Below are 72,089 nucleotides of genomic sequence, written 5' to 3' on the forward strand. Positions count from 1 at the left end.
TGTTTACCAGAATTCCAACTTAGGGGAGTGCCAATGGTGGCACCCTGAAGTATTCCTTGACCTTTCCAAACAAGTCTGTGCATGTGCAGACCCCTGGATGTTTAAAGAAATCCTTATGCTTCATCTTTGGATGACCTTGCTTGAAGGACACTGCAAACATGTGTGTCCTCCCAAGATTACTTACCCTACTGAATGTATCTAAAAGATAAACTTTATCTCAAACTGCTGTTGCAATTAGAGCCTAATGAAGCAGGCAACTGAGTCTGGGTCCTTTAGCTAGGCAGTCCCTTAGCCCTCTTTTTTACAGTGAACCTGTGTCAGAGTTATCATTCATCTGTCACTCAGGGTTTGCTGGTCTGCCCAGGCACACTTGGTCTTCCATGGGTAGAGATTTAATTTCTTTCAGATCCCAGCCCAGAAGCAGGCCAAGAGCTAATTCTTTAAAAATATATATTATTGCACACTAAATTTTCTTTTAAATAAGGTTACAGGCACATGCAACAGAATGGTAGACTAGCCTACCCATCTACATATTTTTTGCTAAAAGATGTATTGCCTATTTCCACCAGGAACCATCAGCCTAAACTTCTACATCTTCTATTGGCTAGGAATGACTTTGCATTTAACTTTACAGCATTGATAAAAATTTCCTTTGAAAAATAATTTATAGAAGTAAAAATGTAAGTTCATTTAAAAAATAGATTATGACAGTATGAATGATACTCATATGACAATACATCTTAACAATAGCATGCAAGCATCTAAATTCAGGCAAAACTGTTTAGAGATTTATATTTGAAATCAGGCAACAAACCTTGGACAAATGAAAACAAACATTTTATTTATTTCTAAGCAAATCATATTTTAATGCCAGTGAAGATCAGAGGCTCCCTTGACTCGGTTTCCTTCAAGCTCTCTTCTTTCTTCATGGGAGCACATTTCCTCTCGAATCCTACTCTAGCAATAATCAGTGAGGTCTTAGAGTTAACAATATAGGGTAATAAGGACAACCTTTAGTCCATGAGCAATATGGTACCTTCTGAAGGAACTATCTTGATCTATTGTTTAGGAGGAAAAATTTTTCCAAAGTCTCCACTGCTATCCTGTCTTCAAAAATCATTTTTCCAGATTAAGCTGTTGAAAGTAACTGACATCAGCCTGGAGTGTAATTAAATTGTTGTTTTTAAAAGGAATTCTACTGAGTGTGGAGGCTCTGCTGTAGATTGTAGGCATCTAGATTTTCTGGCAGAATATGAAGAGTAGAACAAAATAAGGATCCTACCTCCACCTTAGTGAAGTAGGCACTGCAATTTGATTCACAATATCCTAAACCTTCCATACCTGCCTTTCAGTAAGAATCAGTTGAGCTCAGACATGTATTTGGCCTAGTGGATTTTTAAATTCATACCTTTTCCTTCAGAGGTAGCATGAACTGACCTATTCTTCAGCTCCACATCACTTTTTTTCTTTATTCTTACTCTAAGTAAATCCACAACTAACTCTGACATCCAATTTCATAAAATTTTGATAATGGCCAATGGGTGCATAAAAGATAAATTTTAAGAAACTGTCAAAATAAGACCAGTCATCTAAAGAGTATTCATGTACTTTGACAGGATAAATATGAATGTTAAGACATACTATAAGTACCTTTTGGAGAATTGAATAAAATTTTACAGAAAGAATACCTACCGGAATTCCCAAATTCATTCATAAGACATTGTTTGTGTTTAACATGGATTCCACTACTAAGATATTTTTTGGCATGAGGAAAGAAGGTAAAAAATCTTGCACATTATCTTAAAATGATTTTTATACATAGCAAAGGTAATTTGGTCAGAATTTCTAAATGTAGTGTATTCCCCCATATTCCAAAACATATTTAAGAACTAAGGCATTCATTCCAGAGGCAGACTCAGTTAATTAATTCATGTAACTAAAATAAAGTGATGATTATCTACCTGATTGGATTAATTAGGGTATTAAATAAAAATTTCTATTTTGAGCATATTCTAGCAGGGGAGCACAGCTACTCATATAGCCTTGACCTAAGATTGTTCCTCTCCTCTGGAGAAAAGGTCATCCTCTTCCACTGAGCACACAGCTTTGGGAGGGATGCTTGTGGATCAGTGAGGGAAGAGGGGGACACCTACCTAGCCAGCCAGATCAGCGGAATCAACACTGGCAATCAATGGGGTGACATATATTGAAGCCAGATCTCCCTCATATCTAATATATTTCTATTTTGTAATATTCGAAGACAAAAACCAAGAAGAGGAAAGATAAAGATGTAGATCAAGAGTAAAAGGTGGGCCAGTTTGAATATCACAAATAAGGGGAAATTTCATACACTTGACGGAAGTCACAACTGTAGCTCAGAATCTAAGAATACCACAGGTGAAAAGTTTACTACCAAATGAATATTGCAATAAAATAAGGGAAATCTTACAGATTCCCCGCTTAATTGGGGGTATTTGTCATAAGACAATTAAGAGAGAATGAATTTCATGCATAATGTTTATGTGGAGTGTTTTACCTGATTAGTGAACTCTGTTGGCATGCTGGGGAATCTTACACATTTCCGTGGCAAATGCGCAGTGCTTTGCAATGATATAAAATACACAATATAGGTATAGTTTAGAATTTAAGCTAAGAAGATAAAGTCAGCATGCATCAGTTCCACATGACATATGCCCCAAGGAAAACTGACACATCACTCAGTGTGAATTAATCACTAAGGAGCTCTGGCTTACTAAATGCCCAGGCATGGTTCTAACAGGAAGTTAATGCTTTCCTGGGGGATTCTCTAAATGCTGTCCCCAGCCTTCATGTTATATATCAGGTTCCTTCGTCATGAAGAAATATAGGTTACCAACATACTTGTGTTTTTGAGGATTGCTCATTTTAGGGTAAAGATTGACTGTTAAAACCTATGTAACCACTTAGCAGAAGGATCTGAGACCTGGAACCACTGAGGTTATCCTAGGAAGACACTGATTCTGATGCATTTATCTAAACACTCTGGGAATAGGAAGGACAGTCAAAGACCATATAATCTAGTTCTAGATCCCATAAAGTATCTTAAACACCACCTACTCATTGACACATACAGGTGAACACCTTTCCTTACCACATATTGATACATTCAACTGTGTCTGCAGTAAACATTATGTGGGAATATTACTGTGTGCCAGACATTCTGTTACATTGTGGAGATATAATGGGGATGAGCAGTTGTCCACACACTTGGGGGGTCTCGAATTTCAGTGTACAGAAGGTTTCCTTTTAAGCTATCATATGAATAATTGTGAAACAAACATAAAAACAAAAATAAGCCCTAGCTGGGTTGGCTCAGTGGATAGAGCATGAGCCTGTGAACTGAAGGGTTTCAGGTTCGATTCTAGCCAGGGCCACATGTCTGGGTTGTGGACTTGATCCCCAGTAAGGGGTGTGCAGGAGGCAGCTGATCAATGATTCTCTCTCATCATTGATGTTTCTCTCTCTCTCCTTTCCTCTCTGAAATCAATAAAAATATTAAAATAACAACAAGAGCAAAACACTGTAGAAGTAATTAAGTTATTGAAATTTGCATGGCTTAGAATCCAGCATCTACTTTTTTATGCACACCTCCTGACAAGAAGTTCATATTGTGCCTGCACTGTCATTAGAGAGAAATAAACATTGTGTGTGTTTGTGTGTGTGTGTGTTTCTGATTTCATTCACGAGAGCAAGTGTTCTTAAACATATCTCCCTTCTCTATTCTATTTTTGCTTATTATTGGTAAAACAAGCAAATAAATACAGATTATTATGACCACCCCATCAGTACTTTGTTGGGCCACCTTTTGCTTTCAATACTGCAGCAATTCTTCTTGGCATTGATTCTACAAGATGTTGAAAGGTGATGCGAGGAATCTGACACCATGCCTGATGAACAGCACTGTGCAGTTCTGTGAGATTTGATGGCTGTGGAACCAGCTGCCTGATGGCTCTTTTAATTTCATCCGACAAATGCTCAGTTGGATTGAGATCTGGTGATTGTGAGGGCCATCTAAGCAAGGTAAAGTCTCACTCATGTTCTTGAAACCACTCCTGCACAATATGAGCACCGTGGCATGACACATTGTCTTATTGGAAGAAGCCATCTCCATTGGGATATGCCATCAACATGATAGGATGAATTTGTTCAACAAGATACTTAGGTATGTTGTGCTATTCAAACACTGTTTCACACAAATTAAAGGGCCCAAATCATGCCAGGGAAACATGCCCCAAACCATAACACTGCCCCCACCAGCTTGAAGGGTTGTACTCATGCATGTGGGGTGAATGCTTTCATGCTGTTTCCATGAAATTCTCACTCTGCCATCTGCATGATGGAACTGGAAACATGATTCATCAGACCACATGGCTTTTTTCCAATGCTCAACTGTCCAATCCTTGTGTTCCTGTGCAAATTGTAAACATTTTATCTTGGTAACTGCAGACAGCACAGGTGTTTAAACAGGCCTTTGGCTTCCATATCCTGTGCTTTGCATTGTACAACTACTTTGCCTAAAAATGTCAGGTGGTCATGATAATCTGGTTACTCAGTGTATATTCCATAAATATTACTTGTGTCTAGTGTAAAACCAGAACCAGCATGTGAGATGTTGATGGAATTTTATATTTATCTCTTCTTTTTTACTTCTCTTTCTTTTTAGTTCCTAGATTTTCTCACTGACGTTTGGCTATCTTGATCTGTTAAGAAACAACCACACAAAAGTTACCAATAGCACCTTCCTTTAAATCTTAATTATCCAAGTTGGATAAAGAATACTATAAAAATAATTCATATGGTATTCTGGAATCTTAGATAACACATGACTCCATTGATAGGTAAATTTAAGTTGTCAACTTTACATGGTACTCTTACTCATAATTAAGCAGAATAGTCAGGTGGGTATTGCAGGAATATGGAGTAGTTGTTTGTTTGTTACTAGTTATATTTAACTCTCTTTTGAGGATTTGGCGCCTTGTAGAGTTACAGTACATGGTGTGAAACTGCATGCTAAATATAAACCAAGTTTACAGACATGTGCACATATGCATATGAATTATCTCTAATCCCTAAAACATTCCGCTGGTAGGCAGAATTATTTTCATACTTATAAAGAAACAGATTCAAATATTTTAGGTGGCTTTTCCAATTCCATACAGAGTAGTACTTGTGCAACCTTTTCTGCTTTGTTGCATCTTTCTCAGTATTGGCCCCTAAAACGTTAACACCTGAAAAAATATCGCAGTCAGTGATGTCAACAAGGTAAAGCAAACGAGATTGATATAAAATTCCCTGTTGCATAATTGCAAATCCTCTTGAAATAGTTATTCTTCTTTAGTTTAATTTATGCTGCTACCCTATATAGAGTTCCTTTGATATTCATTTTAACTAATTCAAAATCCACTTACACATTTAACTCTAGAGTATTCCATGCTGTTTCAGAGGTCACTGCAAATACATATCATCTGGCATAACTATTGAATTAATCCATTCTGACATAGAATAACTCCAAGCTATAGATTATTTTACTCCATTAGAAGAGATTAGCATAAGCTTTTGTTATAATTACTTAAATTATTAACATGCAACTGATTAGCTGTATAAATTTTAAAAGATTGTGCTTTTAAATAACATTTCAAAAAAAATTAGCAAGAGTGAACATAAAATGATCGCAAAGAAAACTTTACTATTAGGAAAAAATTGTCAAGTTCAATAACAATTTTAATATCTAGCAACATTTTATAAAAGGCAACTAACTGAAAAGATAAATAATATAGGATTATGATAAAATGGAAGTGTAGTATGATTTCATTAATAAAAATACCCCAAATAATTAACTTTATTGCTTTTCCTATTGAGAATGGATTGTAATGTTGTTGTTTTTTTTTTTTAGTAAATGATCAGTTAACAAAGATATTTATATTTTCTTACAAGACATAAAATATATGGATTTCTTAAGGAAGAAAAATCAAATTTTTATTTTTTTTAAGATAAGCAAGTTATTTTTGGCAAAATAGTTACTTTGATCAGAAATACTAATATATAACATATATATATAACATATATAACATTTATTATTTACTACAGACTATAAATCTGTCTTTGAATAAAGTTTGCAATGAAGGGATCTAGGTTATTATAAATTTATAAAGTACATGCTTGTCTAAATATTATACTGTACACATACAACAAATACAAACTAATATCAAATATAAATTTTATCTTTAAATTAAAAAATAAAGATGCAATTTTTAAATAAAAAAATACATTTAGTTCAATATTTAGTACTGAGAGCTCTTTTGAAAATTGTTATTCCAGAACTGATATTTGAAGGTACCATGAGGCAAATATATATTTAGAATTTAATATTAATAATTAACATTGATTTTCTAGTAAATAGAAACAGATTACAAATAGATTAAATCTAAATAGATTACAAACATCACCTCATTTGATTCTCACAGAAATAAGTCCTATTCAATTTGAGGTGGGGATTGAGACCTACAAATATTAAATTATTTGTCCAGTGTGAGAGTTAATAAGTGGTAGAATTCATTTTGGAATCCAAAAGTCAGGCTCCAGAATCTAAGTTCTTACCTTTCACAGTTGTGCCTCACACTAATCGATTCTTTGATGGAAACTTCCACTAAAGATTAGGATATACTGATTTTGCCATATTTAAAATCTGAAATCATAGTCTGAAAAATGAATGTAATCAAATTAATAACCTTTACCAATCCAGAAACCATGCCTATAAGATTTATAATTGGTGGCTACCACCTTGCTCTTAAAACAGCTAATCTGGTTTGTGGCAATAGAAGTAAAGAATTCTTGTTACTGTTGGTGTAAAATCTCTCTCTCAGTAGCTTCCTCTGAATTCTAATGATAACTTCTGTATATATACAGGCATACTTTAACCTATATTCTATTAATCCTTAAACATTTTATTTGAATACTTATCCTCACAAATCCAAAACATTTCTCTCAGAAATATATACATTCTATTTTTCTTCTTTTGTTTTAGATATTTTTTCAACTAAATCTTACTTAACTATTTTCAGTGTCATCTCTGAGGCAATGATCTTGCCTAATGCTGTGAATACTGGCTGCCTTGTACAAACCAGTCATTTAATGATCTTGTTTCAACACATCTGTGGGCCTTAACTGCAGACTTAAGCTTCCCCTGCACCATTAGCGCTACACTTCATGAGAAAAAACCCTCTTAGAAGGGAATGAAAAGCACAAAATAGGCTAATGTTGACAGTGCCAGCGAAAGACCTATCTCCAGACTTTTAAGTTCTATTTCTAACTTCTACAATAGAGTACATGTGCACCTATGGTAAATTTTGATGTACAAAAGTAATGTGAGCTGGAAAGTTATTTTAAGTTGCACAATAAAACTGCAACTAAATAATGTTCACTTAGAGCAACTGTCATGCAGTTATTGACAGACAGATATGCAGTATGCTTTACCTTCTCTATATAATTAATCTAGATTGTGTCCAGTTTTTTAAAACACCTTGTAATGTTAAAAGCTGTGGCTTTGGAGACATTGGTTTTTTAAAAGACATTATTTTCCCAGTTGATTTTGGAGAAAAGTAAAAAAAATATTAAAAAAATAAAAATCTATAAATACAGAAAAAGATATTAATATGCTTACTAAATAGATATTACATTACATTTTTAATTATAAGATAGAAGGTGCTATCCCTAAAAAAATGATTGCGATTAATGTCAATTTTAACAGTGCATTAACTGGTATTAATTCTTTGCAGAAAAATATAAATTATTATTAATACATTAATGCCATAGACCAGTGGTCAGCAAACTCATTACTTGACAGAGCCAAATATCAATCATACGATTGAAATTTCTTTTGAGAGTCAAATTTTTTAAACAAACTTCTTCTAATATCACTTCTTCAAAATGGACTCACCCAGGCTGTGGTATTTGTGGAAGAGCCACACTCAAGGGGCCAAAAGCTGCATGTGTCTCTCAAACTGCAGTTTGCCGACCACTGTCCTAGACTATAAAAATGGAGGAACATAACAGTGAAATGTGTGGTACTAACATACTGCTCATTAACCCCCACTGTAAAAAAAGAAAAGTCAAGATACAATTTGTCAATTGCAAAATAAAAGATAAAACATTATCTCTGAGTTATGGCCAATCTGAATCTTTTACCACATCATTCATATGGTAATCTCATAGGCAGCAGTAAATATCAGTTATAGACAGAATTTTTATTATAGAAAATGACTTTTTGAGAGGAAAAGAACTAAATAATTTGAACAACACTACTTATTTTTTACCAGAAAGGCAGACCTGAATTGAAAATGCAGTATTGATTACCTAGTCAATGAATAAAACTCATTAGTCTGCACATAAGTAAGTAGATGGCATGACTTACGCCATCTCTGACTAATAAAAATAAGTTATATTTGCTTAAAATCCTAAGATATATTCATCTGGTAGGTTCATCTCTAAAGAATCTTGTTTTAGAATGACTTTGAAAGCTGCCCCAGTAAATTATTCATGAAAAATACCAAATGCTCTTTGGATGAATTAATCTACTTCTGGGTGAGGTTAATGTCTCATCCCTGTTGCAGCCATAAATCTAAGAATATCCTTCCTATTTGAATTTAGGAATTATTTTTTTGTCCTGTCTTTTTTTTAAAAATATCTATTTTATTGATTTTTTTACAGAGAGGAAGGGACAGGGACAGAGAGTCAGAAACATCAATGAGAGAGAAACATTGATCAGCTGCCTCCTGCACACCTCCATCTAGGGATGGGCCGGTAACCAAGGCACAAGTGGTAAAAAAGTTCTTACCATTTGCAACATCATGGATGGAGATGGAGAGCATTATGCTAAGTGAAATAAGCCAGGTAGAGAAAGAAAAATATCACATGATCTCACTCATTTGTGAAATATAATTAATATAAACTGATGAACAAAAACAGATCCATGCCCTAAACTGGAATCGGACCTGGGACTTTTCAGTCTGCAGGCCGACACCCTATCTACTTAGCTAAACCAGTAATGCCCTGTCTTTCTTTAATAGATGAGAGAATCAGATTTTACAAGCAGGGAGCATAATTTTTTGTTGTGAGCTTAGACTTAGAAATTTCATTTGCTACATATTATAGAAGTGATTTTAAATGTATATTTTTGAATTCTTCTTTCAGTTTGGTTTGCCTTTTGATTGAGTTTAAAACAATTTTAGGATCTAAAGAAGCAATATTAAGGAAAAAGGTTATTGGCTGATCTCTGATTCTCTGACATTGTGATAGTTTGTAGAGGAATGCCTACTTCATTTTGGTATCTGCACCAATAGAATAAAACTGGAATACTCAAGACAAAGAAACTCTGAAAACCTGTCCATGTATACTGAAAGCCAAAAGAGATTTAAAGAAGTTGCTATACATTTCATATTATTATCAAATGTTTATACATTATTTTATTAGTGCATTCCTAAAGTACCCATATTATGAAGATAAGTAGACTAATTATAAAGTTCAAATTTATTTTATAATCCAATTTGACAGAATTTAAGGGCTTCAAATACAATATTCAGTAAATCAAGAAATATTATTTGAGCATCTACTATTTGTAGTGTCTGGACACAGGAATGAAATGCTGAAGAAAAAAGTGGAAGTACCTGTCCTCATTAAAATTATATTCTTAAAATTATTTAACAGCCTTAGATGATTTGACTCAGTGGATAGAGTGTAAGGACTGAAGGGTCCTGGTTGCAGTCAAAGGCATATGCCTCAGTTGTAGGCTCAATTCCTGGCCTTGGTCAGGGAACATGCAGGAGGCAATCCATGTGTTTCTCTTACACCAGTATTTAAAGATAAAAACTATTGGCAAGATTATTGAAACACTTGTATACTGTCAGGAGAAATTGAAACACTTGTATGCTGTCAGTAGAAATGTAAAGTGGCATAGAAGCTATGGAAAACTATATGGATATTTCCCAAAAAATCTAGAACCACCATATGGCCTGGCAATCTCACTCCTAGCTATATATCCCACATAACTGAAAACATTATCTTAGAGAAATAGCTACACATTCATATTCATTACAGCTCTAGTCACAATAAGTAAGATATGGAAATAAACCAAATGTCCATTAACAGATAAATGAATAACGATAATCTGGTATATACCTACAATGAAATGTTATTTATCCTTAACAAAGAAGGATATCCTGCCATCTGCACCAATATGGGTGAACCTGAAGGATATTATGCTAAGTGAAATAAGCCAGATGTAGAAAGACAAATACTGTATGATCCCACTTAAATGAAAAATCTAAAATGGTCAAACATTTAGAGGTGGAAGATGCAATACTGGTTGTCAGGAGAAAGGAAATGGGAGATTATTCCTATGGGTATAAAGTGTCAATTATGCAAGATGAGTAAGTTCCAGGGATCTTCTCTACAACATTGTGCCTATAGTTAACATGATGTTGGACACTTCACATCTTGTTAAGAGGGTAGCTCTCACATTGAGTATTCTTATCCTAAAACAAGCAAACAAAAAAATCAAAGGACACCCTGTTAAGTGTTGGATATGTCTATTCTCTTGAATGTGGTGATAGTATCACGGGTGTTTGCAAACGTCCAAAATCATCAAATTATATAAACTAAGTATGTGCACTTTTTAAATATCAAATAAACCCCAATAAATCTGTTTTAAAGTAGAAGGAACCATTGAAAAGCGAAGTGTAGGTTTAGAAAAAGAAAAGAAAAATAAGAGTTCTTCCCTTTGAGAGTTGCTTTCCCAAGTTGACTTCCCTCTGAAATCTGCCAACTTCTGTTTATATGTATTTTAGAGCCTTGCTTCTTGTTTGTTAAACTAAGATTTAAGTGTAACGAGTTGAAAGAATTCGTTCTTTTAGCCATATACTACCATACTGGAACCAGAATTAGATGTTTCTTTGCCTAGGCATTCCTTTTCCATTAAGATGTTCCTTTTGTGGTTGCTCTTGTTACTAGTATGTCCTTGAAGATCCACCAGACCTTGATCTTTGAAAACTTCTTTCTGCCTTTTTCTCTTACTCTGCTCCCTTCTGGAAACTTTCCCTCTTGTTGTAGTCACATAACACACCAGGTGTTGAGAAAGGGGGAAGAAAAGGGACACTCTCACATATGCCTTTACTTGTAATACTGACTCCATGTCCCAGGTGCACGGAATTGAGGATGATACGGGGGATTTATAATCTTAATTATAACCTGAGTTAATCTGAAAAATTATTGTATTATTTTAAATCTTACAACACATATACTTATGTGAATAGGGGGGGGGGGGTAAGTTTTTCTTAAAGTTTCCTTTTCAAGGCCTGAGTGAAGTGATTGAGGAGGTGACTCTGCTGTGAATCCAGTAAGCAGAACCGATAAGCAGGGTCAGACTGACCCACCAAGATTCAAAACATATCATCAACTTCATTAGTCATCATCTGATGACTAATCACAATAGCTGAAGTTTGCGGACCCCCTGGCCTGAACATAGTTGATTCCTAGCCCCTTCCCCTTTGTAATCATGTCCCCTGCACCTTGTTGGGAGGCAGGATTTGATACTTGTACGTGCTCTGTTTTCTCGATTGTCTGGCAATTCTCAATAAACGTCTCATATAATTCAACCCTTCCCTCGTTATTGGACACAGCAACAGGCAGCTTGATCCCAATCAAGGGTTACCAGGTAACAAGTTTTTGGAGTCATTCAGATGTAATCTGCTATGTGGTTCTAGTAGCATTAATTGTGTGTCCTGGAGTGGCTAATGGACAATACTTTTGCTCAGGGAATGTGTCTGAGAGGGGAAAAAAAAGCTCACTAATTTCCACCTATTACCTTACATGTCCCTGAAATGGGGAGAATGACTCTCCTCAGCTCTGCCCTTTTCTCTCCTCCTCAGGTCAGAGTGCCTTCTCGTTCCTCAGATTGTTCACACTGATCTAACAAAACTTTCCCTGGTCTTACATTTTCCTCTGACCTCCACTACATCTTTATAATTGGACTAGGAGCTTGTGCTGGTTTCTCAACTTGTCAGCACTAAGCACCTAAATACTTACTTCTCATTATGTGATAAAGATTTTGCAATAAATGTGGTAAAGTTATAGCTGTAAAGCAAAATTAGTCTGTTGGAAAAATACTCAGGTGATCATTATATTTTAGCTCTAATGAGGTGCTTTATTCTTTGAGACCCAATTGTTTTTACAGTTTGAAAACACCGTGGTGCATTACTTTCAGTTAATTACCAAGAATTTAATTTTAGAAACGAATATACCAAAAGCAGAGTTCATAATTATCATAGTAAAATCTCCAGGGAACTCAAAGAGAATATATTTTCTAGACAAATTATTTTTCTTTAAATTAAAGCTTAAAAATCAATCTTTGATTCTGTGAGAAATGTCTGACTTGGCTTTTATGTAAACACTTTAAAAACATTCTTGATAGAACAAAGTTAACTATGGGCTATTAGATCTCTATGCCATTAGCAACAAAATGGGTAGTTAAATTCTGGTGCCTGCTGAAATAGCTAGTCAGAATTATAAAGCCTAAAAAGCGTTTTTTAAAAAAACAAAGGAAATAATATCATAAATACTTTTATATGCATAAATATACAAAGGAAAAGCTAAAAATTGCATTCAGACTATATCTTGTAAAATAAACTCTGACCTTCAAAACCTCCTATATCAAAATTCATATTTTGCATTTTTATTTAAACGAAAGCAGTATTTGTTAAAATTATATAAAATGGGACTCCGTGAGAATCAGTCACACATTACAGCATGGACATGTATATAAGATTCTGTGTGATTAATTCGCTCTTCACTTTAGGAAATAACTGAATTGTTGATAAATGCTTCACATCAATGCTATGTGTAAATCAAAATTGAAACTTTCTTTAAAAATAATGTATTTCAAAAGGATACCTCACACTTAAAATATTAGTTCTTTATGATCTAAGTTTTTCCTCCTTTTTTAAATTGATATTATCTTGTATTATTTGAGTTTTCAGTTTGCACTAATAAAAGCTGTGTGGAGGTATATTAGCCAAATTATGTATCTTCAATTTTACATTTTATTGAACAATAAGCAAATGTAAAACTCCCACACATAGTTACATATGTATCTGTGTTGCCTCAATATATATGTATATGTACTAGTAATATACAATACAGTTATTTTAAAAAAACAAAAAACTTTCCTTAGTTACACTTTAAGCTTCTATATTGTTCATTTCTTCCCTTCATCTCTACTGATATAGACTAGCAGAATGCCAATTTTGCTCACTATATTCTTCCTACTGATTATAGAAATCAGGACATGTTGTTTTGGAGGGTTTTGTTCAGCCCTATGTAAGTGCAACCACAATGAACATATTTGTACCAATATATGTCTAGATCACACAAGTGTAATGTGTAATTGCTTTGTAGGATCTCAATCCCTATCAGAGATATCTTTAAGTGTAGCAGATTAGATAAATCGCCTTTGGTCTTATTAAGTATGGCCTTTAAATATCAAACTTCAGGAAGTGAATAAAGTGACATTATCATTACAATGTCACAAAAAGAGCAAATACAATAACTACTAGATCATATCAGTGTTACTTTATCATTCTTAAGGAAAGTGATGTAAAAGCTGACGGAAGAATAAGGCTAAACAGCATGTCCTTTTAATATCACACTGGAGCACTATTTAACAAGTACTCTGAAGACCTATTTAATTCTGTAAAAGGATCTATTTTTATTTGGTTTGCTATTAACTCTTCAATTAGAGCCACAGTACCACAAAGTTATACATCAAGGTGCATTTTATCTACTACAGTTACAAAGAATCTTCTCTCCTACAAAAGATGACATCAAAGGATTTTTTTTAGTTTTTGTTGTATGTTCGCTTTTTTGTGTTGTTATTGTTGTTTAATTGCCTTGTATAATTTACTTGCAAGGGCTTGTGAGATTACAGAACATACACAAGCAAGGCTTGTTATCAAGGCAGAAAATGCAGGACAGCAAAGGAGAGAGAATACAGCCACTTTAGACAGCAAGGCTTACTTTCCGCAAGGTCCTCATTTGCACAAAGATGTTCATTGTCTTTGAATTGAACTATCAGGATTTGTGCAATGAATTTTGGTTGGAGGGAGCCTCCAGATGGGTGTCTCCAGCCGTGTAGTTTATGTCCCTCTGGTTACTTAGCCACGCCAAGTTGTCTAAACTGCAAAACTCGGTAAAAGTCAGCCATAAACAAATGCTCCTTGCAAGCAAGGCGGGAGACTTTCAGGTTTTCAACAGTCCATCACAAATCATTAGTTAGTAAGGGAAGCTTTATTTTAAATAAAAAGCAAGCCAAATGTTCCAGCATCTCTGAAGATAAGCATAAAGCTGCCCGCATCTAATTATAAAATAACTATTTTCTGAATAAGTTACAACCAACCAGCAATTTTTAAAGTATTTATTGTTGAAAATATTACATATGCCTCATTTTTTTTTTTTTTTTTTTTTTACCATTGACCCCTTTTGGCCTACCCCCATTCCAAGCCTTCACCACCTTATGGTCTATGTCCATGGGTTATGCATATTTGCATACCAGTTCTTTGATTGATCTTTCCCAACCCACCCACCTCTGTCCATCTTATCTCTGAGATTCAGCAGTCTGTTCAGTGCTTCTATTTCTCTGCATCTATTTTGTTCATTGGATTCTACATATGAGTGAGGTCATGTGATACTTGTCTTTCTCTGACTGGCTTATTTCCCTTAGCATAATACTCTCCAGGCCCCTCCATGCCTTCGCAAAGAGCAAGAGGCCCTTCTTTTTTTAATGCTACAACCCAGCAATTTTATTTTAACAACTAGAGACCAGGTGCATGAAATTTGTGAATGGGGGAGGGGGGTGTCCCTCAGACCAGCCTGCACCCTCTCCAATCTGGGACCCCTCAATGGATGTCTGACTTGCCTGCTTAGGCCAGATCCAATAGGATTTATTATCTTAATGCCTATAAACACCTAGAAACTAAAAATTTTATTTGTAACAATTTTTACATAGTATTGTTTCCTCATTAATGGTATGTTAATAATATTTAACATGCATTTATTTAACTTTAGGGTTGGAGGTGATTATCAAGAGGATGTGAGCCCACTTTGACCTGTGACCTGGACCCAGGCCATTGGAGCTCCTCAACCCCACCCCTGTCCTTGTAATGTATTTTCCAATAACATTTCTACACTAGGAGCTGCTGTAAGGACATAGCTTTGATAGAATGTGGGGAAGCACAGGACATGGTTGGGAAGTCTGTAAGGGGGATTCTCTGAAAGGTTAAGGGCCTCTAGGGGGATCTCGCTGAAAGCAGCAGACCCTGCCTTAACTTTTCCAAACACGTCTGAGCCCCTGGATGTTTTACTGGAATCTTTATATTTAGATTTCAAAACATCCTTGTTTAAAGGACATTACAGACATGTGTCTTCTCAAGGATGCTAACCCAGCTGATAGTATCTAATAGTTAATTTTAATAAAAGCCTAAGGAGGCAGGAGAATGGGGCTGTTTGGTATTAACCCACCGCCCCGTATTCACCAGACCTTGCTCCTTCAGATTACCACTTGTTCCAATCGATGGCACATGTACTTTCTGAGCATCACTTCAAAACGTACGAAGAAGTGGAAATGTGGGTCTCTGAATGGTTTGCTCAAAACAAGAAAAGTTCTATTGGGATGGTATCCACAAATTACCTAAAGATGGGGGAATTTGTAGGTAGCGATGGGCATTAGTTTGAATACAGCACATTTGATGTTTCTCTTGAAATTATCATATTTTCTTTGATTACAAAATCTGCATTATTAACTGGTATACCTAGTAAGTTCCCTTTCTTATTAAACCTGCTACCTACCATCTGAAGTGACTCCCTCCTTCTTCAGTTTTTCCTTTCCCTCTATGCATGCAATGTATATAATATATTTAATATTTTAAAAAATATATAAAATTATATTTTACTTTATTTCAATTTTTTTTCATTTGTCTGCCACTTCTATTTCTCCTATGACTGTATTTGTTTTGCTCTTTCATAGTTGCCTGGTGTCTTTTCATTAAAAGAATGAGGTTCCCAAGCCATGCCTTTGATCTGGTCTCTCAGATTTTTAAAAAATGGATTTCCAAATTTTTATTTTTTATATATTAACAAGAGAAAACTTTGGTTGTTAGGGTTATTCCCTGGTATTTGTGTTATTGTGCTTTCATAATATTGAGAATATTGTCCTTTACCATCTATCTAGAAGGAAAATTTCATATGGAGTACATAGTACACAGCGACAATCTCCCTGCTGGTAATTTTATTAATAAATGTTGCATTCATTTTCTTTCATCTGCTGTGTTAATCCATATGCTATGCTCAATGAATTACTTAAGAGTTGAGGGAACCATAATCCTTTTTTCCACCTTAGTTCACTGGAAAACACTGAGAAATCTCTAAAAACAAACAAACAAACAAACAAAAAAAACTAAAAAAAAAACAACAAAAAAACAAAAAACAATATTTTAATTTCTTTATTGTCATTTTTCCACTATTAAGTAGGTGGGATATGGAAGCAAGGTCCAATAATTTAAAAATTATGAAGTACATTTCACTTATTTTTGTATAATTTTGGCTTTGTTTTAGACAATGAAAAATAGACTGTGTTTGAATGTGTTTAAGTTGTGCTTAAAAATACAATGTATATAAGTAGACTATGACCTAGAGATAATAAATTTAAAAATTAAACTTTTTTGTAAAAGCCTGTGGATATAATATTAAACAAAACACAGAAAACATTTGCCCCCATAAAACTTACAGTCACATGATAGGAAACAGAAAATACATGGAGATATCTATATTTATTCTTTCAAATAAAGTGTATGAGAATATTTCAGAGGGAAGATAAAAATGTGTGGCTAGAAAAGGAAGGTGATTTTTTTATGGGTTAGTAAATGCAGATGTATCTCAACAATGTGACATCTGAGCAGAGACCTGAAGAAAGGCACAGTCGTAGTCTTGGAGTTACCTCTGAGAGGAAGATTCCAAGCAGAGGGAAGAGCAAACCCCTGATGCCAGAGCATGCTTGGCATTAGCAAAGAGCAGCAAATAGCAAGTGTGGCTTTATGGTAGGGCAAGGAACAGAAAGGGGGCAGATTGGAGGGGCAGCAAGACACCAAATATATAGTGCCTCTTAGGCCAACTTGGAAGATGGAAAACCATTCCAGAGTATGGAATAGAGATCACCTGGTCTGATTTCCATTTTAAATTAATTACTTTGGTTAACATGGATAGTAAACTAAAGAGGTCATGGAGAAAAGAAAGACTAGTCTGGGTGTTACTAAAAGCAATGAGATATTGAGGGGGGAGGAGACATCTGTAATACTTTCAACAATGAAGATTAAAAAAAGAAATAAAAGCAATGAGACAAATGATAGTTTGAACAAGAATTGTGTTGGAGTATTTGTTGAGAAGTGGTGAAATCAGATTGCACTTTGAATATAGAGCCTAGGAGATTTGCTGATAATTTGAGTGTAAGGATATGAGACAAGGAAACCAGTCTAACGAGATGACTTTGAAATGGTGATTTTGAGTAATCTGAAGAATTAAGCAGCCATTTACTGAGATTGATGAGAAAACTTGGGCTGAGAAGACAAGGAGTATGATTTTGTAGATAACTTTTTAATTTTTAATTTTATTTATTTTTTAATCAGAGAGGAAGGGAGAAGGAGAGGAGAGATAGAAACATCAATGATGAGAGAATCATTGGTCAGTTGCCTCATGCACATCCCCCACTGAGGATCAAGCCCATAACCTGGGTATGTGTCTTTGACCAGAATCAAACCTGAAATCTTTCAGTATATAAGCTGATGCTCTAGCCACTGAGCAAAACCAGCCAGGGCAGGAGTACGATTTTGGATAAATATTAATCAAATTAATATCTTAGCTATATATATATATAAAATTCTAATCCATTTTTCTTCTATAGAGAGTAACATTAAAAAGGAAGAGAGGGAACAAATGGACATGGGAAAGAAGAAAGAAGTGTGAGAGAGGCATTGCTAAAAACAGTAATGCACAAAATAACTAAAATTAGAAGGATGATTCATTTCAATTGAAATTGGTTTCCCGAGTCAATATTTCTGGACAACCACAGAGAATTAGTTGATTTATTTTATGCATAAATATACTTCTTTTTTTGGTATAGATATATTTTGACACTATTTAGAGAGGCAATAGGTTTAGGATCCTTTTGACTATTCTAATTTAACAATATATTTCACAGATTAAAAAAATAAAAATTCACTTGATATGGATTACAATAGTAGCCTGGTTTTATCTCAGATTTCATTTTGCAACCTCATCTTTGTGTTTGCTTAAAATTTTCAGGAGACAAATGGCTAGAAGGAGAAAATAATACACAAATATAATTTTTATGGATGCCTTCCTTGTTATTGATGAAAACAGAGCTCTGATATTTGAGGTTTCTGACTTTGTACAGTTCCTGTGAACTGCATTTTTTTTTACTAACATCCTTGCAAAAAACACACACTTGCATAAAGGATTCCAGCTGTTTTCTTGAGTTTTCACACATCCGCTAAGTCAGGCACCCCACAAGTCACAGGTGACAAATAATGCTCGAACATCTGCTTGCTAACAATATAATCCAGCTCATTTGCTATCACCAGTTTCCTGGAATTGTGCCCACAGGAGATGTTAAATAAATACTGAATGAAATGTTTCTACCTGTTGAGAAGGATAAATGAACCTGTGGGGTGGGGGAGTGATGATGCCTCGACCTTTCTTTTCCTTTTAAAATAAATAGTTGCTGGCCATATGAGACGTGGGAAATACACTGGACACCATTGTGTGTTGATAGCATGGTCTGAGTTTCGGATGAAGGCTGGTACAGTATCCCCAGGAAATCTCAAATAGGTCAATTCCACTGAGAATGGTTCTTGGGTTTGGGAAGATGATCATTTCAATTCCTGCTCAGTTTGCTTCCAGATCAAGCAATGATCCAAATGATTAAACTTCAACCACTGGGGATAGTTAGAATTCAGAGTTTCAGGTAGCTATGAATGAGTCAACAAATTGCAAGCTGTTTGGCATGTTGCCCATAAGAACAGTTAGTTGAAATGTTCTTAGATAAGGCACTTGGAATTCAATACTGTAAGGTGTGTTACCTTTCAAAGATATAACAAAAATGGTAGCAGTTCTATTTTAAGACTATTTTATATTACCTAATATAAATTTTGTTTTAAAATTCACCAAATATAAAATATTTGAATTATTTGTATTTTTTTAAAGTACAGATTTTGTGATAGTTACATACTATGAATGTTCTTTTCTAACAATTTTTCAGTGAACCTTTTATATACTTTAACTTCTGTCAGGCAGTCATTTTATAACTTTCCTTCTCTAACATGTCACACACATACAGAACACTTTTCTCTCTGATTGTTATTGTGCTTTCACAAAAAGTAGAAACTAACAGAAATGAAATATCATCATTATTTCATCTAACAACCTACCTACATCTGTACCCATAATCTTAGCTTTCCATCCTTTCAAGTTCTGTAGTGCGATGGCCAGTATTCCCCTCATGGACTTTGATTCAGCAACAATCCACTCTTGCATGCATCACCAAAAGTTCTCATTAAGAATGAGAACAGGTTTTTATATCTTTTGTCTTAAAAATCCTTACAAGATTCCTCCAACAAACCCATTAACTAGGACCCCATTATCTGTACTTTAGAGTAAAACACTACCAAATATCTGTCCATACAAGCTCCTTTTCAAATTAATTTTGTTGGTGTGATATTGGTTAATGAAATCTTAATTTCATGTATATGATTCTGTACTATACCATCGGTATATTGCATTGTATGTTTACCACCCTAACTCAAATATCCTTCTATCACCATATATTCAATCTCCTTTACTACCTCTGTTTATCCCCCTTCCCCCCCCCATCCTGTTGTGTCCATCATTTTTGCTTATATTGATTGTTCATTTGTTGCTTTCAATTTTATATGCCAAATATGAGTCATGCGGTTCTTTCTCTAACATGTCATACACGTACAGAACACTCTTTATGTCTGACTTATTTCACTTGGTGCAATATTCTCTGGATACATCCATGTTGTCCAAAATATCAGTATTTCATCTTTTCTTATGGCTGAGAAGTCTTTCACTGTAAATATGTACTGCATCTTTACCCAATCATCTATCAAAGAACACTTGAGGATTTTTTTTCATGTCTTGGCCATTGTGAATAATTCTCCAATGAACATATATCTTTGAGAATAAATGTTTTCAAATTTTTGGGATAGATACACAGAGGAGGGTTTGCTGGTAACTCATGTGGTAACTATTCTTAATTTTTTTAGAACACTCCATACTGTTTTACATAGTGGCTGTACCAGTTTAAATTCCCACCAGCAGTGTAGAGAGGCTGATTTGTATAAATTCTCTCAGAAAACATCAGAGGATGGATGAATTTAAAGCAGACCCACTGCCTGCATTTCCTTGAGGAGTTGGTATTAATTTAAAAATTGCCATTTGGGTCACATACTATTAACAAGAATTAAGTTAACAAAGAATGTTCTTAACCTTTTCAGTATTGGATGTTGATGTTTTAGTTTATGATATAGTAATATTCCTTTTTAAAGGGGATATTAATGACAAATTAAATTAGTAATACTATTGTAAATGTGTAATATGGTAAAAAATCAACAACAATACATCTCTTAAGGATCTTTATTTTGTTTTCAAAGTCAGATGAACAAAAACATCTTAAGAGGTTATTACAAGAGTTGGTTTTATTACAAGAGTTGGTTTCCCTCATTACATCCTTCTTTGGTCTCCCAGATAAGTTTTTATGTCAAAACAGATGGTATTTGGCAAGCAAATGCCTAAAACTTAGCTGTGTTCATCAGAGTTTCTGTTAGAAATGTTTCTATGAGTGCAGAGGGAAACTCAGTCCTTTGCAACAGCTTTTCCTCCATAAGATCCTGTTAGTCAGCAAGTCCTACATGAAAGGGTACTAATGAGGTTAATAAGAATGTCGGCAAGCACCCCACTGAGGACTATATTTAGAAGAATAAGAAAAGCACAGTGTACCTGGACTTTAAAAACACTAAAAAGAGAGTTAGCTACTAGTTTTGAATTGTAAGCAAGTATTTTAAAGGAATCTTATTTGTTTCTGCTTCTGCATTTTCTTTAAAACCATATGAAATTTGCTTTTGCCTCTAGAATTGTTATTTAACCTCTAGAATTTTGCAAAATCTGCATTGGCCCAAAGTGACATTTAATGAAAACCAAATTTTCTGTTGGCCCATGTCTGGGTCAGTCATTAAATGTCTATTTTCAAAATACAAAATGTGCATATGAGAAAAACAGTTCTAAATGCTATCCTCTTTAAAGAGTATATTAATTTTGTCATGGTAGAAGCACAAAAAAATGTTATAAGATAAAACTAGATAATTGTAATAAATTTAATATGATGACAGTATTCCATGTACATAGAATACTTCTAAGCATGATTTAAATAATCTCATATAATTCTCTAGGTCCCTTCCAAATTCAGAGATACAGACAATGGATATTGAAGTACAGTGAATGAAAAAAATCATATTTCTTAGGTGCTCATTAATACTAATGATATTGAAAAATACAAATGAGCCTGGCCAGTGTGGCTCAGAGGTTGAGTGTTGACCATGAATGGAGAGGTTTCTGGTTGGGTTCCTGGTCAGGGCACATGCCCAGGTTGTGGGCTTGCAAGAGGCATGTGATGTTCCTATCACTCTATCCCTCTCACCTCCTCTCTCTCTAAAGTAAATAAAGAAATATTTTAGAAAAGGAAAGAAAAATACAAATGAAATAGAAAATAATCTTGCTTTGGCAAGTTTGGCTCAGTAGATAGAGTGTTGACCTGTAGACAAAAGGGTCCCAGGTTTAATTCTGGTCAAGGGCACATATGTCCATTGCAGGCTGGATTCAGATCTCAGTCAGGGCACATGCGGGAGGCAATCAATCAATGTGTCTCTCTCATATTGATGATTTTCTCTCTTTATCTCTCCCCCACTTGTCCACTCTCTCTAAAAAAAAATCAATGATAAAATATCCTCGGTGAAGTTAACAAAAACAAACACAACAAGATGAAAAGAATCATAATACTTTAATTTTAATCATTTATTAAACTGATATCAATTTATAATTGTGTGAGTCATAATCATGTATTTTCCTTTTCTTCAAGAAAGAATGTCCAAGGAACATTAAAAAAGTAAAAGATAATGTTTCAAGAATACTGTATAAATATCTCTCTTTGTCTATGTCTATATGTGCAATTAAATATATGTCAGTTTTATACAGTATATATAAAATCTTTTATACTAAATTAGATGGCATAAATATTATTTTAAAAAATTCTAGCACAAGATATCTATAAGTAAAATTCATAGAATTTACTATTATTAAGAGAATATTTTTTGTTAAAATTCTCAACTAACTATATCCATCTAATATGATGAGATTATTAAACAAATCCAGTCTTTATCATGCTCTGAACACATAACATCTGACTTAGACTGCTGCGAATTGAATATTTACTGAATGTAAATTGCTCCCAAATGTAGGAAAGTACTATTTTTTTCTAGGTGAAAATCTTTCCAGACTTTGGGTAACTGGACTTTTGTTATCAAATACTTTTGAAGTTGGAGTACAAAGTCATAATTTAAATCTCTACCAGAACCTGGATATTGTTAGATCCAAAATTAAGGACATAAATATGGACTTATCCAATGCCCATTTTATTGAAAATATAGGTAAGCATATAAAAATACAGTTATTATAAGAAGAAAGTTCTTAGAATGTACCTCTATCATTAATAACAGATATCATTTATATAGTGTTTATTCTTTGCCAGTCTTCAATCCAAGGAGTTAACACAAATTAACTCATATATTCTTACAAGTCTTTGAAATAAATACTATAATAATCTCATTTTATGCCCTCAATGGATAGAGTGTTAGCCTGTGGACTAAAGGATCCTGGATTTGATTCTGGTTAAGGGAACATGCCCAGGTTGCAGGCTCACTCCCCAATAGGGGTATGCAGGAGGCAGCCGATCACTGATTTTCTCTCATCATTGATGTTTTTATCTCTCTCTCCCTCTCCCTTCCTCTTTGAAATCAATAAAAAAATATTTTTTAAAAATAAGCCCATTTTATAAAAGAAGGGAATAATATACAGAGATGGAATAATTCAGATAAAGTCAGTCAAGTTTACTCTCAAATTCTATTGGCTCTCTGCTTAAATTAGTTTGTGTAGTCAGTTCTTAGATACCATCATAGGAATTCCTGTTCCTGTTGTTTTTGTCAATGTTGTTATTATTATCATTATTCTTTTTGCTTAAAAGGACAAAGGGGGATATAAAGCCTTAAATAGGAAGGATTTTTTTTTTAATCCAGGTGGTTTCCAGACAAACAGAATGAAGATCAAAGAAAGGTATGCAGATCTGTAACTTTACATGTTGCTATTGACCAGAGGAGGAACCAGCTTAGGCTATGTAATTTATTGTGTTATATACATTAAAGAGTCCACCAGAGCAATAAAAATAAATATTTTAGGGGGATTGCACAGCTCTTTGTATAATAGCTGCTTGAGGAAAACATAGGCCTTTAAATCCCTTAGAATGAGTACCAGATGCTTCATAAACTGGGTCTAGCCATATCTCACAGCACACCCCCTTACATGCGCTGTTCTCCAGGTCCATTAACTACTTGGTATCTTCCACATGTGAAAACATACTCTTTTGTTCCTCCTTCAGTTACATGAGGTGGTATCTGTTCTTGAGAAAGCTCATCCACCATTTCTGTGTCGTAGAGCATTTCTGTAACAGGTAAGATCATAGAGATGTCCATTTCTTCTAACTTGTTGGTTACATCTATCATATTTCATTACAGTGAGTTCAATGATATTTACAATGCCCTTAATCTAGTCTGGGTACTGGAAGTAGAGATAAAAGAAATAATTCCATTCCTTAAAGGAACTAAAAATCTAATAGGGTGAATGAAGGAGTCAGCAGACCACTTCAGGTTAGATGAGTACTGTAGTTAACTTGATATTTTGGAGATTCATGTGGAAATGGATTCATTAGGCTGCCTAAGATTGACTAGTAATACAATAAAATTACTCAACCGACTTCCCTTACTCAGACTACTACATTGGTTTGCTGGTACCATTATCTATGATGTGCATCAATCAATCCCCTAATTAAAACTGGCCTTTTATTCTGTCTTTAATATAAGAAGCTAATGTGCCGACTTACCCTGTAAACCTGGGCCGAGTACTGATGTAAAGTCAAGTCCTTTACGCTGGTAATGTGTCAGAAGTTGTTATGCCTAGAATTCGTGATCCCCAAGGACCACCAGGGAGCCGAGTCCCATGCAATAAACAAAAGAGCCTTTTCCATGCTAGCATGGGCTCTGTCCCACTCACGCTGGCAGCATGGCAGAAGAGAGCGAATTTTGCCCAGTCCAGGGGTTTTACTCCGGTCGGTGGTGATGTCACTGCCTCGGCTGACCCTGATTGGTTGGGCGAGGGCCAGGGTTCAACCACAGAATGGAGGATAACTCCGCCCTGCCACACAGTGGAGTCAGGAGCCCATCCTCGCCCTGCCCTGCCCTCTCAAAGTAAGATGAAATTTTGTTCCCTGGATGTTCTTTCTTTATGCTATTCCTCAGTTTATTCAGAACCTAGACATGGAAGGGAGATGATATTTATTAGGGCTCCTAAAAGATCCCAGCACTAAAGCAAGTGAAGTAAAATTAGGCTATTGTTTTTGTAGGTGGCCATGCCGATGAATTTGTGAAGAAAAATAAGTGTGTGGATAGGCGTTTGGTGATGGTGGGCTGAAAACCCAGATTTTTGTTAGAGGTGGGGGCATTGGCACCTTGAACTGTGTTTTTAAATTTGAATTGAGGTAGAGGAAAAAGAATTAAACCTCCGGTTACCTAGTACGTTGATCTTGCTTTAAAGGTCAGGGGTCAGAAAACTCATTAGTCAACAGAGCCAAATATCAACAGTACAAAAATTGAAATTTCTTGTGAGAGCCAAATTTTTTAAACTTAAACTATATAGATAAGTACATTGTTATTAACTTAATTAGAGTACTCCTAAGCTGGCCTTTGCTAAAAAATCAAAGGAGCCAAAGATCTGCATGATGCTCTGGAGCTGCAGTTTGCTGACCACTGACCTAGGTGAAGCTGTTTTGATAGGGGAGTGGTTCCCCAGACTAGTGGTATCAGTATCACATTCTCAGTTTGGGCTGCACACTGCGATCACCTGAGGGCATCCGGAATCATTTACATCAGCATTGTTATGGATGGGACCCAGGTGTCCTCCAGCTCACCAGGTGATCCCCCTGTGCATTCAAGGCTGGGAGGCAATGCTGTAGGAGTTGGACCTCAGGCAACTTGCAGGTGTTAGCAGCCTCAGCAAAAGTAAAGGTGTCTCTATGGTGGGGAGAAGGGTATGGAGCATAAATGAAGGCCAGCAGAGAGCTTCAGTTATGTTTTGGGGGTGTAAGTGCAGTGCACTGAATGTTTGTTTCCTCCTTATGCTCATAGTTAAAATCCTAATCCCAATGCAATGGTATTTGGAGGCGGGCCCTTGGGAGATAATTAGGTCAAGAGGGCGGAGCCTCGTGATTGATTGGTGCCCTTAAGAAAGGGATCCAGAGAAGGCTCTTGCCCTCTTTTCTCCCTGTGAGGATATGTTAAGAAGTCAACTATCTGCACCATGGAAGAGAAATCGCACCAGAATCCAAGCCTTAGATTCACAGTCTCCAGAACTGTAAGAAACATATTTTTATTGTTTACATACATTTCTATTGCCACTCAGTTTATGGAATTTTGCTGACTAGCCTGAATGGACTAAGGCACTTAGTCAACAGGGACTGTGTCAGTGCTGGGCATGTAGTCAATACAGGCCAGAAGCACTTCGGCTGGCACAGACTTCAGAAGGCAGGCTACTGCAATGTAGTCCTGAGGTCCAGTGTTTCATAAATAATAGATGTGGCTTAGGCAGTGACTCATGTGTAAAGAGGTCCTCTCCCTCTAGATTCTGCTGCCTGATTTTAAACTGCAAGGCAGCTCCAGTCAGCATGCATTACTTCCTACCTAGATAGAGTTGCAAGGTTTAGTACATAAACTTTTGGTATGCTATTTAAATGAGAATTTTAAATAAACGTAAGTATTATTTTAGTATAGGTAAATAGGTATGTGTCCCAAATACTCCATGGGATATACTTATATGAAAACAAACAAACAAGCAAAATCATAGCTATTTATTTATCTGAATTTCAAATTTAACTGGGCCTCCTGTATTTTATCTGAAAACCCTGTGTTATAGGCACCTCTCACTGACACCAGATAGGTGTTATGGGACAGGACAGCCCCCTGAGTCAACGGGAGAGGGCTGTCCCCAACCTCGATCCTTGTCTTCTCATCTAAGTGAATTTATATGAGAGATCTTGATGGTGTTGTGAAAAGTCAATGTATTAAAACAGTGAATGCATGCGCCTTTATTTTAAAAAGCAAAACAAACAAGCAAACCTATGCATCTAGCTAATGAAAAGCATGTTGGGTGGGGGGTCTGAGGTGTTGTAGTCCCTCCTGTTTATAGGCTTCAAAATTTCTCTCCTGACTGTTTTGGTGCAGATTCATTCTCAAGGCCCCCTTTTTTAGTTTGTTGTGGCCTTCCTGGAATTCATGAGAAACACCTGGCGACTTTATCTATCTTGCCAAACTTTGAGACCGCTGGCTTCTCTGTTAGGTAGTAAAACAGTCCTTTTTCCTTTTCCATCTCCCCCTCCCTTTCTGCATTCTCTCATCAGGGAGTTTTATTTTTGTTGTTTTTAACCATTTGCTCTATGTCCTTGGCTGGGGAAAATAATGCTTAGTTACAAAATGGCTGCAAATTGCCCACAGCTTTTGGCCTTGTTTAACCTCCTGCCTCAGTTTCCCCATTTCTCCTGCCCTAGAGTCCTGTAACAGTTTTAGCTGGCTCCAACTGTCATCCACAGTTCCTCCTTTCTTTCACCTATTCCTGTCTGCCTATTCCTCTTTATAACTCCTTTCACCTATATTAGTGATTTAACTTTTAAATTGATATTATTAGGCCTATGTTGGTAGAATTGGATCAGGTATTCCAAATTCTCTTATGTGGTAAAAGCCACAGGAAGAAATTAAAGGAATACATTTTATACATGTAGCTTGTCTGTGAAATCAGGTGTTGCAGATACTCAAAGAATTGCTTAGTGAACTTAAGGCAGGCTTGTAGATAGAGAAAGTGCCTTAAGAAAATATATTTAAGAAATATGTAGAATTCAAAATCAGAAGAAAAAAAATGTGGCTTGCCTAGCACTTGATGGAGATTTTCACTCAAGAATCCACTGAGCATGATTTTCCAGCTCAAGTGAATGTGAATGGAATGGTAAACTATAATTTTGAAAGCGCAAAATCATGACATTCATACAAATATAAAATGAATGTGTGTCAATTTCTTATGCCAACTCATTAATGAGAAAACCATTAAGATATTCAAACTGATTCAAAGGGGATATGAAGAACATACATGTACACATAGAAAGGCTAAGAAAGAATTTGCTAACAGATGTAAAACTGGTTAATATGCACATAAGGTGATAAAATGTAGTATTGGGGCCATCTTTTCTACATGGCAAAATCTAGTTTCCTTGAAAAATTTTCATTCACCTTTATTTTTACATTACTAATAATTTTCAAAACTTCAAAAAATGTTCCTGACAATGATAAATGAAATGAAAATTTTCACTTTTGAAAAAAAAAAAAAAAAAGTATTTAGAAGATGTAGGACTTGGCCAAACAAGCCCAGAAATCTGAAATCAATTTATCAACAGAGCCAAACCCTTTCTGAAAACTCCAGGAGAGTCTCTTTCCTCACATCCTTCTGAGGTCTGGTGGCTGCTTACAGTGCTTGGCATGCCTGGGCTTGTGGCTGTATGATGCCTGTTTCTCTTTCGGTTGTCACATGACTGTCTTCTGTGTCTCCAAATTTCCCTCTTCATTCCTGTACAAGGATACCAGTCATCGGATTTAGGGCCCAATCCAACCCAGTAAGGCCTAATCTTAACTTGATTACATCTGCAAACACTGTTTCTAGTAAAGGTCACATTCACAGGGTCTGGTTGGATGAGAACTTTGGGGCCAGAATTATTCAAAACTATGTGTAATTGAGTGGAGTAATATAGTCTGATAGTTGTTGAGTTTCAGAAAGCTTGCTCTGGTTGCAAATAGACCACCTTTCTTGTTTCTCTAATATCTAATATCATATTTTTCATACTTAATGTAGGCTTGGAAATCAGATAACCAAGTACATGTAATTAACTTGTAATTAATATTAAATAAGTCCTATGAGCAAGGCAGAAGATTTAGTCAATATGCGTGAAGCATTTACATTACAGAATAAATCTATACCTTTTGTATTTTAGGTTACTTTGTGACTACTGCATCCTTTTACCTACTATCTGTTTAGGTGATATTGTCCATGTCTTTATCAGATAGATTAACTGTTACTGATAATATGCAATTCATGTGTTTATTATGCTAGTATTTAGTCATTCAAAACACTTATTTATTAGGTACTACTGGGAATAACAACAAAAGTAAGTTAACAATGTTCTTGCTAATGTGAAGCTTAATTCTAACAAGAAAGAAATAAGCAAATAATACAAAATACACATAAAAAAAAGTATTAGTAGGCAAAGCCAATGCTATGAACAAAAATAAAGAAGGACAAGGAGATAATTAAAGGACCTTTCACTTTAGATTAGCTAGTCAGGGAAGATGTTTCTGAGGAAGAGATAGTGGCAGAGACATGAATGATGGGAGAGTTGAAAACCATTAATGACCTCACATTTCCCTGGGATGAAATCAAAACTTCACGTTGTTGGCAAGGCCCTTTGAGATCTGTTCATTGATTAAGTCCCTAGCTTCATTTCTCACCAGTTAACAAAGTTTAGACACTTTTAAAAAGCATTTCTTACTAGGATCAACAGATTTTTTATTAGGAAATCTCAGAATATGACTTATTTCTATAGAGTTTAACTTTAAAACATAGACATATACACATAATATTTAATGTTTTTATATTGTGAAATTCTCACAAATTTCAAATAGTTTATAATTATGAGCAACTTCAAACCTAGAATTTAAAACCTGTCTTTTATGTAAACATATAAATTTGTTTTCTTTACATATGTAACTTATAAACTTATTTGTTTATGTATTCTCAATAAAATGCATTTAAGCTGTTAGAATGTTTTAAAATGTATGCCTCTCTTCTTTCTAACACCTCATAATTCAATTATAAACCATGATTAGTATTTTAACTTTTACAAATCTCAGAGTTCTAAACCTTTAACATTCAATGATAATGATAGAGATAACAGTAACTTAAAAAAAAATCACAAATAGAGAAACTATGAAACTCCATCAATATAGCTCAGAAGGAAACCGAATCTCTATAATAGTAATTAGGCAAAGTAAGTTAATATGTCCTCCTAGACTATGGTTTTGAAATCACTTAAATTAAAATGTTTCTGGAGAATAATGTTCATTCTTGTTCACCTCTTAGACATACACATTCTCAATTATTTGAAACAATATTTATCATGGATAAAATTATTATACTTAGATCAAATATGTACTTTGCTGACAAAGCAAGTGGAAGGCAGCAAATAACAGGCTGTAGTAGCACCAGCTTAAATTGTAAAGGTATGTGACAGGAATGAGGTAACCAACAGCTGAGGGACAGCTTGTAACAGCCACTTTAATATTAATCCAAGAACTTAAAAAAAATAGGGAGGCCTAAACATTGTCCCCCCCAAAAAATATGTAATTAAAATGAGATCTACAAGAGAGTCAGTTTGCATTGTCACAGTTGCAGTGAGTATTAAAATAATTGATAATGCTGAAACTGGTTTGGCTCTGTGTATAGAGCATCGGCCTGCGGAAAAAGGTTCCAAGTTCGATTCCAGTTAAGGGTATGTACCTTGGTTGCGGGCACATCCCCGGTGGGGGATGTGCAAGAGGCAGCTGATTGATGTTTCTCTCTCATTGATGTTTCTAGCTCTCTATCCCTCTCTCTCCTTCTCTGTAAAAACTCAATAAAATATATATTAAAAAATGATTGATAAGGTATGGGTGTTGTGGTTGGTAAATAGTAATTATACTATTTACAACCTACGATACATTTTAAAAAGTAATATTCATGCATCTACACTGTATGTGATTTATGTAGCACATGGAACCTGCTGGAAATTGGAGCCCAGATTTTGCATTCTAAGTGTGTTGGAGAGAGGGTTCATGCAGATACTTTATTTATGTCAGGTGTGAAGAGTTCCCTGTAGGTTGAAAAGCTCTTGGGTAGGGAGGCTGTTCCACAAAGCTAAGGACAGTAAATTAGTAGACCCCCCTCCCCCAACACAGAGTAAAGTTTTACTCTTGTCTGGGCCCAGGCCCTGAGTGAGGAAGACCCATGCATATTGAAAACTTGCTGTGTGTGATGAAGACTCATTCCTCAGATAACTTTGCACTTCTTTACTTTTTGGAAAACTATCCACTTGTGGTGGTTGGCATGAGCAAATAGGGTCATTCTGGCTCTTTGTAAAGAGGTCTGTAGGGTGGGAAACTGTCATTTAATTTATTCTCAAGGTGCTGATCTCAGATGGTATGACACTATGACCCTCCTCTCTTTCCCTCCTCCCCCCACAAGGCTGAGAAGCCTCCCACCAGCCACCTTCCCCCATTCACCTGCTTGCTCCCTGATGGGCCCTGGAACAGCTGGCTTCAATGAGAGCCCTTGAGTCTTGACTCAATCTGTTGCTAATTACTATTTACATTTTCTTTGTTATCTTCCTGTTTTTGTTTTTTGTTTTTTTTTTCACTTCTATTTTACTGTGGTTGACTAAGTGGGCCTCTTCATCCAACTGCCTCCATGTGCATAACTAACTGTTTGCTGATTGGTCTGTGCAAGGAGCAGGGACATTTCACACTCAGACTAAAAAGAATTAAACTTCTGGGACCAGCAACTAGCTCAGTATATTCCTACACACCTCACTTAAGTCCTCTCCTGACTCCTCCCCACATGATCTGAGGGGTCTTCACACTCATTATCAGCCTGTCCAGTGTCCAGATTATAAGATCCTGACTGATGGTGGAGGAAAAGATAGGGAGAGAGGAGCGAAAGCATGGAGAGTAGTAGGGAATACTAAGATGGGAAGCAGTGGCTTCAATATCCTTTGACATCTAACAAATAGTCACTAATGATGCCCTTTTATAGTAACGTCCTTCTATCTATTAATTTGGTTTCTTATAACATGCATAGTGGCAGTTGTATTATACTAAAGGGTCACATCACAGCTTCAATAAATCAATGATTGGAAATTATAAGAATAAATTTATTAATTAGTTTTACAAATTAATATGTTCAATGCTTTTAAGATATAATTTTAAAGATTTCAACAACAAAAGAAGGCAAATTATTTACATGTTGGTTCACATATTTATATTACAGTGTTTACTATTTAATATCCTGAATATTATCAGTTTACTTAAATTTGAATATTTAAAAAAGAAGTTTCTGATTTTGACTTAAAATTTTATAAAGACATAGATAAAATATGTCTTAATTACTGTATGTAAATATGGCAACTCTTGAAATAGTCAAATTTTGAGTGAATTGGTATCGTTTGACTATATGTTTCTCTATAACTAGTTTCTAGTTTATTCAGTAAATGTTTATAATAACCATTTTCTTTATCTTTATAAAATGACAAGTATGAACTTTGGTATGTTTAATGACAGCACACAATCAACAGATATTTCTTTGGATGCAAACACAAAATGAAAGTGATTTGTCACTAGGCTTGGCTTTATTTTTATTATTTTGATTTAATGTTATATCCTTTTGTTATCTTATTTCTGATTTATATAATAGACTTCAAAACTGAAAGAGACAGGAAAGTAAATTGATATAGCTATAACCAGGTATGGAAGATCTTTTATCGACAGAGTTTAGGAAGGGATGTTACTTAAATTGGTTTATCTCAATTTTTTGCTTTAACCTCAAAGTTTCCTGTTGGTGTGGGTTCAAAGGAAAGGTCAAGCCTTGATGGAATATCTTTATGAAGTGGTTTGGTCTAAGGGCATCCATTTTTTTCTAGGATTTCTTGAGAATTTAATCTTGTCTGACACAAAGTCTTATTCTCTTTTTTATGGTCATATCAAGACACGACATTTTATTTCACAGCAGACATAGGTTGGCTTTCCTTGTCTCATTGCTCATCCCAGGGTTGTTGCTTCTAACCATCTTTATCTCGGTATAGGTTATTTGGTCAATATTCACAGAAGACTTTTGTCCTTTTTTCTAAATCACCTAACTTGTTTGGTATTTTTATCTTTGTTGTATTTTTGTCTGACTCTTCTGTTAACGATATAGCATGCAGGAGGCAGAGGATCAATTCTCTCTCATTATTGATGTTCCTATCTTTCCCTCTCCCATCCTATCTGAAATCAATAAAAAAAGTATATTTTAAAATCTTAAAAACTACTGTATTGCAGCCAATACTGCACTCAGCCAAGAAAGAGCCCTCTCATTCCTACTTTACTGACCCCTTGGAAACTAATGAAGGATTTATAAATCAATTTAGTATACATACACACACTTATGCACAGATTCACACATAAAAGAGATATTATTTTATTGTTTATTCAGCCAAAATTACTGTGTATTTATTGTCTTATAATGAGAATGACCTTCATTTTGTCAGACTAATTATTTGAGATAGTACGTCAACATCAGTTTTATATTTTAGTTTGAAATAGTCAAATGAATTTTTCTTTTGTAAACTCTCAGAACATCTGAACATAAGTAATTGTGAGAAGGGATTTGTTTAAGCTACTAGATCGCAAGTGCTCAAAAGTAGCTGCAAGGATAGAACACAGACTGCTGGACAGATATTCCTCTGGAATAGCCCTCGGCTATGTGTACTAATTAGTCTGACTGATTACACTCTTCTAAATTGTTTTGGACTTTTCTTATGGATTGCAACTTCCCCTTAAAAAGTCTCAAATAAAACTTGTTTTCTTTAAGTTCCAAGAAGTGTTTCATTATACTAATGACAACCTTAGAGTATAAAAAAAGTGCAGGTTTTATCTAGGGAGTCATGAAAGGAATACTACATTGAATTAACTATTAAGCAGATGCCCCATTTATCCAAACAGCTATCACTCCGGATACCCAGAGACATAGACAATTAGTTTAGAAACATCGAATTTTGAAATTTCCTCCGTCTACAGTAATGGCAGAAATGAGATAATTCCGATCCCAGAGGAAGCCCACAGCTCAGGTGAAGTATAATCAGGAACATTTATGTATTTATCATTAACTGTAACAGAGAGAACAACCCAGACAGTGGTAAATGATTCAGAAATCGTTCCCTTTGGAATACAAACGTGCTCCTGTTGTCCCCAGTATTAAACAGATGAATACAAACCAAAAAAACTTTATTAAACCCCTTGGCTCTTTGCTAACATCACTTTTTTATTTTTATTTTTTATTTTCCTTGACTGCCAAGCTTTGTAATGGTATACTGTATTCAAATTCTATTTATTTTCTTTCTCAATTTTCCCCATTAACACATTAAAATGTCATTATTACTGAAATCATTCTAAGATTTCCAGGGACCAACTTATTGCCAAATTCAACAGGTAATTTGGTTCTCTGTGTTATTAATCTCTTCTGTGTGTGAATTCACTTCTTAAATCTCACTTTCTTTGTGGTATGGCTTCCTTCTGGTCCTTCTAGCTCTAGCTTCTCTTTGCCATACTATTCCTTAGGGCCTAAGGCTTAGGCTCTATTTTAATTTTATTTTTTGTACGTTTAAATCTATAAAAGTCATTTCTTGGTCAATTGTTCTCATTCTATAGTCTCCCAAAGCAGATGCCTCATCTGCCACCCAAAGAGATCCCTAGGTCAGCTTTCCCTGCTGGGATGTACACTGTTAGACCCAGTGCAACAGTATCCACAGCCTTTAGGCAACTTCAGCCATTTCCCAAATTATATCACCACCATTATACTTAACTCCAGTGCATCTTCTATCAAGCTGTAAGAATTACTTTGTAAAAGGCACTGCTTTCTAAAAATTATTTAGGATTTTCATACTTTTCAGGAGAGATTTCAATGCACATGCAAATGTCAGCCCCCTTTCACCAATTCTGCATAATGTTCCTTATCCATGATAACTATTTAATTCAACCATATGAAAGAGTTTGCTGGTTATAGAACACTACTATATTTAGTCTTAAATTGAGCACCAACTATTTGATAAGCACTTCTCCTAGGCACTAGGTCTGCAAGGAGGAAAAATAAGTTCTTTGGGAAGCTCTTAATCTACTAGAGGGGAGATACAAAATAAAAAGATAATTGCAACAAAGAGTAATGTCATAGTGACAGAGTGATGTGCAAATACTATATTTAAGAGGAGAACTTAACTCAGCATGCTCTGGGCTGTGGAAAGATCCCAAGGCAGCAACAATACATGTCTCCAGTCTTAAAGAATTCAAAAGATTTGGGTTTAAACGTGGTAAAAATTAGATATTTAAGAACAAAAATTATGGGTCTTTAAAAATGTTATTGATTTTTAGAGAGAAGAAGGGGGGGAGATATAGAAACATAAATGATGAGAGAGAACTTGCTTTTATTTATATGTGAGATATAAAGAACAAAATAAATAAAATGGAAAAATATAAATTTCTAGAAACCCAGAACAGACTGGTGATTACCAGAGGTGGGGAAGGGTTGGGAGATTGTGTGAAAAAGTTGAAGGGGTTAACACATCGGTAGTGACAAAGTTGTCATAGTGAGGTAAATGCAGGCAATGATATTGCAATAACATGGTACCAGGTGGAAACTGGACACATCCGGGGGGACACTTTGTAAAGTACATAAATGTCCAACTAGTATTTGGTGTATACTTGAAATTAATGCAAAGTAACATTGAAAACAGTAAATAAAATATAGTTGTAATAAATAAAATAAACTATATTTTCCCCATAAATTTAAAATATGTGGATTCTTTCAAAGAGCCAATTCTGTAGAGTCTTCTGAATAATCAAATTTGAAAGAAAAAAAAAAGATTTGTTTTTTAATCGAAAAAAATGAATTCCAGTTTAATAAAATTTTCTATATTCTATATATGTATTTGTGCATATTAAATAAACAATATTTGTTTATAAAATCACAGTCCCTTAGCCTTCTTTGATAATATTTAATAAGGATTTCCTCTTTATTAAAAACATACTTTGTTTTCTAATACAGATATATTGGTGTCTTTTATTCGGTTTTCCTGGGTAATTTATACCAATTCTTTGCTAGCACATCTGTTATGAATTAAAATGCCTCTAGTCATGTTTGACCTCTAGCTTTTAGTTAAAGAAAGAAAGCTTAATGATTTTATTTCAAAATTATAATATTCAACATCTCTTTTTCCCTTTGTCTTTGCAAGTCACCTTCAAAAAACTCTTTGATAATGTTTCATGGTAAAGGTCTATACTAGGTCTGTTTATTTATAACTTTGCTTCAAAGACCTGAGCAGGTAGACAGCTCTGATTTGATTAAATACAAGTATAATTTCTAAATTTTCATCGCACCGGTTTAGAAATGTACTCCTCTGAGGCCGTTAGGCTTCTTTCTCCCTTTGTATTTGTTTTAACAGCTTGTGTCAAAAATTGATTCTGATTCCAAACAGATGGAATTTTCTCCTTTATGTGGTGTTCTTAGCTACCTGAAGACCTACCATAGACAAGATGCAGCTCACGCTCTTTTCTGACGAATCTTGTCTCAGACATTTCAAACAACAAAGTTCCCTCTGGAGAAAATTATGTTCACTCCCCATAACCCTTAAGTGAAAGGATTTGGCTTCAAATGTGCTGGGATTTTTTTTCTTCTTCTTCTTTGGGAACAGCAGATTACTCTCCTTTGTACTAAATTAATGTCTGAGGGAATTGAATGTCAGAAATTTGGCCCACACAATATTCTATTTCCTTGTCAGTGTCTACCAGAACTTTTTGGCAGAAACAAAAAGAAAAAGCAAGACACTTTGAATAAAATGTGCTGTATATTAATCAAAGGGAAATACAAACACATTAATTTTGCCTCTAAACTGTTAAATTACAGCCGTGACAAAATATATGACTTAAAACACTGTTTTATAACAATGTCTTCAATAGGGCTGGTCCGTTAGCAAAATGTTACACACTTCTTTTTTTGCAATTAGGCTGCCCTATTTGCAAAGTTACTCCAATTTATTTTTCATTTGTAAGAAAATGGCAAGAAAGAAATGAAACTTTTGTACTTTTTGGTTTCTTCTAATTAACCAAACAAACTTGTTGGTTTCTAATAATAATAATAATAATAATAATAAACCTAAACTAAAATATGTGCAAGAAGATGTTTTAAAGCCATATTTTAAAAGCCAGACTAAGACAGTTTTGAATCCCAAATTTTCAGGTATTTTCAGCAGTCTGTATTTGTATACAACACATATGACATTGGGAGGGCAGGCCCATCACCTCCTGTGGGCTTGCTCTCTTTTTTGGATGCAGATACCAGTACTGAGTGTGAGGCATGGGGATTCTCTTTTCATTTCATTAGCTCTCACATTTAGCTCAATTTAAGGTATTTTATTCCAACCCATCAGAAAAGGTGGCTCAGCCATAGCCTGTTTGGCTGGGTGGATAAAGCCTTGGCCTTTGGACCAAAGGGTCGCAGATTTGATTCTGGTCAAGGGCACGTACCTGGATTGCAGGCTCCTTCCCCGAGGGAACCAATCAATGTGTTTCTGTCTCACTGACTTTTCTCTCTGTCTTTCCCTCTCTCTCCCACTCTCTAAAAAATCAATGGAAAAATATCCTCAAGTGAGGATTAAAAAACAAAAACAAAAAGTGTTTCAGAAGGTTTGAACATAGTAACCTTGAGGCAACCAGTTACAGGCAGCTATCAACAGAATGGTATCAATTCATAGGTTTAATAAAAATGCTAAGCATAGTTACCAAATGGTTGCTCACTTGAGTGGAAGATTAACAAATTAAATGAATTAGCACCTTTTTTAGTAACTATTAGATAGCTTTAAAAAAAAACAAAATTAAAAATATATAATTGATTTCTGAGAGGGAAGGAGAGGGAGAGAAATATCAATGAGAGGAGAGAATCATTGATTGGCTGCCTCTTGGCACACCCCCTACTGGGGAATTAAACCTGCAAACCATTCATGTGCCCTGACCAGGAATTGAACTCTGAAATACTAGTTCACAGGTTGACACTCAACTACTGAGCCACACCAGCTAGGCTGTTAGCTTCTGAGACAAGATAAATAAATTTAAAAAAAAATTCCAAACTTGGAAGCTTAAAATAGTTATTTGGACTCTAATTTCAAGAGTCAACAGTTTGGGCTAGGCTCACCTAGGGGGTTCTTCTAGTTTCAGTTTTGTTTACTTGTTTGCTGTAGTCAGTCACCATCTCAGTCCCCGGTCAACTCATCTGGGATGGCCTAATCTGGAATGATCTTCACCCTCCCTTTGGAGTATCACCTACCGTATTTTCCGGCGTATAAGACGACCCCTAATTTTACAGATAAAACCCAATCTGAGCAGGCTTTTTATTAGAATACAGTGTAGCTTCGGGTACAGAACATGTATAATTTGCATGCATAAAAAGCCTGCTTGGATTGGCTGAGTTAGAGAGGCGGTCTATTAAAAAAAGAACTGGTGTTGCCTCGGAAGGGGGGGTAGTCTTATACAGCGAATATAGGCCTAAACCTATGTTTTAACTGTAAAATTAGGGGTCGTCTTATACGCTGGAAAATACGGTAGCTGGCTAGTTTGTTTACTCTAACAGAAAAAGTAACCGCCAAAGCATAAACACTTTTCATGTCTGGGATTATATCGTGTTTGCTAATGTCCCATTAGCCCAAACAAGTCATATGGGTAAATCATAAGAGGAAAAGAGCCACCTGAACATTTGTACAATATATCAGTGGTTCTCTGACTTTGTCAGCATCCCATAATATTAGGCTATTGGACAATGAATTCTCACCTGCAGCTTTTCACAAGGAACTTATATTAGTTCCTTCAAAAATAATCCTATGTCTAAATTTAGTCCTCCAAATCTTATAAGTATCCTTTTCTAACACTTTTTTATCCTGAGGGGCATTCTCTCTTGCCATTGTAAGCTAGCATATTTGAATTAGTTTTACTAATAGTGTGTTTCTGGTGGTGCTTGAACAATATTTTGAACATCTATGAATTAAGATTATGGGTTAAATGATAGGATGCAAGTTTACATAAGGAATGCTCTCTATCCTTGAGAATTGACTGTCTACTTGGCATAACTATCCTCGAATTTAAATCCTGGATGTTATACCATGATGAAATGCTTACATAGTATAAAAACACCTGTTTTTATACGAGTTATTTTTCCCAGAGCCAGAGGATTTTCAGCAGGAGATCTGATCCTTATAAAGAAAAAGCCCAACAAATAAAATGGAATCAAGATTTTACTCAAAAAAATATTTTAAAAAGTATTGTTGTCTACCTCTTTCTCATGGTTGCATAATTTTACACAAGAATGCATGAAGGGTGTTTTCCAATTTTAGTGGATCCTCTCCCAAAAGTATACTAGATTCACATAATACAGTTTAATATCCTAAAAGTAATAAATAGCCAGAAGAAGAAATTTTATTTTTCAAGACTGAACGTTCCCATCATTTTACCCCAAGAATAGCATCTTAAGACACAGTAGAAAACCTAATGTTTTTAACTCCACACTTATTTGCATAATATCTATTTTCTTGACATAGTCCCTCTAAACTTAGTACTTGGGGATATTGGATAATACTAAAGGAAACCTGGCAAAATGATGTTAGAATATAAACATACACACACTCTAAACTTTATTCTCCATCACAAAATACCTTTTCATTTACATATTTATTTTTAAAATATATATGTTTATTTATCTTTTCATTTGTTTTCCAGGTCTAAGCTGAGATAACACTCTTTTATTCTAAAATAAAGTCTTCCTTCTCTATTCTTCTCCTTGTCCTCTGGACTATCCTGGGTTATGGTCCATCAGTTAGCACTTTTTATTTTTATGTATATTTAGCCTCACCCTTTCTGTGGTCCTTTTCTCTTTTTCAAATAAATAAAAACAAAAACATTTGATATCCTTTCAAGTTCTCATTCTATATTTTTTCAGCATTTAGTAAAGGCAGTTATAGTAAGAACAAGCATCACAAAATCCTTATTTATACTACTGTCTGTATTTTATATCTTTACATTTACTACTTAAACTCTTAATGCCCATATTTCATTAAAAATGACTCTCCCTAAGACACAAAGGCTTGTAGACACTCTCTTATTTGTTGCCAATCCTCAAAAATTACATGCTATTCTGTATTTTTCCTGTTCTCTTTGCTGAGAGATGAAGAAAGCAGGGGTTGTGGGTCATGGTAAGAGTGAGAATTAATTCATCTTGGTCTCCAGCAGGAAGAGATCTTATGTCATCTTAGGTATTTCTGTTTGTATTCTTCTCTCCATGAGTGTATTTGACTTGAAGGACGCACCACTCACTTGATTCTTATTCTATAATACTTATTTTTTGTGTTCATTTCTTCCTACTTATTATCTTTATACTTGATACCATTTTTTAAAAATATATTTCATTGATTTTTTTAACAGAGACAAGGGAGAGGGATAGAGAGTTAGAAACATTGATGGGAGAGAAACATTGATCAGCTGCCTCCTGCACATCCCCTAATGGGGATGTGCCTGCAACCAAGGTACATGCCCTTGACAGGAATTAAACCAGGGACCCTTGAAGTCCATAGGCTGATGCTCTATCCACTGAGCCAAACCAGTCAGGGCGGTATCATTTTGTTTTTGCAGTGGGTAGCAAACGATCCTAAACTTTCTGAGGTGCTCAATGTCTTTCTATCTATTCATAATTATAATAGCCAGTATCTCAACAGTTGTGTGCAGCACAGTATGAGGTGGGAAGATAGACTTTGTTGTAGGAAGATGGGTTTTGGTAAAAATTTTAATACTTGCTTAAGCATTTCCTTAGGATATTGTTTTAGCTTTATTCTTGAGGCAGGCAAATAAGCAAGTCTATTTTAGCTTATTCCTTTCATTTCTCTATTTTCCTCTAAATAATTCAACTATTTTTGAACCAACCATATGATAGCTCTATCAGTCTTGCAGAAGCAAATCAGACACAAAGGAGGGAAGTATGAAGACTCCGAGAAAGTATTCTTTTTCTTTTTCTTTTTTTGAATTCTCAAGCTGCCAAATGTTGATTCTTCCAATGAGTTTTCAGCTCTGGATGGTCAAAGCTAATATGGTTTGAATAGGGATGAGTCTCTTTAATTGAAAAATAGAATTATGACAAAAGATACACCAAGGTTGTTTTTTAAATGAAATATTTTAACACCTTTGGTTTCATGTACTATGTTCCGAAGCCCTTGGGAAGATGCAGCTGACAATCTGGGTTAGGTTTCAAAGCACACAAAGTGAAATCTGAGGGGGAAAAAGTCTTTCCCTTCACTTGATTTGTCTCAAATTCAGAATAAGTGTACAAGAGAACATATGCTCATGTGAATAAGAATATAAATTAACAATTACAATAATATAGCAATTCAATTAAGAAGTGATATATAATGTTTCTTATCTAACACAGACTTGTTTCACATCATTAAGATACTTTACATTCTTATACTATTTGAAATCAATTATATTTCCTAATATGGAAAAAAATGAAAAGTAAATTACATTAACTTAATTTGTTAAATGTTGAAAATAACTACTGAAAGAAGTCTTAAAATAGGAGGTACATTTTAAAAAAAAATACAGCCTATTCAGCATAAAATGTGAATCTATGCATGGGTAGCAGAATCGCTAGTGGGTAAATCTGACCTGTTACTAGAAATAGCTGGTTTGAAAGCTAATACCAGAGCCTGGTAAAGCTCTTTCCTCAAAGCATAATGCAGATTTATCATGCTTTTCCTTTGGGATAGATGAAATGCTGACATAACAATTCGTTGCAAAAATCAGTATGTTCAAATCCAAAAGGACAAACTACTTCAGAAACACTTTGCTTCTTTCAAGGCAATTTTCAGAGCCCTTGTTGCCCAGGAACTTTGTTCAAACTCTTTCCTCCTCTAAGAGAGCACTATAAATAATTCTAGCCTGTGACCTTCAATTCTCATCCCCTCCGGCATGTATAGCTTGTTATTAAGAGAGAAAAATATCTTCTTGCTTACTGAAAATTATCTACAAGTATGCTGTACCTACTTTATTACAATTTCTAATTATGCCTCTAAAGTTGTTTTGCATGTGACCTCTTTTGTTTTTCTTTTAAACACACAAAGAAAAATCCAATTGCCTCTGTGTCCCTGGAAGAAAGTGAGATTATTTCAAAAGTCTTTTCTCCTTCTCTTTCCTCTCTCTCTTTCCTCTCTCTCTCTCTCTCTCTCTCTCTCTCTCTCTCTCTCTCTCTCTCTCTTTCTCTCTCTCTCATAAATAGACAAAATGCTATTTATGTCTATAGTCATACTCTTACATACTATATAAATTCAGATTATAGCGGTGTTTGAATGAATTTATCATTCTCTCTCTCTCTCTCTCTCTCTCTCTCTCTCTCTCTCTTTCTCTCTCTCTCTCTCTCTCTCTCACACACACATACACACAATATTTAAAAAAAATTCCCTCTGATATTGCCATAGGCTAGGCCACTATTCCATTACCCTACAATAAAGCTACTGACTTACTTTTTATCTTCACTAGCAGTTTAATTATTATCTTGAATTTTCTAAATCCAGTGTTAGACAAAATTTTGATGAAATATATGAGTTATTTTTATACAAATAAATAACAGTTTATTCTTCCTTAGAAACACTTGTTAATGTAACTATAGTTTTTTTTTTAACCTGTCATTCAAAAGTATCCATTTTTCTTGCATATATCTCCTGATATATATTGCATACATTGCCTGTTATGAAGAGCTTAAGATGTGTAACCTGGTTGTTTGCACATTTACCTATCTGTGATAATTTGGACAAATTATTCTAAAATTCTAGGCCTCAGTTTCTTCATCTTTAAAATAAAGATGATAATTTCATTTTCCCTGTAGATTTGTTACAATATTTAATTAACTTAGTGTAAATATAAAATTGTATAGTGCCTAGAACAAAGAAAATGCTATTTATGTCTATAGTCATACTCTTACATACTATATAAATTCAGATTATAGCGGTGTTTGAATGAATTTATCATACTCTATTTCCTTTCATATTTAGATATTTGTATACATATCCACTCATAAAAGATACCTATGAAATTGATTGAAATGCTACTATACTCAGCATCAAAATGGCATGGTAAAATATGGATTGATGTGCGGGTATGAAAGAGTGACATTATCCTTTACTACTTAAAAATCTATGCATGAACATTATTTAATCAATGTTGTTCTTTTAATTACTGAAAGAAATATTCCTGATATTACATATTTAAATTGAAGCATCCATCTTATAGAAAAACTGCTGTTTGGAATTTTAACCCTGCTATTTTGGCTTCTGTAAATGGTTGGTTGCTTAAAGGAAATGCTTTCCTTGCTTAAGGAAAATAAGACTACTCCCACTTCAGAGAGGCCGTTAAACCTTCCCCGGATGAAGTTATCAGTGCTGGCACCAGGCCAGACCTTTGGTTGAGTTCTCAAGGCCCCAGCACATAGGGGCTCTTTAAGAACTTGCAAAGGGGACCGGAAGCATCCCATATTTCAGAAACAATGAAGGTAAAAACATATAAATAGGGAAAGTTCCTCCATGTTGGGACCAGAATTGGTAATTACAAAGTGTAACTCCATCTCTCTAAGCATTGCTTGGTTCTTCTCTGGTCTTCTGTAACAAAATCATAACTGCTGTCTTATTTCATTTGTCTAAGAAAGGCGAATTTTCCGTGAAAACAGATCTTTTTTTACATTTGGTCTCATTTTCCCATTTTAGGGGGCAGATTTCTATTGTCAAACCCCAGTGGATATATGACAAAACTGTTATTTTTTATGAATGTTCCAATGGGGCACAAGACTTGTCATTGTGTTAAATAATCCACACACATTTTCTTTTCCATAACTTCTTCTTTACAATTCTAAAAAAATATTTCAGATATTATGATGTTTCCAAACTATCCTCAGGGATTGCTGTTGTTATGGTTTAAATAGCTCCTGAAAAGGGAAAAGGAAATTCTATGTGGAAAGCTTTGCTAGCCAACTGCTTTGATATTCTTTCCTATGTATTATAGCAGAACTATTAAATCTATACCTTCTAATACTATTCTGTGAATCTTATAATTACAGCACTTAGACTTAAGAGACAAAATTTATCATCATTCTATTGTAATTGCTGTATTATTGTAGTTGAACTTAAAAGCATTTTTTTAATTTCACTTCTGAAGGTCATGCTGACCTTTCCTTAATATTGAAAAAATAACCTAAGATGTTCTTTCAGTTTGTAAATCTAGTCTATATACAACAAAAACATTTTCTTCTTTCCTTTTTATGTATTAATCTTAACATGTTGTTGATAAGATATATTTATTAATTCCTTTTAGCATTATTTACCACCATGAAAAAAGCAATAACTTCCTATGACCTTTTTTCCCCCTGCAGTATATCTGGGTAATTCTTCTCTTAAAACATTTGAGAGTATTACAGAGCTAGATTTTATTAGAATTATGTTATTTGTAACTGTTCAAGTTGATGTTTAGTTACATTTATGGGATGGGTCTCAATGGCTTTTCACAAGCTCATAATGTCTGATGCAGCAATTCATAAGTGAAGATTATATTATGGACTCAAATATCCTTGCAATTAATGATGATCAGTTCCCGATTACATATTTCTTATATACATTTATGCGTATACCTGTATTTAATAATATGCCTTATTAGCAAATTTGAATAAGATTTATCCCAATGAATTTAAAAAAATCTACTCTCACTAATCACTATCAAAAGTTGGCCTTGTTGATCAAAAATTTCCTTTCATTTTCACACCAACTTTCAGCATCATTGTGCACACCCTTCTAAGTTTTACTTCCAACTAGAAGAGTATTTCCCTTCTCTGCCTCTCCATGGCCCCTATATATATTTCTATTTAAGAACCCTAAAATTAATTTTGATCATGTGATTCGCCATTCAAAGCATATGAATAACCTCTAGGGAATTACAAATTCTGGCACCATCCAACTTACAAAATTACAATTTTTTTCTCAATGTTCTCTATACCAAACCTAGTATAGATGGTATGTTCTCTATACCAAACCTAGTATAGATAGTATCAAAGTGTTTATTACCTGTATTACCTGAAGATATAAAAAGCTTTCACCAAATTGTAAATCAAAATCCTTGATACAGGACATTTTAGTTAAGCTTCCTTTATAGTTTCATACCAAGACTTTCTTGGTAAAAGATGCAGTGCATTCATTTACATGCTGGACCAAAATATTTATATCTTCACAGTAGTTACAAGCAGTTCTTGGGCCAGTGATACTCATTGGATGACCTTTAGTTATTCTAGAGAGTACATGACTACCTGTGGCTTTTCTACTCTCCCTGGGAAAATTTTTACCTATGTAATTTAGCTTATGCACTTTTTTTGTTCTAGAAGAATCTATTCTATTTTGTTAAAATTTATGGATAATCTAAAATGCTGTTAATAATTATCTTATTTGCTCATTGAGTAATTTTCTCATTCTACAGATTTACTGTTTTCTAGGAGTACTGCAAAAGTTGGGAGATGTAGAAATAATTACTATATTTCTCTGGCAAAAAAATACCATTTGTTTATATCTCTGAGAATGGAATAAATCTTAACTTTATGGAACCTTAAAATTACTCCTAGCCAGAAGAGAAATAGTTTTCATTACCTGGCAATGCAAATGTGTAGTTGTTTTTCTTTAGGGTATGACCGGACAATTGTAACATTTTGATTTAATCAATGTTTCACTTGAGTGAGGAATATGCATGTTTATTATTTTTCTAAATTCTGTTGAAAACTTATGATAATATCGCGAAAGGGCCAGGATGAGTGTTAGGGGCTTAGAGAAGTCCCAGGCCAAACATGGAGCACTGTTTTAAGAAATACTGTAGGAACCACAATCATTATTTAGCAGAAGATTAGATTTTGTGATAAGCATAGACATGTCATTGATTTGAAAAGTGATTAAACATAAATCTCTACAGGTAAAGACATTTTAGAAAATCCATAACTTTATTTCATGAATATTTTTTTACATGTAAACACAGTTGGTAAACACCAACTGTATGCCAGAAAACTGTTTGAAAGTAATTTACATAACCTAACTTAATCAGTACCTTTACCTTCACCCTGCAAATTTTACAGATAAGGATCATGTGAAAATGTATGAATTAATGAGTATGAAACTCCCAGGGCAATGGCTGGACCACATCAAGTATAATATCACTATATTTATTTCCAATTTAGAGGTGAGGAATCTAGAAATAAAAAGTGAGGTTCATTAACTTTTTAAACAACTGCTAGTATGGAAAACCTGGGATTAGAGCTCAAAGATTCTAATTTTTAATTGCTGCCCTTCACCCTTTAGACTATTGAGTCAACAAATATTCAATGCCTTCCTGTGCAGGAGACTGTAACTCAACAAACATTGGTAATGCCACGTGCAAAGCACTGTGTGCTTTAACAGTTTTGTAGAGGCATACAGAGCATGCTGCTACTAACTGGAGAAACCTCCCCTCCACAAGACTGGTAGATACCAGGGAAAGCTTCCATTTGGAAGGATTGCCTAAGGCGAAATTTGACAAAAGCATCAAAGATAAATCTTGGGTGGTGAAAAAAATGAAAGAGGTTATCTCAACAGTAGACATCATTGAGCCATCTCCTATGGCTGACCTCCTTTTAACTGCTCTACCCTCACAAATACCAGGCAAGCTCTCTCTGCAAGACCTTTGCACTTGATGTTCTCTCTGACTAGAAGGATGTTCCTCCAGATAGCCATGTGGGTTAATCCTTGACCTCTTTCAGTTTTGTGTTTGTTTTTTTGTTCTGTGTTTTGTTTTTAATATATTTTTATTTATTTCAGAGAGGAAGCTAGAGAAAGAGAGAGAAACATCAGTGATGACTGGGGATCATTGATTAGCTGCCTCCTGCATGCAACCCAGGCATGTGCCCTTGTCGGGAATCAAACCAGGGACCCTTCAGTCCATAGGCAGACGCTCTATCCATTGAGCAAACTGACTAGGCTTCCTTTCAGGTTTTTATTTAAGTCTCATCTGTGAGGCTTTCTCTGCCTATCTAATCAAAATTGCAACTCACAATAGTAATACTTCCTTCTTTATTTTCCTTCTTTGTGTCATATTACTACATAGCTTCCTTATTTAGGTTTTTGTTAGTTTCCTCCACTAAAATATAAAAGAATAAATGTAAAGATTGTTTCATTGCAGTATTCCCAGTGCATAATGGTTCTATACTGCCTATCTGATTAACGTAATGCTTATCAAGGGTGTGTGTGTGTGTGTGTGTGTGTGTGTGTGTGTAGTGGACAGGGATAATTTTAAGCAGCTAGGCAGACACAATGGAAAGATATTCTATACTAAAATGTTTGGACTTGATTGTTTTGGTGACTGTGAAGCCATTTGGAGAATACAGTGCACAAGTAAAGTGAGAAAAGGGAAAAGGCTTAGACACCAGTTAGGTAATCACTGCTCTACTTCAGGACAGTAACTTCTAACAGTTAATAAGAACTATTGAATTGAGGTATTATTTTCCCTTTACGAGCTCAGTTAAAGCTGGCTTCTGCTATTGCACAATAAAGGATGATATTAGAGAAGCAGATATAATCCCTGTGCCTTTATCTAATATGCTGGTCTAACAAGCTTCCCCATCTTCTGTTGAACTGACTCAGATGAAGAACTCTGAGTAATCAAATTGCTTATGAGTAATCAAATTTTAAGAGTGTGCAATAGGTATCATAATTAACTTTTGACTAGGGAGAATAACCATCCTGTTAAAATTGTCACATGCTTGATTTTCGAAGTGATATTCTCTCTCTCATCCAAGCTTGTTCATAAAATTTATTTTTCTATGGCTTATCCCATTTCTAGAACCATACGTTTTATCAAATAGAACAAAGGTACCTTTTTTCTCCTCATGTAGCACATACTCTCCTTTAGCTCATTTGTATTCATAGCTCTGAACTTTTCAGTCTTTGTTTACTCAATGTGATTAATACACAAATGCAATTATCCCAAAGCATCTTCTATGTTTTCTTACACATTATATTAATTATTCATACATTTTTTGTAGGCAATGAGTTACAACCTAAAATTTAGTGAGGGAAAGGAATAGACATTACTGTTTTAGAGAGTAATGTGTTGTATATTTGAGAAAGGACATTAAATGCTTTGCACTGATTGCAATATCATCATGTTTTCCTTAGTAAATTTGAACTTTTATGATAATGTCTCTCCTGTATGCACAACACATCCTTTAAGAAGTTCTTGAACATAAGTTTTTACTATTCTTCTGTGCAGTATGGATAATTAATATGGCCTATGATAGTGACACAGGGTTAGGCTAGTGAGTCAATTGAATATTATAGAAAACAAACAACAACAACAAACACAATACCTCTGTACATATAAAGGAACTTGGTATTTGACAAAAGGTACAGAGCAAAATGAATAGACTCTTTGATGGATCCTATGCAAGAATTGACAACTGAGATAAAACAATTTGTTTTCTTCCTCATTTGATTTTTAAATAATTTCACTCCATATGCAGATAATATAAATAGAATTCAGCATTTGATAATCCATATAGACAGTATCTCCTCACTAGTAAGGAAACATTTCTCCAGGATTGATTCCTTGTTAGCTGGGTGACTGGGAATGGAGCCTGGATGTTCAGAAACAAGCTAAAGCAACCAACTCTGGTTGACAAGACAGAAGCTCTCTAACCATGGCAGAGATGTACTCTATATTGCCCCATCAATCAGCTACAACTGAAGATAACCCCTGGATTATGCCACACAGCTGGGACTGATGTTGGGTTGGCACAACAGGGCTAAAGGCAAGGTTTTGCATGTTTCATTATTAATCCTGTTGACACTGGAGATAGGGTCACTGTTCCTTGATCATGCAACCCCACATTCAAAAGTTAAGGTCCCTTTTTAGGCTCTTCTGAGTGTGGTTTCCGGTCCTGACCAATAGCTGTGAAATATCTCAAAGGATGATATGCAATGGATGGCCTGTACACCTGCTGTTGAGACTGCCTCGGTGAGGTTATTCAGTCCAGGCTGTTCAGCAGGTCTGGACCCAGGATTGCCATTTCCCCCAATTAAATACAGTCCATATTTAATTGAAGGACTCATAATTCACCTTATAGTTGTCACAATGGAAATACATAATTGAAAGGAAATTTTTGTAAAAGTCATAATGGAGAAGAATGAGGTTTGATGTGAGAAGATGAGAGCAAACATGAGGTATCTAGATATTTTTAAGTAAAAAATAAATGTACAGCAAATAGTTATTCAATTAAAATAAAAATATATTTTACTCTGACATGATATAAGGAAAAATGTTACATATATAGATTGTTATACTTGCTTTGAGATAAACCATAAAGGTTGGAATCACCCTAACCAGTTTGGTTCAGTGGATAGAGCGTGGACCTGTGGACTCAAGGCTCCCAGGTTTGATTCCAATCAAGGGCATATAACTTGGTGGCAGGCACATCTCCAGTAGGGGACATGCAAGAGGCAGCTGATCGATGTTTCTCTCTCATCAGTGTTTCTGACTCTCTGTACCTCTCCCTTCCTCTCTGTAGAAAATCAATAAAATAAAATTTTAAAAAGTTGGAATCACAGAGATGAGTCTGCCAGGTCCTCTTTATGCTGGTGTTCCATAGCAAGCTGGGAAAGACATCATTGTGACCCAATACATTTAGTTTAGCACTGGACACTATTATAGTAGTTCTCCTTTATACAAGGAGACTATGTTCCAAGAGCCCCAGTGGATGCCTGAAACTCAGGATAGTATTGAACTCGATATAAATTATATCTTTTCCTGTGCATACATAAACTTTATGACTTATCTTTGGCATATGTGGATTGCCAGCATTGCTGATCTTGCATTTGCGGGATATTAATAAGTAAAATGTGAGCTACTTGAACACAAGCCCTGTGGTACCATGACAGTTCATCTGATAACCAAGATAGCTACTAAATGTCTAACAGGTTGGGTAGTGTATGCAGCCTGGGTACTCTGGACAGAGGGATGATTCATGTCATGGGCTGAGCAGGATGGCACGAGATTTTATCACACTACACAGATTGGCACACAATTTAAAATGTATGAGCCACAGAAAGTGAAACAGGGGGTAATGGTGAGATTCTGTACTTAGGAACTTTCCCACCTTTTCATGTATCTATTCAGAAGGAGAACTCTGTGGAAATAGAATGTCATTATTTTAAACATGTTCCTCTTAGATTCCACCGTATTTGTTATTTTTCTTCCAAATCTCCTTGTATCTGCTTGCCAGGGAGGTACTATCAAAACCCAGTTGTGTACCTGTAGTCATTGTCATTTGACACATGGCACAATGTGGGTGTGAGATGGAAAATGCCATCTTTACAAATGTATTCTACTTGGAAAATGCACATGTTTTATGTGTCCTGTCCCAACAACGCTCAGATTAATCCCACAATGCAAAAATGGCTAATTAGAACCAATATGATAAGCAGCCAGTTATCTGCCTTAAACATGTGTGTTACTATTCATTGTGCAAGTAAACCTATTATTTCCCAGAGAAATCAGAGTCATTAGATTAGAGAGACTTACTGAAATAGAACTCTGCTAAGCAAAATTAAGGACTTCTATTTTAGCAGAAAACTTATCATTTCAAAGTAATGACACATTAATAGACGTAATTAGCACTATAAAGAGTTCAAGAGTCTTGAGAAAATTAATATGAGTATTAAGTTTCAATGTGGTAGCTTGTTTTGGAGGCCATCTACATATTCTATTATGAATAGGTTTTAAGGATATTAATGCTTTAAAAAGGCTTACGAAGTACCAGATATTCTTTGAAGCAAGGATCTGGAAAATGAATGTAAGGAGAGAATTGAGTTCCCCAAATTATCAGAGATTCCTTACTAATTGTTTTTCTTTTTTATTTTAAGGACAAATTGCAGAAGAAGAAGAAGAAAAAAGAACACCAGAAAAAAAATTCTCATCCAAAGTTGAGGTTAGTGATAAGCCGCTTCTCAATCTCCAGGGTGCCCCATGCTTTCGGCATTGAGCAGGGATTTCCATCCTTGATTTGTAAGATTTCAATGGAGTGACCAAGTTTCCATAATAAATGGAATTCATGTACCATTATTCATATTTCCACTGATAGTTAATGGGTACTGTTTTAGCATCTTAATTGCTTCATAAAATAACTATTTTAAGCAATTGATCTTCTTACAAGCTTAAAATGGTATTTCATTTTCAAACAATGCAATTCCTGCCCATGGGGCTTTCCAGGCAAAGTCCAAACTCATTAGACAATTTAGCTCTTAAGATATTCCAGGATATCTTCATTTCTGTTGTAATTTTTTTTTTATATCTTTCAAGTGCATAAGCCTCATTCATTTCAGTTTTGTGGAATTTCTTACAGATTGAGTTATGGGATTTATTATCTCTCAGCCTCTTCCTTTCTTCTTCACTTGATATCTTTTCACTCATCCTAAAAGATCCATCTTAGCTAAATTTTTCATTTTCCTTTGGGGGTGGAGGTGTGGGCAGTCAAAGAACTGAACAGTTCATTGGATGCTATTTCCTTGTTTCTGTTTTACTATCTGATTACACTGTTATCACATTGATCACATCACAGTGATTCTTGATTTACCTACTTGTTCTCACCCCAGATTTCAAAAGCTTTCAAGATCAGATAGAGGCTTATTCAACTTTATATTCTCAGTATGTAACATGGTTTGGAGTTTGATGTAGTGTGCTGCATTTTAAAAACATAAAACTAAGACAGCATTATTAGATCAATTATACAAAAAAATGGCAAATGATGCCACAAAGGAGATCAAGCCAGTAGAGAACTGATCTTAATCCTCACCTTTTAATGTGAAATAACAAAGCGATGCAGTTCACATTATTGCCTGGCTTATTGATGAACTTATTTGTTTTTCATTCAATAAGCATCTACTGAGGGCATGCTGTGTGCATGGCATTTTGTGGGAAGCACTATGGTAACAGACCAACCTGAGAGAACAATCAGATCTGTATTTTCAACAAACTGTCCTTCATGTAAATAATAATGAAAAACTAAGTCATCTAAATAGAAAGTTATATGACGTTTCCTATGGCTGAATTGTGTACTGCCAACATAGATTGTAGTGTGCCAATAGTATAGTGTAAGCTTCACCAGAGAAGAGGGATGGAGCTGGCCTCCCTTATCTCCACCAGGAGTCTCCAATGAGTCCATTGCTTTGGGTATTGTTTTACCATTTCCCTGTTAGACTTGCTTTTCTCTGTTAGAATATAAAGCATTCCTTATAGCAAGATATCCTTAAGCTTTTCACCAGGTAGTTTTGTTCCTTTGTTTTATTCTTCTTCTGGACCCAGTTCCTCATCCAGCCTTGCAGAAATTCTATATTCCTTTCTTAAAGGACCTGATTGATCCCCCGTGTAAGCACTTGAATATATGTTCTAAGTAACATATGTTAAAAGAATAAGCAGCTCACTCATGGAGTAAGCACAAGGTGGTAGGTAGTAAATGGAAACATAACATTGTGTGATTTGGGGCAAGTGGATTACTGTTCTCAATACTCAATTTATTCTTCTTTAAAATAAAAGGAAGTATGTGTACTTCATAAGATATTGAGTAGGTTACTTGAGTTAATACATATAAAGATCTCACAATAGCCGGGACCGGTTTGGCTCAGCGGATAGAGCGTTGGCCTGTGGACTGAAGGGTCCCGGGTTCGATTCAGGTCAAGGGCATGTACTTTGGTTGTGGGTGCATCCCCAGTAGGGGGTGTGCAAGAGGCAGCTGATCGATGATTCTCTCTCATCGATGTTTCTAACTCTCTGTCCCTCTCAATTCCTCTCTGTGTAAAATCAATTATATATATATTTAAAGATCTCACAATAAATCATAGCATATAGTAAATACTTCATAAGGGCAGTTAACGTCATACACATTGACACCACTCATATTTATATGTAGGAATGTGTAAGGAACAAATTGGGAGGTTATAGAAGAGGTAGAGAACTAAAAACAGTATTTTCTAGAATTATGGTAAAATATCCTGAGGTTATCTATATATTGACTCTTCTATTCACTTCAAAAGTATTATAAAGACAGAGTACTTACTAAATATAATCTTCTAAATTTAGCATTTAATTGCATTCTCCTAGGGATTCAAGTTTTGAACAACTAGAAAAAGGAATATTAAGTTTTCAACTAAGATTTTCAACAAGTGTAACAAAATTTTATACTACTGAAATTGGGAAAAATAAAAATTGTTTTCAACATGCTGTGTTAGTCCAGAAAGAAACAGTTGATAATTTTTTAATGAAAAAATGTAAAAAGCAATGCAGTTATAATTGGGGTGGCAGGGCAGTGACTGACACAAAACATAAGCCTTGTGATATCAGCTGTTAAATCAGATTATTAAAATTGTGACATATACACCAACTGGTTGAGTTTTGACCTATGAACCAGGAGGTCAGGTTTGATTCCCAGTCAAGGAACAGGCTAAATGTATGCTGTTGTAAAACATGTAAATGGATAATTTAAGTAGAGTTGTTAGGCTGCTGATGTGAAAGTTATTCTGACCAATAATGATATGTAAACTATTATTATACAAAAAGTCTTTATAGCAACATTAGAAGAAAAATTGAAATACATCACCCCTGGTTCCATTGCTCAATCAATCAAATATTTTGTTATTTTTTTCCCAGTTTTCTCTTAGTTTGTTTGTATCTGTATTAAATGTATATTTCTTCAACCTCAGCATTACTGAAATTCCCCAGTCTGCATTTTTTGAGACATTTTATATTTAGTAGAGTAGAATATAACATTTAGTAGAATGGAATATAACAGTGATTAAGGCTTTGGATTCAGGATTAAGGATATGACCTTGAGTCTAAAAATTTCTGCATTTTGACTTTCTAATTAATATATATATATATATATACATATACACACACACACACACACACACACACACACACACACACATATATATATATATATATATATATATATATATATATACACACACACACACACACACACACACACCTTGGTATAATTAAGTAAACTATTATACATAATATACTTGGTATAATATTAATGAAAATAAGTACCATATAAATTACAACATAATAATGATTATTTTGTTTATTTTTTATCAAAAGCAACAAAATAGTCTCTTGAATACATTAACAGGCCATATCATGCTAAATTGTGCCCTTTAATCATCCCTATTCATATCAGTCATTATAAGAAGCCCCTGATTCTGAAGCTAACTCTCCTCTCTTATCCTCTAACACCTTTAAGACTATGCATAGATGTTAACCTGTTTTTTATCACACTCTATCCCAACTTCTAAAACAATTCCCTTAGCTGGGAAAGAGAAATGTGTCTTCCTAGAGGAACATATGTCCTACAACTCACAAGTAGGTCATGGTGTTCTCCAATTGAACAAAATTTCCCCAAAACACCATCAGTCAAAAGTGCTCTGTGGCTAGTTGGATAAAAGCAAAAGCCAGACAACTTCTAAGTCATGTCTGAACACAGATAAAAAACACTGTCTAAAACAGCAGAGTGACTACATCTTTAAAAGGACTAAAAGGGAGTGACTGGTGCTCCTTTACTGAGCAGATTTAGCCTTGCTCTGTTCTTCTGATTGAAACACCCAAAGTATTAATTAACTCAGTACCTCACAGCATCCAATGTAGAGCAAAGTCCCTTTATTTAGTACTGAACTCCCCACTAAATAACCTAACGCTGGTTCATTCAAATGAGCAAATAGGGTCAGTATCATGGGGTCTACTGACTGGTATGTACTAGGGGAGCAGGTCATTGGTCATTGCATCTGGTCCTGATGTCAGCCAAGGCACCCTCCATCTGATTTTGCTGCAATTCTGGGCCTGGAGATGAAACACAATTGAGGCCTAGATGTTATCTGGCCTATATGTCTCTGGTCCACAGACTCCTGGCTTTGTTCTTAAGATTGTGATGCTCCTCAGAACCTCATTGTCCTGAGGGCATATGGCTTAAAGGAGTGGCCATGTAAGGAAGAAGGAGGCAGGTGAGTGAGGGTGCTGGATAAGGCCAGTTTGAATCAGCTATCTGTCTCAGTTTCCCCATTCCATTTGCTAATTAATTTTCCTAATTTCTTACTATCTGGTCTCAATTTAAAAGGGGGACAAAATAAAACAGGAGGAAACTGTAGTTTCCATGGGTGCAAAGAGAAAAGCAATGGATTGACAGTCCTTGACTCCAACTTCACCAACTCAAAACCAGCTGGAAACTTCACTTTTGCTTACCTGTGTTTTGTTTGGAGCAAGTCTTCTAATAATTTAAACTTCTTTCAATTGTCAATGTTAAGAAATGAGCGCTCTGTAAAATTCATTGGTGATGGAGTAAGCAGGCAGGATAAGGCAAAGCCAGGAAATCTCTGGGATTGGATAAAGAGCAAAATTAAAAGACAAATACTTTAACATTGGTGGGTACAGGATAGTTAACAGTTAACATTTATAGCACTTAGAGCTGCTCTTTGGGGGAACAAGTTAACAATGAGGGGTTCTGCAGTCATGTGCTCTGGTGGGAGGCTGTACCCTGAGGAGTCAGGAAAAAGGGATTACTCTGACATTCTAAAGGCATGTTATCTTAGAAGCAAAAATAAACCGGGAAAAAAAAAATCGACAGGCTCAGTTAAGTTAAAGAATGACCTTTGTCAAGAAAGATACCAGCCTAGGATAGGACTACCCACCATGAACTGCTGTACAGTGTTAATATCAGACCATCCTGTATGGTTACTTTAGTTCTGAGTTTGTGAAATAGCCATCAGTTTTAGTGTGTATCCCTTTTTTTTCTCCACAAATTTATTTAGCTTTAAATATCTTAGATGGAAAGAACTGAAGAAAGTTAAGGGATGATTGATATTTGATGGTAGAGCAGCCCCTCTTCCTGTTTTCAATAGAATATGCATACATCCAAAAATTATTTTAAGAAAAACTCATCGTCAATAGTAGTTGTAAGAGAATTGATGAAGCCTTTCTCTCCAAGCCATCTTTGTGGCAATTTTTTAAAAATTATTTTATCTGTATAAAAAAAATAATTCAAATTGCTGCTGATAACAATGGATTTTTACCATCATTTCCAAGTAAAAATATTGATATGTTACTAGTATTATATATAGTGCTAGTGTTGTTTTATTAGGATGGTTATAATGAGTAATGGTTTTCTGGAACTTATTTAAGAGTTCTGGTAGGGAGTAGAGATACGGAAACTGAAGAGCTAGCTTCCTTAAGTACTTCCTTTCAATGGTTAACCTTTCAATGATAATCTTTCAAGGCTATGTCAATATTCACATGTTCAAGATCTCTTATGGTTGTGAAAATCTCCCTATGGTTATTTCAAAAATTCTAATTAGACACCTTGTCTGTGTCAGGCATTTTGTTACGAATTGGAGATTTCAAAGGAAAGGAAGTAAGAGGTAGTTTTTATGTTAATGAATCTTAAAGAGTAAATAAGGAAACACAACTAACTGTAGGATTTGGCCAGTAACATAGTCTGTAAAAGCATTAACAACCAAGAGAAGAGCTGCAGAGAGGAAATTTATTTTGCTTTCCCAGAGAGGAAGGACCAAATATTGCTAGTCAATAGAGGGCAGGGAATAAATGGTGGTCTTCTCTTTTAAGCTTTGTTGCTAAGCAACAAGGAAGGGAAGAGAATTTTGTTGAAGTTGAGCAGATACCAGGAGTTTGTCTTGAAATTAGTTTGTTTGCTTTCCAGGGGACAGTCCAGCAGATGTCCTAAGAAAATGTCTTATCTGTATTTTTCCCAATCCTGTAAAACAAGTTTAGAGCAGAAGTTATGAAGAGTTCAAAAGAAGCTTGTTTTAAGGGGAGGGGAAAGGGAACTTTCTACTAACTAGAGAGTCTTTGGTGCGAATTATCCCTGAGTTGTGGAAACAACTAGAGGAGGAGATGCAAGAATGTAGCCTTGAGAGTAGCTTTACTTGTCCCACATTTTGAACAGTTTAGCCAACAATCTTGGGGTTTAATTACAAGGTGCTTCTCATAAATTGTGGAAGGCCACAGCAAAGAAAAAGAGACCTTTTTCTTGTCCTTGCATAAACAAATGATTGATGATAGTGTAGACTCTAGTGTTAGACTTATGCAAGGATCAGCCAGATTAGCTGACTTGGACTACAGTCCTCGAAGGTGTATGAGAGATAAGGAAACCGAGATATAAACAAAACATTTATTGGCTTTTAATATAAAGAACACATGGGTTCAGATGCAAGATCAGCTATGTGAGAGGCAATGTTATGGTGGTTGAGAGAATCTTACACAATTTTGTCTGGATTCACATTTCAATTCTATTATTTCTTGGCCACATTACTTAACATTTTTATATCTCAATTTCCTTGTTTATAAAATGAAGTAGATAATAACAGCAAGAAAATTAACTGTATAGTAACTTGAATGAGTTGAGATAGAAAAATGTATGGAACAGTGTCTGACACACATTAAAAGATAAAGTTGTTATTATAAATTATTGTCATATTTTTAACTGTGTAACCTGAGGCAAATTACTGGACTTTATAAAGCCTAGATTTTATAATAAGCAAAGTGGCATACTAAAATAGCTTACCAAATGATAGCCTGTTGTTTCAGTTAATTACTACACTAATACTTTGGTGTTTTAAGATTTATACAGTATCTTCTGTCATCTATATTAGATAGGCTCAATTGGATGGTTATTGTTTGGCGTCACTCATGCAGATATAGTCAAAAGTCAGCAGGGACTGCATTCATCTGAAAGCTTTTCATGACGAGACTTACAAAATAATCATTCACGGGGCTGACAGTTGGTGCTAACTGTCATCATCGGAGGCTCACTTGGACTTTAGAACAGAAAGAATTGACTATCTGTAGTGTCTGTAGGCACCACGGGAAGGACACATGGACTTCAGGAGGGAGCAGCTTCAGAGTGAATGCTCTGCTCAGAGGCCTGATGACAGCTGCAGGGAAGGAAAATGGTAGAAGCTAAGTGTCTTCATCAAGGTCATATTACCTAGTAAGCAAAAAGCAGTTTCATGTCGGACCTATTGACACCAGAGTTTCTAAAATACAATACTAAGTAATTTAGAAAACTAAAATACAATTGTCATTTCAATATTTCAGTTTTTAAATGAAATTTCTTCAAATCTAAAGTGAATCATAAAATATTAGAGCAAAAATAGAGATTTTTAAATATATTTTAATTTATGCTATGTGTTTGATTATTGTTTTGTTTCCATAATGTTTCTAGAGAAATGATATATTCCTTAACATTATATCTTTAAATAGGAAGTGGCGAACAATTTTGTGTCTTGCCTTAAACATAACATTTAAATGCAACTCTTGACCTTTCCTGTGGGTGAAATTATATACCTCGAAGGCTTATATAATAGTTTGCTTATTGCCATCCAATACTGAACATTTTTTCAAAATTCTAACTTTATAAACAACATTTACATAGCATAATTATATATGAAAGAGTGAGTATTATTTCAAGTAAATATCTCAATGGAATATTTGGCAAAATATCATCAAAACTTTCAGAAAAGGTAATGTTTAATTATAAAAATAGCTCCTCAGCTCTCTCCAAAAGCACAATGTTAGATGGCCAACTGAACAAGAGCACTCAGAAGGGTCATCTTCCTCTTAAATTCTAGGCATGTGCTCTTGCATACTAATTAAACCATGCTTGTCTCCTTTTAAAAGTACAGACCTACCTCTTGCCCTAAGGATACATTTTATTATCATGTGGAATATGAAATGCTTTTTCTGCTTCAGGAGATAAAAGCAATTTAATCTGAATCTCTTTGGAAACGGAAGTATCAGCACAGCTAGTCATCTGTAACACCCATGACTACTTTCTTTTAGTAAGCTATCTTACTGTCATTAATATATGTGGCATTTTTGTATACTGCGACTACTACAGGTGCTGCTATTACATCTCACCCCTTATGGCGGGGGGGGGGGGGGGGGGCGGGCAAGTCATTTTTGCTTAGCAGGTATTTGTTTAGATCATTCATAGTTTTTAGAAAAGGGCCAGGAGCAGAAGGCATTCCCCAGACAGCCAGGTAGAGACTAGTAGCATCTTTATTTTGTTTTAACAAAAGAAAAATCCTTCTGAGATTAAAAGAATCCATTACAACCTCCCCAGCTTTCTGGGTCAGTGTCACAGCCCATGTAGGCTTTAACCAATCATAGCATGTTGCCTAATGGTGGTAATGGGAATTCATTTCTTCTTCTAATTAAACACAGATGTAGATCTAAAATTTAAGGAAAAGAGAAAAGCTGTATTCCCTTGACAAGCTCATAATTTCTTTCTTTCTTTTTTCTTTTTGCATACTACAGGGTCATTGATAGCACCCAGGAGCCTAGCACAGATGCACATTAATTACTCGTTCTCTAATTACTAGGGTACCAATATAACCGCTCAACCATTCATTATACATTCTTCTTAACTTTGCAAAACCCCAGAGACATATGAATGAAGCACACCACTTGGCAACATTAATTGAACCCCATTAACTCATAAAATTTATGAAAAGTGCAGCTATTAATAAAAAAAAAGTGCTCTTTCATTTAGTCCGCTAAACCTACAATGTACAAATGATCATTTTCCTTATGCTGTATATTGGATATCGGACAATGCAGCTGTTCACAGATTGTTAATTATCAGGAATATATCAACAGGATGAGACTCGCATCCTGGTGATTAGATCAGCCAGCCTAATTTCCCATTCTGAAAGTTATGCACAGTGGTAGTTAGCTGTATAAGCAAATCTAAATAAGATGCATAGCCAGGAAGTTACAATTATAAAAACAAAAAACAAAAAACACAGAAAACAAAAACTAGCTCAGTCATAACAAATCACTCCATTCCCAATTTGTTTACTTAGAACATAATTCAAATTCAAATGTTTTATCAGTAATGTACCTTTAACAGGACATTTTACATTGGAAACTACATTTTTTTTTCTAGTCATATATTTATTATTGCTGAATATCACTCATAGACTGGGCTCACAGTGATCCCCATTGGTTTAGCAAGTCATTTCCAGCATCTATTCAGATGACACATACATGCATCTCACCTGTAATACAATTGATCTATTGGCCATTCTGTCCATGTCATCCCAATCTCCACACAGATGTCTCTGTGGGTGTCTAATATGCTCTGCCACAATTCTTTTTGAAAATATGAACTGCTATGCTTCTTGCATAACAGTCTAATGATCAAAGCTCTCACTTTTGAATTGATGTTGTCCATACACATTAATTGAACAAATACTAGGTACAATAAATTTGACTAGCCACTCTAAATATATAGTTGTTAGATGAAATGTAAAACAAAATAGAAGATCTAACAGTTTAGTGGAGAAGGACTGGTCAACAATTAAATGCACAAGATATTAAATGCAAGAAAAGCGTTGGGGACAAATGGTAGTAGAAAAGGAGACTCAGAGAGTCCTGAGGTATAATATGGCCTTCTAACTCATTTGTTGGTTAGCATTTGCTGCTTTGTTTGTATCTACATTTTTCTACTGTTAAATTGCTTAATATCTTTTATATCCTTTTTCCTATAACCCTTAAATAAAAATTTATTGACATAAAGAAGATTCTAAAAATATATAAACACCTGACTTACTTATACTAGGATATTATTTGGTGATTTAAAAACAAATTTTCAGCCCTGGCTAGTGTTGCAGTGGTTAGAGTGTTGGCCCAAGTACTGAAAAGTTATGGTTTTGATTCCTGATCAAGGGCATGTACCTGGGTTTTGGGTTTGCTCCACACTCCTGGTCCGGGCATATGAGAAAGGCAACCAGTCAGTATGTCTCTCTCACATTTATGTTCCTCTCTCCCTCCCTCCCTCTCTCCCTCTTTTTCTGAAAAGCAATGGGAAAAAAATAGCCTCTGTGGAGGATTAACAACAACAAAAAAGTTTATATAAAAACAAATTTCAATAGTAAAAATAAATTCTTGACAGATTTCAGTTTTCTGTTTTACTTATATTAACCTGAATAGTTCTCAACAAAATAGGGTATTATGCATGATATATTATATATACATATATAAAGACAGAGACAGACAATAACTTTCTGAGCATCTAAGACATTTTTTGATGTCTTAGAATACTGTAGTTTCAAACACAGTTAGAATGAACCTATCTCTGATCTATTCTATTAAATTAAACAGCCCAAGTGCCCATGATGAGTTGATTTTTTTAAAAAAAAATCTGTAATACATTTACACAATGGAATACTACATGGCCATAAAAAAAGAAGGTAATCTTACCTTTTATGACAGCATGGATGGACCTAGAAATTATTATGCTAAGTGAAATAAGCCAGTCAGAGAAAGATAAAAACCATGTGATATCACTTACATGTGGAATCTAATGAACAAAGTAAACTGAACTACAAAATAGAAGCAGAAACATGGATACATGGAACAGACTAACAGCTGTCAGGGGGGAGGTGGGTGGGGGATGGATGAAAAGTGAAAAGATTAAGCAAAAGGCATTTGATATATATATAGATGATTATATATATATATATATATATATATATATATATATATATATATATATCCAGGGACCTGGCATGGTTTCCTCATATATCTATATCATATATATATATATCTAGGGACATGGCATGGTTTTCACATATGTCCCTGGATAGTCAAGGCAAATGGGAGCACAGAGACTTTGTTATCAATACACCAGAATGTGCAAAGGCTGCTGCTCTGGGCAGGTGCCTAAATGAGGTGTTCAAGGACTCTGAGACTGGGAATCCTATTCAGACCAAGATACCATGAGTGGGTGCAAGGACATAACATACACTGTTCCTTTCAGTAGCCAATATATTTGATGTAACTATTGGCCCAAAGCCTTTTTTTGTCTACTTAATATAAAAGTAGGTTACTGACCAGCTAGTTGGCTGGAGTAGGCTGGAGTGAGAAGTCTGCTGGAGAGAGAGCAGCTAGGATCGAGTGAGTGAAGAAGTTTGCTAGAGAGAGCAGCTGGGCAGGAGAGACCGGAGAAGCTGCTGGGCTAGAGAACTCAGGTACCGCTATGATGTGAGGCAGTGAGTCAGAGGCAGTATACGGCTGCTCAGATAATAGCTGTGGGTACAGAGACTAATGCTACTTTATGGGAAAGATGTATGTTCACCATCCAGTGTCCAGCAGCCTGCCTGTACAGACTTTGCTGTGAGGACTCTTCTTGTCTGATGGCTCTATGGCCAATGGCTTCAGCAATAAAGGCTCATTCTTAGATAACCACAAACTCTCATGGCTTCTCTGTCTAAGACCTGGAGGTCCAGTCCCAGGCAGAGGGGCTTGGACCCAACACCTGCTGTTGTCTAGTGAGCAGAAGATAAAGGGGGAAGTTGGACTAAGTTCCCAACAGTTAATACATTGGGCAAGGTTCAAGCAGGAACTAGCTCTAGTGTAGTCGGATAGGAGAATTTAGAAGAATACATGGACTCAGAGCCACTCAGAAATACTCAGAGCACCAGAGCTTCTGCAGAGCTCCTGCTGCATGCTCTAACAACATAGATGTAGATTAGATATAGCTATATAGATATAGATATAGGTATGTATATATATACAGAGAGAGATATAGATATAGATATATAGATATAGACATGTAGGCATGTAGGCATGTAGGCATGTTGGCATGTAGGCATATAGGCATAGACAACAGTGTGGTGATAGCCAGAGGGAAAAAGGGTTAGGGCTAGGTGGAGGAGGGAAAGCAGGGGAGTCATAAGGACATTCCTTGGGGCGATAGATGCACTACACAGTATGCAAATGCTGTTTTGTTGAGTTGTACACTTGAAACCTATATGGTTTTGTGAATCCATGTCACCCCAATAAATTTAATAAAAAGTAAAAAAAAGTACGCCTTCAATAGCACCCTATCAACTATATAAATGTTCATTGAGTTAGGAACATTTATATATATATATATATATATATATATATATATATATATATATATATATGTAAAACAATAATTAAATCTTATAAAATATAATTTGAAAAAAAAGGATGCAGAAGTCTCTTTCTCAAATTTAATTTCATCAGTGACAGTTCCAATTACTCAGGGGACTGGAAATCTGATACATAGAAGGTCAAGGAAAAGAAATATGCCTGTCATTCAGCAAATTAAAATTTAAATACATGTTCCTCAAAAGTATATTTGAATAGTATCATTTATGTTCTCCACATTATTTTAGATACTTCAAGTATAGCTATATTATAGTGCAGAAGACCAAAAGCACAAAGATGTACAAGACAGACAATTAATATGTTATGCAGTATCTGGTATTTTATTTATTTTTTAAATATGTTTTTTATTGATTTCAGAGAGAAAAAAGGGGAGAGGGAGAGATAGAAACATCAGTAATGAGAGAGAATCATTGATTGGCTGCCTCCTGCACATTTCCTACAGAGGATTGAGCCTGCAACTCAGGCATGTGCACTTGACTGTATTCCACTGAGCCAAACCGGCTAGGGCAATATCTGATATTTTAATGTAAAAATACAGCATGGAGAGAACATAGGACCAGGATGCCTACCCTGCTTTCTGGTTGTCTGGTCAATTTTTGCATGTCAAACACATTTAGGTTTAAAGCTGAGAATTGCTAGAATGTAAAGCTGCAGTAGAATTTAAGAGGGAAAGCCAGCTTGACCAAATTTTGTCCTACTGAAATCACATGCCCTTCATAATATTCATTTTAAACAAGCCAATCTTTCACTTTTAGCTTGAATCATTCTGTTTTTCATTCTAGGACTAAAAAAATAAAGCCCCATTATATTGATACCATCACTTTTAATGTTATCTATCAATTTTGTCAGGTCTTTATTTATTTGCCACACTTAGATTAATTTGTCAATAAGTGGAGATATTTACCAACTTACCAACTTAATTCTCTTTCCTTTTTATTTCTCAGTGAGGTCACTTGGGAACTCCAATACTGATTAACTCCAAGGCTCTGCCTACTCCTTACCGGCATCCAAACTCAATAGTTTTGACTTCTCCAATAATTCTGTTTTTCTATTTTTTCCTTAATCTTCAAACACTCTTCAATGTTACTTGAAAATACTAAAACATATCTCTTTCAGCAAATATAATCATCACATAAAAAGAATTTATTCTCTCCACCATCAAATACTCATACTTGCACTTTATTCATATATAATCTATTACATTTTTTCCACATCTAGCTGAGTCCAAGCTCTCTATTTGTTATTTTACTACGTTCACTATTCTTTAAACCCCCAAAATTCTTCTTCTCACACATACCACGATGTTTTCTTTATATTGTATTGTTTCTATCATCACATGAAAAATGCTTTAGTAGCTACTATTTTTAAAACACAGATAGACATAAAAAATCATTCTTTAATTCTATGTATTCCTTCATCCAATTCCAAAAATTCCCATGACCATTTATCAGTAAAACTAATAGGAGCTATCTAAATTTAGAATCCCTAAATTCACATATTTTATCATTTCTTCGATTCATTCAATAAGACTTGCTTTACACACTATTGCAAACATACTAGTCAAATCCATAAATAACTCTTTCATTAAATTTAATAATATTCAGTCCTTTCAATTTTCTTATTGACAGAGTTTCTCTAGGTGAAAGAGAAAACTCTTATTGAGTTGTTGTTTGTTATTGTTGTTTTTTAATAACTGGCTTATTCAGAGTTACAAGTACTATTTCTTAGGGAAGCACCAACTGACTGTCTTATAAAGACCAATATTCTTAAAATCCGCTTGAAAATCCACTTTTTCTTCCTAATATTTACTAGGGTTGCAACTGTGCTAGTGTGTGGGAGGCAGGAAATTTGCTCTGAAAGAGAAAAAGAGATGGACACTTAAATTTGCATAGAAAGGAAGAAGCAGAGAGAAAAATGGCTTTGCAGTAAGCCTAGTTAATGTAAACACATTTACTGAGCTCTTCTAGGCATTTTGAGGGTCCCTAAAATATTTCTGAAGCTTAATACCTTGGAAAATTTTTATTAAATTGATTGGATTGATCTTTGTTAATGACAAATTATAGATTTCAAGTATGCATGTCTATGATAGATGCTCTGTATATTGCAGTGTGTGTGTATAGGAGTACTGAAAGTCAAGAAAGGATAGGAATTGCAAAAGTAAATGAGAAAAAATGGGAGAAATCATTAAGAGCAAGTTTATGTTAGTTTATAGGTAAGAAACTTATTTTGTTAATGAGAAAACTAAGACTAACAAATTAATTAACAAAATATACATACTTCTAATGGCAGAGTAAGGATTCCCAAGTGCATTTCTTTTATTTGCTTTGATTTTTACCACATCTTTGAACATTACACATAGCAGTTTTTGATGTCTGAGATAATTATTGGGATTAGATAGTTTAGAAGACTGTAAACCTGAATTATCTCCAGTCCAGCTCAATTCCTTTAATGTGAGGCTGCCGTAATTCAGAAAGAGAAAGAAGAAAAGAGAACATGTAGAAGAAAGAGAAGCACTGATAAGGTAAAATACTATTTTACTACAGTTAAATAAAGCCAAACTTACTTCTTTAAAGAGATTTCTAACATTCTAGAATATTCTAATATATAAAAAGCCAGGGGCCATCAAGGCTGAAACAACCAGATGGATGACCAAACACAGGCTGAGTGGGGCAACAAGGCTGACAGGGGGCGGAGGGGGGTTTAGTGAGGATCGACCAAATGGCTGACCAGGCCAGTGGGGGCAGGCAGTTTGGGGCAACCAGGTCTTCAGGGGGGCAGTTGGGGGTGGTCAGGCAGGCAGGCAGGCAGGTGAGCAGTTAGGAGCCAGTGGTCCTGGATTGTTGGAGAGGGTGCAGGCTGGGCTGGCGTGACTCCCTCATGCATGAATTTCATACACCGTGTCTCTAGTATTTGATAATGCTTTTGAACAAGATAGGAAAATGCATTGTAAATCAGGTATGTAACTTTCTCTGACTTCTTAACACATGTATTGTTTTTTTATTTGGAGAGACTTTTGTGATATATCTCCCATGAAGACCACTTTAATTCCAGTATTAATTGGAATGTTCACAATTCACATTATCATTTACATTTTAGAAGGTTAAATGAAGGATGAAAGATTATTCTTGATATAGTAGAAAATGATACAAAAGTTTCCTCTCCCTGACACAGATCCTTTCATGCACTTTCCCAGGGTGATATCCCTACCAGTATGGTATTTTTCAATCATCTACCTCTTCCAGACATTTTATTTTATACTATTTCTTCTTCATTTTTGAAAAGTATTTTTAATTCTGTTAACATCTTGTGAAGAGATTCATTTGCATGTAATTAGTTTCTCCATAAAATGATTTCTCTTAATGAAATTATGCTCTAGCACATTATAGAACAATCAAATTACCAGCCTCTCTTCCAAGGATCAATTCAACACTCAAAATAATAAGTTAGGTTTTCCATCATTCAAACTGCATACAAATTATTTAGGGCTGTCAAAGAAATATCAATGGTTGTTATTTAATGTACATATGACTATCAGGAGTTAATGGCATTTTGGAATAAGATAGAATATTCTTGGAAGTTAATCTTTCTGTGAGTAGAATATGTGGCTGGCAGCCTAAAGAATGCCAAGGAGAATCTGCTACTATATCTATGCTTACCAATAGCCAGTCTACCACCTTTCTGAAATACATGTGTATGCCACAGGAGTTCTAACTGAAATTTGATAGATTTGAAATCAATAAATTTTTTACCATTTGGTGCATTAAGATGTCAAGTGCAAAAGTTAATATGAAGTTAGTGGTAGTTTCAGTGTTTCTCTCCCCCCCCCCCCCCCGTGAATTAATTAAATATTTTGCTGTATTCACATTAATAAATATTAAATCTCAGGAATAAAATATGTTGCCACCAAACAAGCAAACAAAACCTAGATGGCATGCCCACACACAATGGCAGAGTTTATTTTCCTGAAGAAATCACCTTGTAGGACCACATAGTTTCCAGATCAAAAGTACGGAGCACACATAGCCCTTCTGTTCCTTTTATTCCAGTATTTCTTGAATGTTAATGTGTTACCTGAGGATCATATTAAAATGAAGATTTGGATTCAGTAGGACAGGTGTGGTGTTTGAGATTCTGCATTTCTAAAATGCTTCCTGGTGAGCAAATGCCACTGATTTTCTGATGTGGCACTTGAAATACCAAGGATGCATAATATAGGCTGGTGCAAAAGTGCTGGAAACAAATCAGTTTCACTAAAAAAGAGACATTGACAGGAAGCCAGGAGGGCTGGTCAACAACCTTAATTGCTCTAACCACTCACCCTTTAGTTGAGACATTGTTAGCTGAAGCAGCCTCCACCTTCTTTGTCCTGTGTAAGTTTCTGTTATTTCCTGCCTAGGGGATACTTGTAAATTTCTATTTATCTTACCTAAGATGTTTTCCCCAAAGCCCCAATAAAAGGGATGGCAGGGCCAGAGCAGGGATAGTTCTCCCACTAGAGTTGGACTACCGCCTGACCCTCCATATCGCCAAGTTGAATTTCTTCAAGTCTCTTTTCATTTGGGTGCAGCCCTTCTCCAGAACCAGAACCCTGAATTGGCACTCTTTCCACGCGGGTGGCCGAGAAAGAGATTCCTACACAAAAGCAGAGTTGTGAGTACAAAACAGTTTATTCTTGTATTATTATTTCTTAATTGTCATGTTATTTTCCACATGAACAACTATAAACCTGTTATCCATGGGGCTACCTCTGCGTCTCCACCTGCTGCCAGTGGAAGTGGAATTCTTGCAATGTCCCAAGGAAAGGAATCTTTTGAGTCTCATGTGGGAAGATGAGTGATACATATTTGCATGAACTTGAACCCCTGAGTTTCCAAGGTTTTATCTCTCTCTGTCTCACCATAGAAAAGGTCCAATCTTGTCTTCAACAGACCATGGCCCAGAGTCTCCACTCCATGTTAAAGAACTGTTCAGTCCAGCATCAGACAAGCTAAATTTTAGCTTGCGGAGTCCATTGCATGTGGGGTCTGCATGGCCGTGAGCCATGAATTTGCTAAGACTACATGGCGGGCTAATGTATGCATGAGCGTGGGTCACAGAGCAAGCATGAAACAGGAGTTCAAGAAAGCAAACAAGCAAGTGAGAACATTCGTTGGTCTGGGGATTCTAACTTTCCACGATTTTGTGGCCCTGCAGTGGATCCACCTCCTAGCCAGTGATCTTGGCTCAGGTTTGATTGATAGGCAAGCACTTTCCCTATTTCATGCACATGCATTTATCTCTATTTTGTTGAATCCCTTCCCCAAGTGATTTGCAGGAAATGGACCTGTGGCTCCCTGGGGAGTATGAAACCACAGCTTCCTAATGAAGCTGTCTAGATCACCATGTTTATCATGTCTCTCCTCCCCTTTGCTTTCTTTCTACTAATTTCCCTAGCCAGTTACAACAGTAGCAAACCTTTTGCCTAGCCCTGTATACATATCTCCAGCAAACAAGCATATCCTTATGTGTAGTGACTTCTTTTCCTGAGATGTTTTTGGAATACATGAGGCTTATTTTATCTACCCTCAGTTTACAATATATCACCTGGATCTAAATTTCTGGCTGGACAGCATGAAATTCCTGTACAGGCCTTAAACAAGTCAGAAATAGTGACTTACTGAATAGGATTCTCTTGTAGTGGTATTCTCAAATCTGTATTTTTCAAAAACTCCATAAACGTGTTTTCAGTGTACATAAATCTTTGAGATCTCATATTTTATATGGACCAGAATTATGGTTATTTGCACACTTAAGATGAAATAATTCTCCTGACTGTTGACCTTTATTTTCACCTGTTTATTTTAGTCTTTATTCTACTGACTTTTTTTCAAATTGGAAAGTAATTGATCCTTAAACACAGGAAAAATTATTCATGTTGCATACCATCTAACATGCTTTTCATTATAGATATTACATATGGTTGACAACTGATTGCATTCTTATACTGTTAGAAATTCCTAAAACCATATACGGACTATTAACCATACATGCCTATTAACAACTGCTCTTGTACTGTCGATAAATGGAAAAGGAAAGTGATTATCTACCCATTCCCAAGGTAGTCCTTTCCCCTGTATAATTATTATAAGCTTGGTTGTTATACACAATGTAATGATAATATTTTGATTTTGGCAAATTTGAGCCACATTCTGGAGGTGGAAGAGATCATATTGGAAATAACTCAATACCAAGTACATGACATAAAGAAATTAAGGATGAAACTCATATGATTTTGGTTTGATATATTAAGGTGTATTTATTGTTTAGAACAAGAATTATATATCTATGCACGTATGATGTTTAAAGTGAAGAGATTGATTAAAATCATTCTGGGAGAGGGAATAGACAGAGAACAGCTTACAAAACTCTGATATTTTAAGAGGAGTGAAAACAAACCAACCAAACCGTTTATAAATGGCTAGTGATATAAGGTGAAAAATCAAGAGAGTTTCAATTAAAGGAAAAAGTCATTCCAAAATAAGGGGATGGTAGATTGTATTATTTGGTGGTGTAAAGTTAACTGATCAAAGAAAAGAAGCATATATTGGAATTAGAAATGAAAGTTTCAGAAAACTCAGAAAAGAGGCAAAATTTTCAGTAGTTTATTTGTTGATCTTCCCATAATGAAAAAATACATTTAAGGCAGGCCCCAGTCTTAAATCTTTTAGCCTAGTGACTTACAATGTAATCAAAATACAAGTAGTTGCTTTGATTTGATTTTTAATGAAGCAGTGTTTGAAAGAGTGCCATAGTACCTACTTACCTTTCTGCACAAAGTAAGAACATGTAATCTATTTTCCAAAAAATTGGTAAGATTTAAACTGCAGATAGGTTCTCTGTTGACCTAAGAAATATAAAAATTCTGTTTATAAGTAATGCTTCAGAAGAAGTAAATAATATAGCACACACAACCTCATTCTTTCATCCATTACACTTCCTTATATCTGCTTTTTACTCATTGCTTTTGATCACATGTAGTTTTGTTAATCATGGCTTATATTGCACATGGCATTGCACACTGCTTTTTTTTTTTTAATTTTGAGGTTATATTCTTTATTAACGTCGAAGAATATGATTTGGCCTGGCCAGTGTGGCTCAGTGGTTGAATGTCAACCCATGAACCAGGAGATCATGGTTTGATTCCCAGTGGGTCAGGACACCTGTCTACATTTTGAGCTTCATCCCCAATAGGGGTCATATAGAAGGTAACTGATCAATGATTGTCATCATTGATGTTTCCCTCTCCCTTCCCCTGAAATCAAGTTTTTTTAAAAAACAAACAAAAACATTTTTTTAAAAAAGAATATGATTTGGCCCAAATAATTACTTATTTTCTCTGGGAAGATGCTTTTATCTTTCTAGTCACTTGGCTGATATTTATCTTGTAACTCACTGGACTGTGGCTAGGGAGATGATTTACATGACAAACAATATAGTTACCTATGCATTAAGAACAGCTAGGGCTATTTCTTCAATAGCAGATTGTGGATGAAGTAGTTTCCTTTCAAAAGATATCTGTGGTTTTGAACAGGTATCTAAGAGAGAAAACAAAAACAACAAAGTAAAAACACTTCTCTAGTACTTTAGGAGAAATTGATGCATGCAATTCCTTGTAACTCAGCAAAACAATGATAACTTTACTTAAAGTTGTATTTATTGTTTTGAACAAGAATTGTATATCTATTCGTTTATTTAATTTACATGTAAAAGCAACCCTGACCATTGTACCATTGTGGCTCAGTTGGTTGGAGGGTTGTCCCTTATACGAAAAGGTCATGGGTTTGATTCCCACTCAAGGCACATACCTAGGTGTGGGTTCGGTCCTGCTGGGGCATTAGGAGAGGCAACCACAATGTTTCTCTCTCACATCTGATCTCTCTCTCTCTCTCTCTCTCTCTCTCTCTCTCTCTCTCTCCTCTCTCTCTCTCCTCAAATCAGTAAGCATGTTTTTGGATGAGTATTAAAAACATACATAAAAACCAAATCACCATTTCTTAAATCTAAATCTATAAAATGCTTATCCACATAATTTCACATTTGTAGTGGCAGTTTCCCTAGATATAACAAAAGACTCAATGAAGAAAGGCAAGACACAACAAAACTACATCAATTCTGAGATTTAATATAACAATGGTTACAAACTTTAATAAAATATATTTTAAAATTAGATATGTTCAATTTCTGATTAAATTGTTGCTGAACAATCTCCATTTTAAACAAGCAGTTATTAAATTCACTTTAAAAATACATTACTGAATTGTAATTAAAAATTAGAACTATGGTTTTTTTTTTTATATTGTTAGTTTATTTAAGGAATCAAAAGACTACTGCAGAGTGGGTCTTTCAAATCCATCTTTCCCTCCTAGCTTTCCAAATAAAAAAAATTTTCAAACTAAGAAAAATAGTTATTAGTTTGCTTTTAGTTTTGGCCTTAAACTTTTCTATTTTCAATTACCACAGGCATTCCACTACATTCATAACAATTCACAAATGCGTGCATGTTGGCAGTAGCTATCGTTGAACAATTATATATTTGATCACGAAATAAGTTCATAATGCATAGAATCTGAAATTCTATAATTTTGCTATCGGGCATACAGTAAAATCTCTAAAAGGCATCTTGTCCATCATAGTTTCTTTAAAAGGAAAGATGCATCCTCACTTTCTGACCCTGAGTTTTGTAACACAGTAGGTTCAGTGGTTAGCGTCTTTACTTAAAGCTTGTTGGTGTGGAGACATTTCATCACTAATACTGTCATGTCTTAAGTTGAATGTGAACCAAATGATACCTTTGAGAAATGAAAAGAAAAAAAAACTTTAAAAGTTTTATGAGGAACATCTCAATTAATGCAAATTCTCTAAATGGGAAGCAGGAAACACCCTTGCCCAGCACATGCTGTGTCCTCCCCTCTTCCACATTGGACTTCCTGTAAGTTAAAGGGCTCCTGCCTATTTTTCTGTCACTTTGGTGAGTGTCTCCTTCTGTTGGTGGGTCCCTGTGAGGCTGTTTTCCTTTAATTCTTTATAACTGACACCTCTTAATACACAGGCTTTCTAATTCTCTAAGATTAGTTACAAAACTATTTATTTTCTTCAGTTTAATCTTTTCTTCCTGTCCCTTCAGGTAAGCTGTTTCAAATAACGTTTTGGCTAGCTTATTAAAAATTTTCATCACCTTTAAAAGCATGTTTCAAATGAGAGAAGATTCTTTAAACGATACGCTAAAATATAGTAAATGCTTGTAGTGAGCAAATAGAGAATTGACAGCAACCAACTCTCTCGATCCAACTTCCTACTCCCTGCTCCTGAGACAGAATCTCTCGGGCCCATTACATTCTTCACTGGGACTCAATATGGCTGTTAATAGTCCCCTTAACGACTGCAGTGCCCTTGTATTTTAACCTACACAGAGCTGGCCATGAAGAGCTGAACCAATTTTGTGCCAACTACAGCAGTTAAGTAATGGCAGCTGATGGTTTGGCACCAATTCAGTTC

The sequence above is a fragment of the Pipistrellus hanaki genome, assembly GCF_964339955.1.
Source record: "Pipistrellus hanaki genome assembly, chromosome: 1".
In the NCBI taxonomy this organism is placed as follows: Eukaryota; Metazoa; Chordata; class Mammalia; order Chiroptera; family Vespertilionidae; genus Pipistrellus; species Pipistrellus hanaki.